The following is a 72089-nucleotide window of genomic DNA, read 5'->3' on the forward strand; positions in this document are numbered from 1 at the left end:
TTATTATCACTACACAGATATACGTATATACATATATCTATCTACAGATAGATAGATCATATATCCATCTCAACAGCAGCATCTGGGACCGATTCCTGTTTTCTCTCTTGTCTCCTAAATTTATTAGCCAGAGAGGATGGAGTAAGGAAATCATTTTATTTATCACCTTGTTCTCCAGAAACCTGAAAAACAAAATAAAACAGAACAAAAAGAAAAAAAAAAAAAAAAAGAAAACCACATTTGAAAGGCAGATCCTCACCAGCAGCTGGTCCATCTCCTACGGGGGACCATATTCTAGGGCACTTTTGGTGCACTTGCCTGAACCTGTCAGGGCACTCTGTGCCTGCAGAAGAGATTTTTTTTTTGTCAGGGAGAGGCAAGGGGAGGAGAAATAACATTCTAGACAGCTCAAATCCATTACTGTGCCACTTCCTGTGCAGCAGGTCCTGTGACAGGATGGGAACTGAGGCTGCTTGAAATTTAAAAGCTAAAGACACCAGCACAAGGTGTCCTTTTGCTTTGTCAAGGAAGTGATTCCCAAATCACACAGCCCCCCCACCATCGTCCCTCCTACCACCACCTGAAAGCCTCTTGATTCTCTTCTCAAAAACACAAGGGACACCTCAGAGTTCAGCAAGTTCTGCCAGTGCAGCCCTCGGTGCCCCCGTCTCCAGGTCTGTCCCCCTTGCTTTCATCCTCAGCCACGTCATTCTTCAGCCGTGGACAGGAAATTGTCCCCATTTCTCCCGTACTTCCCTGGTTACCTTTTCTCTAAGCCGTGCAGGACCCCCGAGAGGAGGCTGTGATCCTCTATCAGCTCATGGGCAGCTCTAGAGGTGACACGGGCAGCACTCTGTCGTATCTCCAGAATACGACGCTGAAACAGACAATGCAACTTGTTCTTTTACAGCCAAGATCTGATTATCTAAAATAAAATGAGCAATTTGGCTGGTACCCCATCAACTTCCAGCTAAAATGAACACCGCCTGTTCTCAGCAACTCCAGAGAAGGAAAGACATTCTCCCTTCAACGCTTCCCACCACAGGTGCTGCTCTTACAAGAAGTATTCAGGTAGCAAGACAATTTTCTCTTTTTGTCCGAGGTTTTGATACCTGAAATCCTCAGGGTGGATGCTCCCAAACCTGAGAGCTCCCGGCAGGCGAGGTTCCCTCCTGCCGAAGCACTGTGCAGGTGACAAACGTGCTGGCTGGGGAAATAGAGACCCCAAAAAGAAAAGGCCCCGACTGCAGGAGCAAAACCACGGCACCCCCGTGAGGCTCCACGACGGCAGGAACCGGTCCCAGTTTCAGGGGATAAGGATGGGACCGGTTTAGACACAAGCAAAATTATTTCTCCCTCCACACATCCACAAAACCAACAAGGAACAGATTTTCAAGAGGACCAAGGCAGAATCAGCTATTCCTTTCTGTTTGGTACTTGAGATCTCGAGGCCAATACAAGCTTTTGTGGTTTTGGGGTATTTGGGAACTGTTCTTTTTCAATTCTTACCTGGGAGCCCTGGTCACACAAAGGACTGCTGAAAAAGGCAAGAATGACCCGGAAAATCCTCTGGTAGACATAGAGCTCACAGCAATGTTTGTCACGCAGCCCTTCCCCAAGAAATCTGAGGATCCACTCGCGCTCTGTTTTCTACGGGAAGCCACAAAGAAAAACACCACCGTCAGACATTCCGACATTTCCAAAGGATACCTGCTCCTAAGAGCACAAAACCCCGGTTCCCTCCGAGTGCCAGCTCAGGGCTCACCACAGCTTCTTCTGGACTTCTCCATTTCCATTCCTACCAAATTTAATCACTAACATCCATTGGGAACAGTCAGTCTGCAGCCCAAACATGCAGTGGAAATGGAATTTTAGAAGTACCTGTTTCTAAAATACTTCAGTTGATCTCAAAGTTACTAACCTAAACTCCTTCAAACAACTTGTTCACGAGGAGGCAGGGATTGATTGAATACTCACCAGCCCATCTGGCCAAGGTCAGAGCTCTGTGCCCACCCAGGACACGGCAGCCAGCAGGGACCCTTCTCCCGCTCTCCAGCACGGACCTGTGAAGCCAGGGAGAAGTTTACGGAGCAGCAACAGCCAGAAGATGCTCTCTGCTTCCGTACGCTCTCTGATCGATCATTCCCAAGGAAAGTCCCCACGGATCGGAAGCAACAACCTCTCATTTCTCCTCCGCAATCATCACTGCTTGCCTTTCTGTGCGTTTCCTCCCGTGCCCGTCCCCAGAGCACATTAAGTCCATCTTTTGTTCCCAACCGCAGCTCTCCAGCACAAATGCCACTCCTCACACACACAAAGCAAACACTCATCTGCCTCAGCTTTTGGCCTAGAAAGTAAAAACCTCAACGCGTCCGCCTACGTGATTAAAACACAGAGACGCACGGGTGGACATAGATGGAAAGCTTTTCAGGAGAGAAAAGAGCTGATTCGCTAGCACGCCTCCATACAGCTTCAGAAAAATCAGAATCTACAGCAACTCCTAAGACCCCCTGCTGAGGAACCCAGCCCTCCTGGGAACACCCAATTCAGCAGCCACGGGAAAAGGATGGGAGAAGCCAAGCTTGGGGTGAAAAAAAGATGACATCAATACAGCAGCCTGTAAAAAGCCTTCACACAGCAACAGTGGGAACCAGTCCCATTTGCTCCGTCCCTGCTTTTTGCGATGACACAAACAGGAAATGAAAACACGTGCAACACAAGGCACACCTATAGGGCGTACCAGGTGCTCCTTTTGGCAGCGTGGACGACAAAGGTCTCTCTGCGCACTTACAGGCAGCCCGGTTTCAATCCATCCTTAGCCCAAGCCTTCCTCGCCTCCCATTCGCCAGCGCTCTGCGCTGGCCTTTGGAGCGCTGGCCCCGTCCTCCCGCAGCAGCACGGCACCGGAACACAGCGAGGCAAAGCGTGCCGGAGCCGCCCGTGCTGTCAGCGTACCTGTCAGCTGCCGGCGGTGGGCAACTCCGGCCCTGCGGGCAAGGGGGAGACGGCTCGGGCACCTCCAGCGGCTGCTCTGCCCCGATGCTTTCGCGTTCTCCCGCATTTCCCTGCAGCGGAGGGGGTCCGGGACGGGGGCGGATCGTGTCAGAGTGGAGACGGCGGGGAAGCACGGGGAGGCGGCGGGAACGCGGCGGGACGAGACAGGGACGCGGCGGGACGGCGACGACTCGCTTGACCTTCCAAAGATGGCGGCAGGAGGGGCGGGGAAAGCCGGGGCCCCGCTCCGCCGCCCGCGCGCCGCCCCGGCGGCATTTTCCGGCACGCGGTCGCTTCCAGCGTCTAGAGAGGGACGCGCGCGGGGATCGGGAAAGGGGAGTGCAGCCCTGTTCCCACGCCGCTCGCCCCCCGCCCGCCGCCCCCGGCCCGTGAGCGCTGCGACCGCGCCTCCGCCGCCCGCCGAAAGCGGCCCCGCCGGGCCGCCCTCGCCGCTGCCGTTCTTCTCGGTCATCGGGTCCCTTTGCTCTCCCGAATCTCCTTCACCCCTCCCCTCTATTTACAGACACCGCCCCGCTTGCCGCTCGCTCCCGCGCCTCGCCCTTCCCACGCTCGGCAGCCGTCCTTCCCCCCCTCAGCCGGCACCCAGCGGCGAGGGGCAGGGCGCTGGCTGGGGGGGGCTGCAGTACCGCTCTCTGTCCACAAGGCGGCAGCACCGCCGCCGGCGGCCACAGCCGGGGGCTGCCGCTCGCCCGGAGGGAAGGGAGGCAGAAAAGAACGGGGGCGATCCCCTTGGAAAAATCCTGAAAAATAAATGGCCCAAACACAGCCGCACACAAACTAAAACACACTGCCTCTAACCCAATAAAACCCCTCCAAAATCCTTTTCTTTTAAACTCTCTAGAACTATCTTTCATATTTATACTTTTCACATTCGCATTTATCATGTATATTGATGCATGATGTTATTTCGATTCTATATTAAATATCTTCCTATGACTTCTATTTATTTATATTTTATCTTTTTATATATCCAGATATATTAATATACATTTCTATATTTATATTCAAAAAATAGTTCTGTTATTTAAAATAAAAGCCCTGCCTGTAACCAAATTCTATCTCTATGATATTAATATTAACGATCTCTTATTTAAAAGAAAAATGCTGCCTGAAACCCACCCGCCCGCGGCGCAAGTGTGGCAACAGCCCGTGTCCGCAGTACTGGCAAGGCCGCGGGAAATCCCGGCGGGGCGGCGCCTGCGTGGCGCGCGGGCAGTGCAGCACGCGGACCACGATTTTCCCGCGCTTTTTTTTTTTTTTTTTTTTTTTTTTTTTTTTCTCCTATCCGCCATATTGAGAAGGTCAAGAATGTCCCGGCCGCCGCGACACTTCCAAGATGGCGGCCGCGTGAGGCCCCTGGGAAGAGAGAGGCGATTATGCCGATGCCTGTCGGCGCCCGCTGAAAACCTGACCGCCTGCGGAGCCGCTGAGCTCACAGCCCGTGGCCACGACACGGGAAAGAGCGTAAAAAATCCCGCGGGGACGGCGCCGGCGTCAGGGTGGCGTGCAGGCAGTGCAGTAAACAGACCGTGGTCCTCCTTTTTCCCGCCCTTTTTGCCGCCATATTGGGAAGGTCAAGCGAGTCCGCGACAACCCACTCCCAAGATGGCGGCCGCGGGAGGACCTCGGGCGAGGGCTGCAGTCCCGCACTCTGGCCACAAGGCGGCGGCACTGCCGCCCGCCCTGGGGCTGCAGGCGGGGAAGGCGCGCAAAGAAGAACAGGCGCGACCCCCTTCAAAACATCCTCTGCAATAAATGCCCCTAAACAGCCCGCACGAAAAAAAACACCAACAAAGAAAACCCTGCCTCTAACCCAATAAGAACCAAAATAAAAAATCTTTTCTTTTAAACTATTTTTCAATCTATTTTATTCTTATGTTTCATATTTATATTCACAGTTTGATTTAGAATGTATATTCATGTATAACGATAATTTTATCATTTCTTACATTCTTTCCTATTGCTTATAATTTATTTTATTTTATATTTTATACATATCTTAAGATATTGATTACATATTTCTATATTTAGATTAATATTTCTAAAAGGTTTATATTGTTTATAATAAAACCCCTGCCTCTACCCCAGTCAAAACCTAAAAAAAAACCCCTTTCTTCTGAACTGTGTTTAAATTTATCTATGTTTTTCGCATTTATATTGAAATTTGCATTGTAAATGTAGATTGATGTATGTTGTTATTTATATTCTATCTCTTCCTATTACTTATTTTTATTTACACTTTCTATTTTTTATCTATCTTTATACATTGATTATCTATTTCTATTTTTAGAATTGTATCAAAATAAAATGTATATTCATATTTTTTAAAATAAAAACCCGCCTCTAACCAAATAAAAACCAAATAAGCCCTTTCTAGTTTATTTTATTTATATTTTTAATTTTTATAATAAAAGCCCTGCCTACTACCAAATAGAAAATTTAAAAAAACCCTTTATTTTAAACTATATTTGAATATTTTTCTATTTATGCTTTTGATATTTACATTTATAGTTTCTTACATATTATATTACAGTCTATTGATGTACTATATTTAGATATATAAAATATATGACATGTCATGTGGTATAATAAGACATATACAGTATAATATCCATTATGTATTGTATCAATTTCTATGATTTTGTATTTTATATCTATCTACATATATTAATTATACATTTCTATATTGATATTTTCTATGGATTTGATTTATATGTATAATCTATATTCATATGTACTTATATAAACATACTCTAAAATACTCTATAGAGTATAAAATACTCTATATCAAACATTATAACATCTTACGGTGATAGATGATATTATTTATGTTACATGTTCTATTTATATGTATTCTATTTATATTTAAAATGGAAGTTTTATATTCCCATTTTTATATTTCTAGATTTGTTTTCTTACATTATAGTTATAGTTATAATTTTGCATTTAAGATCCAATACCTAAAACTAAAATGCCAATACAAACAGCAACAAATTCCCACCCATACCGTCCAAAAATATTAGAATGGCTCCACCAGCCAACCAACTACCAGCAAAAAAAAACCCACACTACACTCTTTTCACTAACAATTCTTATCACATCACAAAAATTAAACAAAAATGAAAAAAACCCCTATAGAATCCCACACAGCAAATCACAAAAACCACTAAAAAGAAAAAAAAAAATCCAACTAACTTACTAAACTCCAAACCCTACAACAGACCCTGAACGTTACTAAAAAAAAAAAAAAAAAAAAAAAAAAAAAAAAAAAATCCAAAACTCTACCTCAACACTAACTCATAAAGAGAACCCAATACGCTATAAAATAAACTTTAAAACCCACCAAACCAATTACCGATATAAAAAAATCTAAACCACTAAGAAACAAAAAAATCACCACCCAAATAAAATAACTACCCAAAAAAATCCACCATATAAACAACCATGTTCCCAAAAATAAAACGAATAAAAACCAGCAACCAAATACATCAAACTACAAAAAATTATAAAAACTTAAATTAACAACAACAACAAAATGATTCCTAACTCAATAAACCCATAATGCCTCAAACCATCATCAAAACTAAAATACCACCTGGAAATAAACACCAAGCCAAAAGATAAATGTAACCATAAACAATATCTCCCAGATTCTCTGCAACAACAAAACATACACGACAATCAAACATACCAAATGAATAAAACCTCTATAATACAATAAACAATAATGCAATCATCAATATTACGAAAACCTCACTAATTAACTACAGGACACTGCCTCAAACCCACCAAAACGAACACTACATACTCACGCTAATAAAAGCCACCACAATCCAATTAAAAACCTAACCGCTACTTCATGCCACGACCCATAAAAAACATTGTAAACCTTAAAATATATAATTTTAAATTATCTTTTTATAATATAAAAATATTATTTAAAAATCCAACCAAAAAAATCAAAACAAATCAAAACAACAAAAAAAAAATCCAACAAATTCCACAAAAATAAAATCCAACAACAAAACTCAATCCAAATAAATCCTTGCCATCAGCACCTGAACCAAGAACCATAACATTCAAGAAGTACACCATGTCCCTTAGCATACGCCAACCACGAACAAAATAAAACGATACAACCAATTCCTAAGAACCACTTCCAAACCGCTACACCAAGGACCTTCGGAAAATGAAAAGCCGCGCTGCCGGCACCGGGCGGAGCGCGGCTCCCGGCAGGAAAGCGGCTCCTGCGGCAGGCAGAGGCGGCGCCGCGCCGGGAGCCCCCCGCCCGCTCCCCCTGCCCGGCGGGGCCGGCACCGGGTCCAGGGGGCCCCGGCGGCGCCCGAGCCCCGCGCCCGGAGCGGACGGAGCGGCCGGCACCGGCCGGCACCGGCGCAGCGCCCGCGCCGCCTCTCCCGCCCGCCGGCCCGGCAAAGCTCCCCGCGGCTCCGCACGCCTCGCTCCGGCGCGGCTCCGGCAGTCCCGCGCCAGCCCGGCCGCGCCCAAGTCCCCTTCCACCTCGGCAGCTCCCCAGGCAACGCCAGCAGCTCCCGCGCCACAGCCTTGGCTGCCGGGCCAGGGGCAGAAGAAGCGCCCTCCAATGCAGCGGCACAGCCCGATTCCAACCCTTCAAACGCTGCGAGAGCTGCAGCCTCCTTCAATTCAACCCCCGGAACTTACGCCACACTCAGGTGCTCGCCTCACTTCAACAAGGGCAAATAAATGTGTTCTCCCCTTCAGTTTCATCCCCTATAAGAGCAGAAAAGAAGGGCTTGTCCTCAAATGAAATCCCTCAAGTTGTGGGAATCTTTCAAACCAGTGGGTTTTGGGAAAGCTGCAAAAGGCAGGCCTCAGAAACAGCAGAACTGCGATTCGAGCTAAGCATAAGACTTGTCAGCAGAAAAATTATATAAGAAGTAGAGGTTAACTACAAATAGAACAATGGGCTGTGTATTATCGCTTGTCTGGAATAACTCCCTAAGCCACAGAAAAGTGTATCTAGCGAGATGTTAGGAAGTTCTAAGCTTAAGAATGGAGCCCTGTGCATTGTGTTTTAAGGCTTACGAGCAGGCATTGCATTGGAAAAAAGCGAGCGTTGTTTTAACCAAAGGTACGTGTGCTTGCAGTGGTGGGATAGAACGGGTGTCAATATGCTTTTGCTTCGTGTGACTGGTCAAAAAACTTTAAAGTAAATTCTAACATTAACTTCTTGGTCTGCTGGCGGGGATGTGAGCTGCTGGCACCTTCCCGTTGTCATAACCATGTCATGAGAGTGATGCAAAAAAATAAAACAGCTCGAGACGCCTTCCTCAGCAGTCCCGTCCCGTTCCTGATTTGTACATAGACCCCCGGCTGGCGACAGAAATGATGGGGAAAGGGGGATTTTTACCTCCATCCAAATCCTTTAAAAGTAGGGACAACAGGGCTGCCCACCCAAATTTAAACCTTAGGGTGATGAAAATGGTGTGGGGGGGGGGTTACCCTCAAATCAAACCCATCATACGACAACAATATTTCCCCCCTTCCATTTAAAATAGAACACAGGGATTCCCTGACACCCCTGGGATACCCCTAACATCTTGGAAAAGGCAGGTTTGCCTTCAATCAATACCCTCAAAACCACACGTGAAAAGGGATCCCCCACCAGTTCAGACACGGTCAATAATGGAAGACAAGTCGCTACCCTCAATTTGAATTTCTTTTGTACTCAAAATACTTTTTTTTTTTTTTTTCCTTTTTTTTTTTTTTTTTCTGGGAGCACCGGGGAGGGATTGGCAAGATGAAATTTAAAAGGGAAAGGAGAAATGTCCCCGCTACAAATGCACATGGGCTCACCTGTTTGGCTGCCGCTACCCGGCACAAAGGTTTGTCCCTCGGCACCTCCTCTGAGCAATGCTCCAGGTATCCAAGTGCGTATCCAGGTGATCCCGCAGACCCTGTCCGAAGCTGTCACCGTCCCTGCAAGGACAGCCCCAGGAGCCGCCCATAAACTCCTCTTCTCCAGCAGCTCCCTGTAAAATCAGCTGAGGCAAAGCCCCTAAAACAGCCGCCGGCAGGAGCCGGCCCCTCCTTATCCTCACAGTTCACACCTGGGGCTGCTCTGGCTTTCTTTCCAAATGAATTTAGAGACAAATTCCTATTTTTACCAATACCTATAAAAACGAAGCACTTGACAGGATGTAGTATTCTACACACCCCCCTCCCTGTGCATTTTGGGGCAGCTTTGGGTCCCTCGGGGGCACGGCACCCGGCAGGACCCCCCCTCATTCACCACCCACCTGCTCCTCCGCCGCAGCGTGCGTCCCTCTCCTACGGACCTCGGGGTGCCCCAAATGACACCAGAGCCCCGAGTCTTCACCCCTTTTTCCTGGCCCCCAAAGAAGGCACAGAAGGAGTCTTAACTGCCCTGGCCAGCAGCCCAGCACTTGCTTCCATCCCTTTCCACATGTACATCCCCCCCGAAAGGGACTCTGCCGCAACGAGAAAGGGGGGCAGCCGCCAGAAGGGTCGAAGCTCCTGCCCAGCCTCGCTGTCACGGGCGAGGGGCAGAGAGGGGGAGCGGCAGAGACGGCGGGGACGCGGCACGGACGGCACGGCACCGAGCGGGGGCCGCTCTCAGCGCGATGCCGGCAAAGCCGCAGGTCCGGCGGGGCCGGGCGGGGTTTGACCGGCACGGGGGGATCCGCCGAGAGCCTCCGGCCCCGTGCGGGGGGACTCCCGCAAGGGCCCGGGGGCGCCGGGCTCCGGCCCTCTGGGCTTTATGCTCCGGCGCCCCCGGCCCCGCGGCTGCGGGGAAAGAAGGAACGGGGCGACGGGAAGAGAAGAGGGACAGCAGGGCGTGAGAAAGGGTAGGGAGGGAGGGAGGTCGGGCTGCGGAGGAAAGCGGGAGGGCAAGGGAAAGGTCGGGAGCGGGGAAGAGGGACGGTGCACAGAGGAGGGAGAGAAGAGGAATAGAACGGAGGAGCGGGATAGGGACAGAGCAGGAAGGAGTGGGGGGGGGGGGGGCGCGGGGTGTCGGGTTTGGGAGGGAGAGGAGGGGAGGGTCTGCGGACAAAGAACAGGAATACGGGGAGGAGGAAGGAAGGATGGAGGGGGGGACGAGAGGGGAGGCCGAAAAGGGAGAGAAAGGGGTCGGCTTTGGGGAGAGCGGGAAATGGGGGAAAGAGAGAAAGAAGAGGAATACGGGGAGGAAGAAGGAGGGGTAGAGAGCGGGACAGGACGGGGAGCCTCAGAGAGCGCCGACTCCACCCGAGCCCGCCCCGGCGGCCCGCCCTGCTCGGGATGCTGCGCTCGGCGGAGCTCGGCTCGGTTCGGCCCCACTCGGCTCCTCGCCTACACTCGGGCTGTTCTCCGCTAGACTCGGCTGGATTCGCCTCTTCGGCGCAGCTCGGCTCGCCTCAACTCGGAGCCGCTCGCTCCGTTCGGCTCCGCTCGGCTCCATTCACCTCCGCTCGGCTCCGTTCGGCTCCGCTCGGCTCCGTTCACCTCCGCTCGGCTCCGTTCACCTCCGCTCGGCTCCATTCACCTCCGCTCGGCTCCGCTCGGCTCCCCGCGGGAGCGCGCCTCCCGCGCACGCGCACAGCTCGCCGCTCTCCTGCCGCCGAGCCCCGCGCCCGGCCCGGCCGGCGCACGGAAACCCCCGCGCCACATCAGAGCCAGCACTTTCTGCGCTAAATCCTTTCTGTCCTAGAAGGAGATAAACTTCTCTACCTCCTTCGTCTCCTCAGTTTTCTTCTTTGATTTCAAAATCAGAGTTACAAAAACCTACTCACAACTACAAGATTTAGTAAGCAGCCAATAATGTAGTCCCGTCAATTTCATAACCTAAAGAACACGTCATACTTATGGTTCCACAATTAAAAAAAAAAAAAAATCACACAAGAGTCCTACTCACTGTGTCAAGCCTTATTTAAAACACACCAAAAAAAAAAAAAAACAACAAAAAACCCAACCCCGAAAGAAATAGTTCCACAACCAAAACAGAACAAACAAGTAACACTAACTAAAACCACACGTCCAAATACGCTCTGTTTATCAGTCACCAATCCGAAAAATCTCTTTTCTACGTAGCTCGTTTGTATACCTCCTCACAACTAACCTTATCCTTTACCTCAAAACAGCAAACCTACAATTTAAAACAATTAACCCACTAAGACCAAACATAACAATAAGACATAAAAAAAACCAACCAAAAAAAAACCAACCAAAAAAAAAAAGAACACCCACCCAAAAATACCCAATCACTCCAACACAAATTTACTTCTCAGGATCAAAATCGTACAACCTTTTAACAACCTAATTCTATTAGTTCTACATCTCTTTTAACACCTAAAATAACTACAACTCACACTTGAACCACATCAAATGAACTTACTTATTAACTAACCAAATGAAACAATAACACATGTATAACGTTAAATAAATTACTGCCAAATATGAACATCTTTAAACATACTACCTTACAAAATAAAACAACTGTTAATTTTTTATTATTCACAATCATAAATAGAAAACATTTTTAAAAATATATAAATTGATGAAATCACAAGAAATCAATTTACAAAAACATTACTAATTCTTTAAAAAAAATTAATCAATCACACATAAAAAATAACTAAATAATATTTTCAAAAATTGAAACATCGCTGAATAACTTAAATCATTATTAAAAACTAAAATACTCATCTTATTAATAATTACTGCTTTTTATCTCCCCTACCGATTTAAATTTTTACATAGAACTCTACAAAAATCCTTAACAAGTAGATTTATAACTTAAATTTTAAAACATATATAGATAAACATACTTAACAGGACTGATCTACACACCAAACAAGTAAACTAACCAAAAAAACCCTAATAAAATACTAATATATTCATAACACAAAAACCCAAAATCATTAACATAAAAACCCATACGAACACATGAAAATACCGACAGTAAAAAAAAGACGTACCTTAATGAACAATATTTACACCTTAATAATTCATTATAAACTCTTACCAATTAATGATTAACATTACTTGATACCAATAAAATACAAGAAAATGTTACTTTAGCCAATAAGCAGAATCAAATGTTATACCTAATAACTTAAAATCACACTTTATTAAAAATATAAGACAGTAAAGCAACGTATCATAAAAACTCCCATTATTATCACTACACAGATATACATTGATACACATATATCTATATACAGGTAGATCATATACCCATCTCAACAGCAGCATCTGGGATCGATTCCTGTTTTCTCTCTTGTCTCCTAAATTTATTAGCCACAGAGGATGGAGTAAGGAAATCATTTTATTTATCATCTGGTTCTCCAGAAACCCAAAAAACAAAATGAAACAGAACAAAAAGAAAAAAAAGAAAAGAAAACCACATTTGAAAGGCAGATCCTCACCAGCAGCTGGTCCATCTCCTACGGGGGACCATATTCTAGGGCACTTTTGGTGCACTTGCCGGAACCTGTCAGGGCACTCTGTGCTTGCAGAAGAGATTTTTTTTTGCTAGGGAGAGGCAAGGGGAGGAGAAATAACGTTCTAGACAGCTCAAATCCATTACTGTGCCACTTCCTGTGCAGCAGGTCCTGTGACAGGATGGGAACTGAGGCTGCTTGAAATTTAAAAGCTAAGGACACCAGCACAAGGTGTCCTTTTGCTTTGTCAAGGAAGTGATTCCCAAATCACACAGCCCCCCCACCATCGTCCCTCCCACCACCACCTGAAAGCCTCTTGATTCTCTTCTCAAAAACACAAGGGACACCTCAGAGTTCAGCAAGTTCTGCCAGTGCAGCCCTCGGTGCCCCCGTCTCCAGGTCTGTCCCCCTTGCTTTCATCCTCAGCCACGTCATTCTTCAGCCGTGGACAGGAAATTGTCCCCATTTCTCCCATACTTGGCTGGTTACCTTTTCTCTAAGCCGTGCAGGACCCCCGAGAGGAGGCTGTGATCCTCTATCAGCTCATGGGCAGCTCTAGAGGTGACACGGGCAGCACTCTGTCATATCTCCAGAATACGACTCTGAAACAGAAAATGCAACTTGTTCTTTTACAGCCAAGATCTGATTATCTAACTTAAAATGAGCAATTTGGCTGGTACCCGATCAACTTCCAGCTAAAATGAACACCGCCTGTTCTCAGCAACTCCAGAGAAGGAAAGACATTCTCCCTTCAACGCTTCACACCACAGGGGCTGCTCTTACAAGAAGTATTCAGGTAGCAAGACAGTTTTCTCTTTTTGTCCGAGGTTTTGATACCTGAAATCCTCAGGGTGGATGCTCCCAAACCTGAGAGCTCCCGGCAGGCGAGTTTCCCTCCTGCCGAAGCACTGTGCAGGTGACAAACGTGCTGGCTGGGGAAATAGAGACCCCAAAAAGAAAAGGCCCCGACTGCAGGAGCAAAACCACGGCACCCCCGTGAGGCTCCACGATGGCAGGAACCTGTTCCAATTTCAAGGGATCAGGATGGGACTGGCTTAGACACAATCTAAATTATTTCCCCCTCCACACATACACAAAACCAACAAGGAACAGATTTTCAAGAGGACCAAGGCAGAATCAGCTATTCCTTTCTGGTTTGTACTTGAGATCTTGAGGCCATACAAATATATGGCCTCAAATATATTGGCCTCAAATATGGCCACAAATATATATTTTGTGGTTTGGGGTATTTGGGAACTGTTCTTTTTCAATTCTTACCTGGGAGCCCTGGTCACACAAAGGACTGCTGAGAAAGGAAAGAATGACCCGGAAAATCCTCTGGTAGACATAAAGCTCACAGCAATGTTTGTCACGCAGCCCTTCCCCAAGAAATCTGAGGATCCACTCGTGCTGTTTTGTACTGGAAGCCATAAAGAAAAATACCACCGTCAGACATTCCGACATTTCCAAAGGATACCTGCTCCAAAGAGCACAAAACCCCGGTTCCCTCTGAGTGCCAGCTCAGGAATTACCACAGCTTGTTCTGGACTTCTCAATTTCCATTCCTATCAAATTTAATCGCTAACATCCACTGGGAACAGTCAGTCTGCAGCCCAAACATGCAGTGGAAATGGAATTTTAGAAGTTGCTGTTTCTAAAATACTTCAGTTGAACTCAAAGTTACTAACCTAAACTCAAAGAGGAATTGTAGCTAGCCGGGGCAGAACATTCTTTTCTTGTGCTCACAGAGCATACACAGCACAACTCATTGTGCCTTAGTATTAAGAAGACAACAAAAACCTCACAGAAATAACATTTTGAATTCCTACATGAAACAAAAGAAAGACGCTTCTAATTAACTACCTGTGGGAGAATGAGGTTTCATTGTATTTTTGCAGCTGTTTTTAATACATTTCTGAAGAATTACTGGGTACCTAAAATGGGACTCTCACCTCAAAATCAAAACTGTAGAAAAGCTGGAGGAAACCCGGTACCTTCCTCAGGTCCAAACACCGGTGCGACAGAAGGAATCTCTTTACCCTTATGTACACGTGCTCCTCTGTAAAGAGAAAAGGCTGGCATGGTGGAGGAGGACAGCGCTCCCAATCCACAAGCACGGATGACAATTTGTGGAAGCTGCAGTCAGTGAGCGTGCAGCGCTCCGAGCTGGGAGAACAGCCCGGCAACTGCAGAAGGCCTTTGCTCTGAGGCGCATTCCCATTGCTGCCCACCCTCCCCTTCTCTTGCCCAGGAGGAAAAGCTCAGGCAAGAGCGCACGAGCACAGAGCAGGTGAGGGGATCGACACTCCCCAGGCCTCTGTTTTTCACCCCAGCAGTGACACACGCAGCACGTTCCAGTACCCGGCTTCAGGATCTGCTGTGCCACACGAGCAGCGCAGAGGGTGAGGGAGAAGGTGAACCTGAGGCTTGGCTGCCTGATTCCGTTCTGCACGGCATCCAAGAGATACAGCAACGGCAAGGGCCCCGGGAGAGAAGCCTGAAGCACAGCCCAAATGAACACAGCAGGAGCACAAAGACATCGATCAGCTTCCGGGACATTTCACGGGTCACACAGGTAAGAGCCCCAGTTCAGCAAATCTGAGGGTTTGGTGACGTCAGGATCAAAACACCCGGAAACCTGTGAGAAAGAAACCGAACTGCAGCCGGCTAAAAGCCGTCCCTGCCTCAAACTCCTTCAAACAACTTGTTCACGAGGAGACAGGGATTGATTCAATACTCACCAGCCCATCTGGCCAAGGTCAGAGCTCTGTGCCCACCCAGGACACGGCAGCCAGCAGGGACCTTTCTCCCACTCTCCAGCACGGACCTGTGAAGCCAGGGAGAAGTTTACGGAGCAGCAACAGCCAGAAGATGCTCTCTACTTCCATATGCTCTCTGATCGATCATTCCCAAGGAAAGTCCCCACGGATCGGAAGCAACCACCTCTCATTTTTCCTCCCCAATCATCACTGCCTTGCCTTTCTGTGCGTTTCCTCCCGTGCCCATCCCCAGAGCACATTAAGTCCATCTTTTGTTCCCAACCGCAGCTCTCCAGCACAAATGCCACTCCTCACACACACAAAGCAAACAGTCATCTGCTTCAGCTTTTGGCTTAGAAAGTAAAAACCTCAGTGCGTCCGGCTATGTGATTAAAACACGGAGACACACGGGTGGACATAGATGGAAAGCTTTTCAGGAGAGAAAAGAGCTGATTCGCTAGCACGCTTCCATACAGCTTCAGAAAAATCAGAATCCACAGCAACTCCTAAGACCCCTGCTGAGGAACCCAGCCCTCCTGGGAACACCCAATGCCGCAGCCACGGGAAAAGGATGGGAGAAGCCAAGCTTGGGGTGAAAAAAAGATGACATCAATACAGGAGCCTGTAAAAAGCCTTCACACAGCAACAGTGGGAACCAGTCCCATTTGCTCCGTCCCTGCTTTTTGGGATGACACAAACAGGAAATGAAAACACGTGAAACACAAGGCACACCTATAGGGTGTGCCAGGTGCTCCTTTTGGCAGCGTGGACGACAAAGGTCTCTCTCTGCGCACTTACAGGCAGCCCGGTTGCAATCCATCCTTAGCCCAAGCCTTCCTCGCCTCCCATTCGCCAGCGCTCTGCTCTGGCCTTTGGAGCGCTGGCCCCGTCCTCCCGCAGCAGCACGGCACCGGAACACAGCGAGGCAAAGCGTGCCGGAGCCGCCCGTGCTGTCAGCGTACCTGTCAGCTCCCGGCGGTGGGCAACTCCGGCCCTGCGGGCAAGGGGGAGACGGCTCGGGCACCTCCAGCGGCTGCTCTGCCCCGATGCTTTCGCGTTCTCCTGCATTTCCCTGCAGCGGAGGGGGTCCGGGACGGGGGCGGATCGTGTCAGAGTGGAGACGGCGGGGAAGCACGGGGAGGCGGCGGGAACGCGGCGGGACGAGACGGGGACGCGGCGGGACGGGGGCGACTCACTTGACCTTCCAAAGATGGCGGCAGGAGGGGCGGGGAAAGCCGGGGCCCCGCTCCGCCGCCCGCGCGCCGCCCCGGCGGCATTTTCCGGCACGCGGTCGCTTCCAGCGTCTAGAGAGGGAGGCGCGCGGGGATCGGGAAAGGGGAGTGCAGCCCTGTTCCGACGCCGCTCGCCCCCCGCCCGCCGCCCCCGGCCCGTGAGCGCTGCGACCGCGCCTCCGCCGCCCGCCGAAAGCGGCCCCGCCGGGCCGCCCTCGCCGCTGCCGTTCTTCTCGGTCATCGGGTCCCTTTGCTCTCCCGAATCTCCTTCACCCCTCCCCTCTATTTACAGACACCGCCCCGCTTGCCGCTCGCTCCCGCGCCTCGCCCTTCCCACGCTCGGCAGCCGTCCTTCCCCCCCTCAGCCGGCACCCAGCGGCGAGGGGCAGGGCGCTGGCTGGGGGGGGCTGCAGTACCGCTCTCTGTCCACAAGGCGGCAGCACCGCCGGCGGCCACAGCCGGGGGCTGCCGCTCGCCCGGAGGGAAGGGAGGCAGAAAAGAACAGGGGCGATCCCCTTGGAAAAATCCTGAAAAATAAATGGCCCAAAACCACCCGCACGCAAACTAAAACACACTGCCTCTAACCCAATAAAACCCCTCCAAAATCCTTTTCTTTTAAACTCTCTAGAACTATCTTTCATATTTATACTTTTCACATTCCCATTTATCATGTATATTGATGCATGATGCTATTTCGATTTTATATTAAATATCTTCCTATGACTTCTATTTATTTATATTTTATCTTTTTATATATCCAGATATATTAATATACATTTCTATATTTCTATTCAAAAAATAGTTCTGTTATTTAAAATAAAAGCCCTGCCTGTAACCAAATTCTAGCTCTAGGATATTAATATTAACGATCTCTTATTTAAAAGAAAAATGCTGCCTGAAACCCGCCCGCCCGCGGCGCAAGTGTGGCAACAGCCCGTGTCCGCAGTACTGGCAAGGCCGCGGGAAATCCCGGCGGGGCGGCGCCTGCGTGGCGCGCGGGCAGTGCAGCACGCGGACCACGATTTTCCCGCGCTTTTTTTTTTTTTTTTTTTTTTTTTTTTTCTTTCACCTATCCGCCATATTGAGAAGGTCAAGAATGTCCCGGCCGCCGCGACACTTCCAAGATGGCGGCCGCGTGAGGCCCCTGGGAAGAGAGAGGCGATTATGCCGATGCCTGTCGGCGCCCGCTGAAAACCTGACCGCCTGCGGAGCCGCTGAGCTCACAGCCCGTGGCCACGACACGGGAAAGAGCGTAAAAAATCCCGCGGGGACGGCGCCGGCGTCAGGGTGGCGTGCAGGCAGTGCAGTAAACAGACCGTGGTCCTCCTTTTTCCCGCCCTTTTTGCCGCCATATTGGGAAGGTCAAGCGAGTCCGCGACAACCCGCTCCCAAGATGGCGGCCGCGGGAGGACCTCGGGCGAGGGCTGCAGTCCCGCATTCTGGCCACAAGGCGGCGGCACTGCCGCCCGCCTTGGGGCTGCAGGCGGGGAAGGCGCGCAAAGAAGGACAGGCGCGACCCCCTTCAAAACATCCTCTGCAATAAATGCCCCTAAACAGCCCGCACGAAAAAAAACACCAACAAAGAAAACCCTGCCTCTAACCCAATAAGAACCAAAATAAAAAATCTTTTCTTTTAAACTAGTTTTCAATCTATTTTATTCTTATGTTTCATATTTATATTCACAGTTTGATTTAGAATGTATATTCATGTATAACGATAATTTTATCATTTCTTACATTCTTTCCTATTGCTTATAATTTATTTTATTTTATATTTTATACATATCTTAAGATATTGATTACATATTTCTATATTTAGATTAATATTTCTAAAAGGTTTATATTGTTTATAATAAAACCCCTGCCTCTACCCCAGTCAAAACCTAAAAAAAACCCCCTTTCTTCTGAACTGTGTTTAAATTTATCTATGTTTTTCGCATTTATATTGAAATTTGCATTGTAAATGTAGATTGATGTATGGTGTTATTTATATTCTATCTCTTCCTATTACTTATTTTTATTTACACTTTATATTTTTTATCTATCTTTATACATTGATTATCTATTTCTATTTTTAGAATTATATCAAAATAAAATGTATATTCATATTTTTTAAAATAAAAACCCTGCCTCTAACCAAATAAAAACCAAATAAGCCCTTTCTAATTTATTTTATTTATATTTTTAATTTTTATAATAAAAGCCCTGCCTACTACCAAATAGAAAATTTAAAAAAAAACCTTTATTTTAAACTATATTTGAATATTTTTCTATTTATGCTTTTGATATTTACATTTATAGTTTCTTACATATTATATTACAGTATATTGATGTACTATATTTAGATATATAAAATATATGACATGTCATGTGGTATAATAAGACATATACAGTATAATATCCATTATGTATTGTATCAATTTCTATGATTTTGTATTTTATATCTATCTACATATATTAATTATACATTTCTATATTGATATTTTCTATGGATTTGATTTATATGTATAATCTATATTCATATGTACTTATATAAACATACTCTAAAATACTCTATAGAGTATAAAATACTCTATATCAAACATTATAACATCTTACGGTGATAGATGATATTATTTATGTTACATGTTCTATTTATATGTATTCTATTTATATTTAAAATGGAAGTTTTATATTCCCATTTTTACATTTCTAGATTTGTTTTCTTACATTATAGTTATAGTTATAATTTTGCATTTAAGATCCAATACCTAAAACTAAAATGCCAATACAAACAGCAACAAATTCCCACCCATACCGTCCAAAAATATTAGAATGGCTCCACCAGCCAACCAACTACCAGCAAAAAAAAACCCACACTACACTCTTTTCACTAACAATTCTTATCACATCACAAAAATTAAACAAAAATGAAAAAAACCCCTATAGAATCCCACACAGCAAATCACAAAAACCACTAAAAAGAAAAAAAAAATCCAACTAACTTACTAAACTCCAAACCCTACAACAGACCCTGAACGTTACTAAAAAAAAAAAAAAAAAAAAAAAAAAAATCCAAAACTCTACCTCAACACTAACTCATAAAGAGAACCCAATACGCTATAAAATAAACTTTAAAACCCACCAAACCAATTACCGATATAAAAAAATCTAAACCACTAAGAAACAAAAAAATCACCACCCAAATAAAATAACTACCCAAAAAAACCCACCATATAAACAACCATGTTCCCAAAAATAAAACGAATAAAAACCAGCAACCAAATACATCAAACTACAAAAAATTATAAAAACTTAAATTAACAACAACAACAAAATGATTCCTAACTCAATAAACCCATAATGCCTCAAACCATCATCAAAACTAAAATACCACCTGGAAATAAACACCAAGCCAAAAGATAAATGTAACCATAAACAATATCTCCCAGATTCTCTGCAACAACAAAACATACACGACAATCAAACATACCAAATGAATAAAACCTCTATAATACAATAAACAATAATGCAATCATCAATATTACGAAAACCTCACTAATTAACTACAGGACACTGCCTCAAACCCACCAAAACGAACACTACATACTCACGCTAATAAAAGCCACCACAATCCAATTAAAAACCTAACCGCTACTTCATGCCACGACCCATAAAAAACATTGTAAACCTTAAAATATATAATTTTAAATTATCTTTTTATAATATAAAAATATTATTTAAAAATCCAACCAAAAAAATCAAAACAAATCAAAACAACAACAACAAAAAAATCCAACAAATTCCACAAAAATAAAATCCAACAACAAAACTCAATCCAAATAAATCCTTGCCATCAGCACCTGAACCAAGAACCATAACATTCAAGAAGTACACCATGTCCCTTAGCATACGCCAACCACGAACAAAATAAAACGATACAACCAATTCCTAAGAACCACTTCCAAACCGCTACACCAAGGACCTTCGGAAAATGAAAAGCCGCGCTGCCGGCACCGGGCGGAGCGCGGCTCCCGGCAGGAAAGCGGCTCCTGCGGCAGGCAGAGGCGGCGCCGCGCCGGGAGCCCCCCGCCCGCTCCCCCTGCCCGGCGGGGCCGGCACCGGGTCCAGGGGGCCCCGGCGGCGCCCGAGCCCCGCGCCCGGAGCGGACGGAGCGGCCGGCACCGGCCGGCACCGGCGCAGCGCCCGCGCCGCCTCTCCCGCCCGCCGGCCCGGCAAAGCTCCCCGCGGCTCCGCACGCCTCGCTCCGGCGCGGCTCCGGCAGTCCCGCGCCAGCCCGGCCGCGCCCAAGTCCCCTTCCACCTCGGCAGCTCCCCAGGCAACGCCAGCAGCTCCCGCGCCACAGCCTTGGCTGCCGGGCCAGGGGCAGAAGAAGCGCCCTCCAATGCAGCGGCACAGCCCGATTCCAACCCTTCAAACGCTGCGAGAGCTGCAGCCTCCTTCAATTCAACCCCCGGAACTTACGCCACACTCAGGTGCTCGCCTCACTTCAACAAGGGCAAATAAATGTGTTCTCCCCTTCAGTTTCAGCCCCTATAAGAGCAGAAAAGAAGGGCTTGTCCTCAAATGAAATCCCTCAAGTTGTGGGAATCTTTCAAACCAGAGGGTTTTGGGAAAGCTGCAAAAGGCAGGCCTCAGAAACAGCAGAACTGCGATTCGAGCTAAGCATAAGACTTGTCAGCAGAAAAATTATATAAGAAGTAGAGGTTAACTACAAATAGAACAATGGGCTGTGTATTATCGCTTGTCTGGAATAACTCCCTAAGCCACAGAAAAGTGTATCTAGCGAGATGTTAGGAAGTTCTAAGCTTAAGAATGGAGCCCTGTGCATTGTGTTTTAAGGCCTACGAGCAGGCATTGCATTGGAAAAAAGTGAGCGTTGTTTTAACCAAAGGTACGTGTGCTTGCAGTGGTGGGATAGAACGGGTGTCAATATGCTTTTGCTTCTGTGTGACTGGTCAAAAAACTTTAAAGTAAATTCTAACATTAACTTCTTGGTCTGCTGGCGGGGATGTGAGCTGCTGGCACCTTCCCGTTGTCATAACCATGTCATGAGAGTGATGCAAAAAAATAAAACAGCTCGAGACGCCTTCCTCAGCAGTCCCGTCCCGTTCCTGATTTGTACATAGACCCCCGGCTGGCGACAGAAATGATGGGGAAAGGGGGATTTTTACCTCCATCCAAATCCTTTAAAAGTAGGGACAACAGGGCTGCCCACCCAAATTTAAACCTTAGGGTGATGAAAATGGTGTGGGGGGGGTTACCCTCAAATCAAACCCATCATACGACAACAATATTTCCCCCCTTCCATTTAAAATAGAACACAGGGATTCCCTGACACCCCTGGGATACCCCTAACATCCTGGAAAAGGCAGGTTTGCCTTCAATCAATACCCTCAAAACCACACGTGAAAGGGGATCCCCCACCAGTTCAGACACGGTCAATAATGGAAGACAAGTCGCTACCCTCAATTTGAATTTCTTTTGTACTCAAAATACTTTTTTTTTTTCTTTTTTTTTTTTTTTTTCTGGGAGCACCGGGGAGGGATTGGCAAGATGAAATTTAAAAGGGAAAGGAGAAATGTCCCCGCTACAAATGCACATGGGCTCACCTGTTTGGCTGCCGCTACCCGGCACAAAGGTTTGTCCCTCGGCACCTCCTCTGAGCAATGCTCCAGGTATCCAAGTGCGTATCCAGGTGATCCCGCAGACCCTGTCCGAAGCTGTCACCGTCCCTGCAAGGACAGCCCCAGGAGCCGCCCATAAACTCCTCTTCTCCAGCAGCTCCCTGTAAAATCAGCTGAGGCAAAGCCCCTAAAACAGCCGCCGGCAGGAGCCGGCCCCTCCTTATCCTCACAGTTCACACCTGGGGCTGCTCTGGCTTTCTTTCCAAATGAATTTAGAGACAAATTCCTATTTTTACCAATACCTATAAAAACGAAGCACTTGACAGGATGTAGTATTCTACACACCCCCCTCCCTGTGCATTTTGGGGCAGCTTTGGGTCCCTCGGGGGGACGGCACCCGGCAGGACCCCCCCTCATTCGCCACCCACCTGCTCCTCCGCCGCAGCGTGAGTCCCTCTCCTACGGACCTCGGGGTGCCCCAAATGACACCAGAGCCCCGAGTCTTCACCCCTTTTTCCTGGCCCCCAAAGAAGGCACAGAACGAGTCTTAACTGCCCCGGCCAGCAGCCCAGCACTTGCTTCCATCCCTTTCCACATGTACATCCCCCCCGAAAGGGACTCTGCCGCAACGAGAAAGGGGGGCAGCCCCCAGAAGGGTCGAAGCTCCTGCCCAGCCTCGCTGTCACGGGCGAGGGGCAGAGAGAGGGAGCGGCAGAGACGGCGGGGACGCGGCACGGACGGCACGGCACCGAGCGGGGGCCGCTCTCAGCGCGATGCCGGCAAAGCCGCAGGTCCGGCGGGGCCGGGCGGGGTTTGACCGGCACGGGGGGATCCGCCGAGAGCCTCCGGCCCCGTGCGGGGACTCCCGCAAGGGCCCGGGGGCGCCGGGCTCCGGCCCTCTGGGCTTTATGCTCCGGCGCCCCCGGCCCCGCGGCTGCGGGGAAAGAAGGAACGGGGCGACGGGAAGAGAAGAGGGACAGCAGGGCGTGAGACAGCGTATGGAGGGAGGGAGGTCGGGCTGTGGAGGAAAGCGGGAGGGCAAGGGAAAGGCCGGGAGCGGGGAAGAGGGACGGTGCACAGAGGAGGGAGAGAAGAGGAATAGAACGGAGGAGCGGGATAGGGACAGAGCAGGAAGGAGTGGGGGGGGGGGGGGGGGCGCGGGGTGTCGGGTTTGGGAGGGAGAGGAGAGGAGGGGAGGGTCTGCGGACAAAGAACAGGAATACGGGGAGGAGGAAGGAAGGATGGAGGGGGGGACGAGAGGGGAGGCCGAAAAGGGAGAGCAAGGGGTCGGCTTTGGGGAGAGCGGGAAATGGGGGAAAGAGAGAAAGAAGAGGAATACGGGGAGGAAGAAGGAGGGGTAGAGAGCGGGACAGGACGGGGAGCCTCAGAGAGCGCCGACTCCACCCGAGCCCGCCCCGGCGGCCCGCCCTGCTCGGGATGCTGCGCTCGGCGGAGCTCGGCTCGGTTCGGCCCCACTCGGCTCCTCGCCTACACTCGGGCTGTTCTCCGCTAGACTCGGCTGGATTCGCCTCTTCGGCGCAGCTCGGCTCGCCTCAACTCGGAGCCGCTCGCTCCGTTCGGCTCCGCTCGGCTCCGCTCGGCTCCATTCACCTCCGTTCGGCTCCGCTCGGCTCCGCTCGGCTCCATTCACCTCCGCTCGGCTCCGCTCGGCTCCGTTCGGCTCCGCTCGGCTCCATTCACCTCCGCTCGGCTCCATTCACCTCCGTTCGGCTCCGCTCGGCTCCGCTCGGCTCCATTCACCTCCGCTCGGCTCCGTTCGGCTCCGCTCGGCTCCATTCACCTCCGCTCGGCTCCGTTCACCTCCGCTCGGCTCCGCTCGGCTCCCCGCGGGAGCGCGCCTCCCGCGCACGCGCACAGCTCGCCGCTCTCCTGCCGCCGAGCCCCGCGCCCGGCCCGGCCGGCGCACGGAAACCCCCGCGCCACATCAGACCCAGCAGTTTCTGCGCTAAACCCTTTCTGTCCTAGAAGGAGATAAACTTCTCTACCTCCTTCGTCTCCTCAGTTTTCTTCTTTGATTTCAAAATCAGAGTTACAAAAACCTACTCACAACTACAAGATTTAGTAAGTAGCCAATAATGTAGTCCCGTCAATTTCATAACCTAAAGAACACGTTATACTTATGGTTCCACAATTAAAAAAAAAAAAAAAAAAAAAAATCACACAAGAGTCCTACTCACTGTGTCAAGCCTTATTTAAAACACACCAAAAAAAAAAAAACAAAACCAAACACCCAACCCCGAAAGAAATAGTTCCACAACCAAAACAGAACAAACAAGTAACACTAACTAAAACCACACGTCCACATACGCTCTGTTTATCAGTCACCAACCCGAAAAATCTCTTTTCTACGTAGCTCGTTTGTATACCTCCTCACAACTAACCTTATCCTTTACAAACACTAAATTGCAAATCAAAAAACTTACACGTAACATAAACTCTTCAAATAACATTTATACACTCATGCCCCAAATGACAGGTAAACCACCAAAAGTAAAATTACTCAAATCATTACAAACAAATACTTGTACAATATTTAGTTACAAAACAACCCCCAAACCACACAAAACCACAAAGAAGTTACCTCAAAACAGCAAACCTACAATTTAAAACAATTAACCCACTAAGACCAAACATAACAATAAGACATAAAAAAAAAACAACCAAAAAAAAAAGAACACCCGCCCAAAAATACCCAATCACTCCAACACAAATTTACTTCTCAGGATCAAAATCGTACAACCTTTTAACAACCTAATTCTATTAGTTCTACATCTCTTTTAACACCTAAAATAACTACAACTCACACTTGAACCACATCAAATGAACTTACTTATTAACTAACCAAATGAAACAATAACACATGTATAACGTTAAATAAATTACTGCCAAATATGAACATCTTTAAACATACTACCTTACAAAATAAAACAACTGTTAATTTTTTATTATTCACACACAATCATAAATAGAAAACGTTTTTAAAAATATATAAATTGATGAAATCACAAGAAATCAATTTACAAAAACATTACTAATTCTTTAAAAAAAATTAATCAATCACACATAAAAAATAACTAAATAATATTTTCAAAAATTGAAACATCGCTGAATAACTTAAATCATTATTAAAAACTAAAATACTCATCTTATTAATAATTACTGCTTTTTATCTCCCCTACCGATTTAAATTTTTACATAGAACTCTACAAAAATCCTTAACAAGTAGATTTATAACTTAAATTTTAAAACATATATAGATAAACATACTTAACAGGACTGATCTACACACCAAACAAGTAAACTAACCAAAAAAACCCTAATAAAATACTAATATATTCATAACACAAAAACCCAAAATCATTAACATAAAAACCCATACGAACACATGAAAATACCGACAGTAAAAAAAAGACGTACCTTAATGAACAATATTTACACCTTAATAATTCATTATAAACTCTTACCAATTAATGATTAACATTACTTGATACCAATAAAATACAAGAAAATGTTACTTTAGCCAATAAGCAGAATCAAATGTTATACCTAATAACTTAAAATCACACTTTATTAAAAATATAAGACAGTAAAGCAACGTATCATAAAAACTCCCATTATTATCACTACACAGATATACATTGATACACATATATCTATATACAGGTAGATCATATACCCATCTCAACAGCAGCATCTGGGATCGATTCCTGTTTTCTCTCTTGTCTCCTAAATTTATTAGCCACAGAGGATGGAGTAAGGAAATCATTTTATTTATCATCTGGTTCTCCAGAAACCCAAAAAACAAAATGAAACAGAACAAAAAGAAAAAAAAGAAAAGAAAACCACATTTGAAAGGCAGATCCTCACCAGCAGCTGGTCCATCTCCTACGGGGGACCATATTCTAGGGCACTTTTGGTGCACTTGCCGGAACCTGTCAGGGCACTCTGTGCTTGCAGAAGAGATTTTTTTTTGCTAGGGAGAGGCAAGGGGAGGAGAAATAACGTTCTAGACAGCTCAAATCCATTACTGTGCCACTTCCTGTGCAGCAGGTCCTGTGACAGGATGGGAACTGAGGCTGCTTGAAATTTAAAAGCTAAGGACACCAGCACAAGGTGTCCTTTTGCTTTGTCAAGGAAGTGATTCCCAAATCACACAGCCCCCCCACCATCGTCCCTCCCACCACCACCTGAAAGCCTCTTGATTCTCTTCTCAAAAACACAAGGGACACCTCAGAGTTCAGCAAGTTCTGCCAGTGCAGCCCTCGGGGTGCCCCCGTCTCCAGGTCTGTCCCCCTTGCTTTCATCCTCAGCCACGTCATTCTTCAGCCGTGGACAGGAAATTGTCCCCATTTCTCCCGTACTTGGCTGGTTACCTTTTCTCTAAGCCGTGCGGGACCCCCGAGAGGAGGCTGTGATCCTCTATCAGCTCATGGGCAGCTCTAGAGGTGACACGGGCAGCACTCTGTCATATCTCCAGAATACGACTCTGAAACAGAAAATGCAACTTGTTCTTTTACAGCCAAGATCTGATTATCTAACTTAAAATGAGCAATTTGGCTGGTACCCGATCAACTTCCAGCTAAAATGAACACCGCCTGTTCTCAGCAACTCCAGAGAAGGAAAGACATTCTCCCTTCAACGCTTCACACCACAGGGGCTGCTCTTACAAGAAGTATTCAGGTAGCAAGACAGTTTTCTCTTTTTGTCCGAGGTTTTGATACCTGAAATCCTCAGGGTGGATGCTCCCAAACCTGAGAGCTCCCGGCAGGCGAGTTTCCCTCCTGCCGAAGCACTGTGCAGGTGACAAACGTGCTGGCTGGGGAAATAGAGACCCCAAAAAGAAAAGGCCCCGACTGCAGGAGCAAAACCACGGCACCCCCGTGAGGCTCCACGATGGCAGGAACCTGTTCCAATTTCAAGGGATCAGGATGGGACTGGCTTAGACACAATCTAAATTATTTCCCCCTCCACACATACACAAAACCAACAAGGAACAGATTTTCAAGAGGACCAAGGCAGAATCAGCTATTCCTTTCTGGTTTGTACTTGAGATCTTGAGGCCATACAAATATATGGCCTCAAATATATTGGCCTCAAATATGGCCACAAATATATATTTTGTGGTTTGGGGTATTTGGGAACTGTTCTTTTTCAATTCTTACCTGGGAGCCCTGGTCACACAAAGGACTGCTGAGAAAGGAAAGAATGACCCGGAAAATCCTCTGGTAGACATAAAGCTCACAGCAATGTTTGTCACGCAGCCCTTCCCCAAGAAATCTGAGGATCCACTCGTGCTGTTTTGTACTGGAAGCCATAAAGAAAAATACCACCGTCAGACATTCCGACATTTCCAAAGGATACCTGCTCCAAAGAGCACAAAACCCCGGTTCCCTCTGAGTGCCAGCTCAGGAATTACCACAGCTTGTTCTGGACTTCTCAATTTCCATTCCTATCAAATTTAATCGCTAACATCCACTGGGAACAGTCAGTCTGCAGCCCAAACATGCAGTGGAAATGGAATTTTAGAAGTTGCTGTTTCTAAAATACTTCAGTTGAACTCAAAGTTACTAACCTAAACTCAAAGAGGAATTGTAGCTAGCCGGGGCAGAACATTCTTTTCTTGTGCTCACAGAGCATACACAGCACAACTCATTGTGCCTTAGTATTAAGAAGACAACAAAAACCTCACAGAAATAACATTTTGAATTCCTACATGAAACAAAAGAAAGACGCTTCTAATTAACTACCTGTGGGAGAATGAGGTTTCATTGTATTTTTGCAGCTGTTTTTAATACATTTCTGAAGAATTACTGGGTACCTAAAATGGGACTCTCACCTCAAAATCAAAACTGTAGAAAAGCTGGAGGAAACCCGGTACCTTCCTCAGGTCCAAACACCGGTGCGACAGAAGGAATCTCTTTACCCTTATGTACACGTGCTCCTCTGTAAAGAGAAAAGGCTGGCATGGTGGAGGAGGACAGCGCTCCCAATCCACAAGCACGGATGACAATTTGTGGAAGCTGCAGTCAGTGAGCGTGCAGCGCTCCGAGCTGGGAGAACAGCCCGGCAACTGCAGAAGGCCTTTGCTCTGAGGCGCATTCCCATTGCTGCCCACCCTCCCCTTCTCTTGCCCAGGAGGAAAAGCTCAGGCAAGAGCGCACGAGCACAGAGCAGGTGAGGGGATCGACACTCCCCAGGCCTCTGTTTTTCACCCCAGCAGTGACACACGCAGCACGTTCCAGTACCTGGCTTCAGGATCTGCTGTGCCACACGAGCAGCGCAGAGGGTGAGGGAGAAGGTGAACCTGAGGCTTGGCTGCCTGATTCCGTTCTGCACGGCATCCAAGAGATACAGCAACGCCAAGGGCCCCGGGAGAGAAGCCTGAAGCACAGCCCAAATGAACACAGCGGGAGCACAAAGACATCGATCAGCTTCCGGGACATTTCACAGGTCACACAGGTAAGAGCCCCAGTTCAGCGTCAGGATCAAAACACCCGGAGACCTGTGAGAAAGAAACCGAACTGCAGCCGGCTAAAAGCCGTCCCTGCCTCAAACTCCTTCAAACAACTTGTTCACGAGGAGACAGGGATTGATTCAATACTCACCAGCCCATCTGGCCAAGGTCAGAGCTCTGTGCCCACCCAGGACACGGCAGCCAGCAGGGACCCTTCTCCCACTCTCCAGCACGGACCTGTGAAGCCAGGGAGAAGTTTACGGAGCAGCAACAGCCAGAAGATGCTCTCTACTTCCATATGCTCTCTGATCGATCATTCCCAAGGAAAGTCCCCACGGATCGGAAGCAACCACCTCTCATTTTTCCTCCCCAATCATCACTGCCTTGCCTTTCTGTGCGTTTCCTCCCGTGCCCATCCCCAGAGCACATTAAGTCCATCTTTTGTTCCCAACCGCAGCTCTCCAGCACAAATGCCACTCCTCACACACACAAAGCAAACAGTCATCTGCTTCAGCTTTTGGCTTAGAAAGTAAAAACCTCAGTGCGTCCGGCTATGTGATTAAAACACGGAGACACACGGGTGGACATAGATGGAAAGCTTTTCAGGAGAGAAAAGAGCTGATTCGCTAGCACGCTTCCATACAGCTTCAGAAAAATCAGAATCCACAGCAACTCCTAAGACCCCTGCTGAGGAACCCAGCCCTCCTGGGAACACCCAATGCCGCAGCCACGGGAAAAGGATGGGAGAAGCCAAGCTTGGGGTGAAAAAAAGATGACATCAATACAGGAGCCTGTAAAAAGCCTTCACACAGCAACAGTGGGAACCAGTCCCATTTGCTCCGTCCCTGCTTTTTGGGATGACACAAACAGGAAATGAAAACACGTGAAACACAAGGCACACCTATAGGGTGTGCCAGGTGCTCCTTTTGGCAGCGTGGACGACAAAGGTCTCTCTCTGCGCACTTACAGGCAGCCCGGTTGCAATCCATCCTTAGCCCAAGCCTTCCTCGCCTCCCATTCGCCAGCGCTCTGCTCTGGCCTTTGGAGCGCTGGCCCCGTCCTCCCGCAGCAGCACGGCACCGGAACACAGCGAGGCAAAGCGTGCCGGAGCCGCCCGTGCTGTCAGCGTACCTGTCAGCTCCCGGCGGTGGGCAACTCCGGCCCTGCGGGCAAGGGGGAGACGGCTCGGGCACCTCCAGCGGCTGCTCTGCCCCGATGCTTTCGCGTTCTCCTGCATTTCCCTGCAGCGGAGGGGGTCCGGGACGGGGGCGGATCGTGTCAGAGTGGAGACGGCGGGGAAGCACGGGGAGGCGGCGGGAACGCGGCGGGACGAGACGGGGACGCGGCGGGACGGGGGCGACTCACTTGACCTTCCAAAGATGGCGGCAGGAGGGGCGGGGAAAGCCGGGGCCCCGCTCCGCCGCCCGCGCGCCGCCCCGGCGGCATTTTCCGGCACGCGGTCGCTTCCAGCGTCTAGAGAGGGAGGCGCGCGGGGATCGGGAAAGGGGAGTGCAGCCCTGTTCCGACGCCGCTCGCCCCCCGCCCGCCGCCCCCGGCCCGTGAGCGCTGCGACCGCGCCTCCGCCGCCCGCCGAAAGCGGCCCCGCCGGGCCGCCCTCGCCGCTGCCGTTCTTCTCGGTCATCGGGTCCCTTTGCTCTCCCGAATCTCCTTCACCCCTCCCCTCTATTTACAGACACCGCCCCGCTTGCCGCTCGCTCCCGCGCCTCGCCCTTCCCACGCTCGGCAGCCGTCCTTCCCCCCCTCAGCCGGCACCCAGCGGCGAGGGGCAGGGCGCTGGCTGGGGGGGGCTGCAGTACCGCTCTCTGTCCACAAGGCGGCAGCACCGCCGGCGGCCACAGCCGGGGGCTGCCGCTCGCCCGGAGGGAAGGGAGGCAGAAAAGAACAGGGGCGATCCCCTTGGAAAAATCCTGAAAAATAAATGGCCCAAAACCACCCGCACGCAAACTAAAACACACTGCCTCTAACCCAATAAAACCCCTCCAAAATCCTTTTCTTTTAAACTCTCTAGAACTATCTTTCATATTTATACTTTTCACATTCCCATTTATCATGTATATTGATGCATGATGCTATTTCGATTTTATATTAAATATCTTCCTATGACTTCTATTTATTTATATTTTATCTTTTTATATATCCAGATATATTAATATACATTTCTATATTTCTATTCAAAAAATAGTTCTGTTATTTAAAATAAAAGCCCTGCCTGTAACCAAATTCTAGCTCTAGGATATTAATATTAACGATCTCTTATTTAAAAGAAAAATGCTGCCTGAAACCCGCCCGCCCGCGGCGCAAGTGTGGCAACAGCCCGTGTCCGCAGTACTGGCAAGGCCGCGGGAAATCCCGGCGGGGCGGCGCCTGCGTGGCGCGCGGGCAGTGCAGCACGCGGACCACGATTTTCCCGCGCTTTTTTTTTTTTTTTTTTTTTTTTTTTTTTTTTTTCTTTCACCTATCCGCCATATTGAGAAGGTCAAGAATGTCCCGGCCGCCGCGACACTTCCAAGATGGCGGCCGCGTGAGGCCCCTGGGAAGAGAGAGGCGATTATGCCGATGCCTGTCGGCGCCCGCTGAAAACCTGACCGCCTGCGGAGCCGCTGAGCTCACAGCCCGTGGCCACGACACGGGAAAGAGCGTAAAAAATCCCGCGGGGACGGCGCCGGCGTCAGGGTGGCGTGCAGGCAGTGCAGTAAACAGACCGTGGTCCTCCTTTTTCCCGCCCTTTTTGCCGCCATATTGGGAAGGTCAAGCGAGTCCGCGACAACCCGCTCCCAAGATGGCGGCCGCGGGAGGACCTCGGGCGAGGGCTGCAGTCCCGCATTCTGGCCACAAGGCGGCGGCACTGCCGCCCGCCTTGGGGCTGCAGGCGGGGAAGGCGCGCAAAGAAGGACAGGCGCGACCCCCTTCAAAACATCCTCTGCAATAAATGCCCCTAAACAGCCCGCACGAAAAAAAACACCAACAAAGAAAACCCTGCCTCTAACCCAATAAGAACCAAAATAAAAAATCTTTTCTTTTAAACTAGTTTTCAATCTATTTTATTCTTATGTTTCATATTTATATTCACAGTTTGATTTAGAATGTATATTCATGTATAACGATAATTTTATCATTTCTTACATTCTTTCCTATTGCTTATAATTTATTTTATTTTATATTTTATACATATCTTAAGATATTGATTACATATTTCTATATTTAGATTAATATTTCTAAAAGGTTTATATTGTTTATAATAAAACCCCTGCCTCTACCCCAGTCAAAACCTAAAAAAAACCCCCTTTCTTCTGAACTGTGTTTAAATTTATCTATGTTTTTCGCATTTATATTGAAATTTGCATTGTAAATGTAGATTGATGTATGGTGTTATTTATATTCTATCTCTTCCTATTACTTATTTTTATTTACACTTTATATTTTTTATCTATCTTTATACATTGATTATCTATTTCTATTTTTAGAATTATATCAAAATAAAATGTATATTCATATTTTTTAAAATAAAAACCCTGCCTCTAACCAAATAAAAACCAAATAAGCCCTTTCTAATTTATTTTATTTATATTTTTAATTTTTATAATAAAAGCCCTGCCTACTACCAAATAGAAAATTTAAAAAAAAACCTTTATTTTAAACTATATTTGAATATTTTTCTATTTATGCTTTTGATATTTACATTTATAGTTTCTTACATATTATATTACAGTATATTGATGTACTATATTTAGATATATAAAATATATGACATGTCATGTGGTATAATAAGACATATACAGTATAATATCCATTATGTATTGTATCAATTTCTATGATTTTGTATTTTATATCTATCTACATATATTAATTATACATTTCTATATTGATATTTTCTATGGATTTGATTTATATGTATAATCTATATTCATATGTACTTATATAAACATACTCTAAAATACTCTATAGAGTATAAAATACTCTATATCAAACATTATAACATCTTACGGTGATAGATGATATTATTTATGTTACATGTTCTATTTATATGTATTCTATTTATATTTAAAATGGAAGTTTTATATTCCCATTTTTATATTTCTAGATTTGTTTTCTTACATTATAGTTATAGTTATAATTTTGCATTTAAGATCCAATACCTAAAACTAAAATGCCAATACAAACAGCAACAAATTCCCACCCATACCGTCCAAAAATATTAGAATGGCTCCACCAGCCAACCAACTACCAGCAAAAAAAAACCCACACTACACTCTTTTCACTAACAATTCTTATCACATCACAAAAATTAAACAAAAATGAAAAAAACCCCTATAGAATCCCACACAGCAAATCACAAAAACCACTAAAAAGAAAAAAAAAATCCAACTAACTTACTAAACTCCAAACCCTACAACAGACCCTGAACGTTACTAAAAAAAAAAAAAAAAAAAAAAAAAAAAATCCAAAACTCTACCTCAACACTAACTCATAAAGAGAACCCAATACGCTATAAAATAAACTTTAAAACCCACCAAACCAATTACCGATATAAAAAAATCTAAACCACTAAGAAACAAAAAAATCACCACCCAAATAAAATAACTACCCAAAAAAACCCACCATATAAACAACCATGTTCCCAAAAATAAAACGAATAAAAACCAGCAACCAAATACATCAAACTACAAAAAATTATAAAAACTTAAATTAACAACAACAACAAAATGATTCCTAACTCAATAAACCCATAATGCCTCAAACCATCATCAAAACTAAAATACCACCTGGAAATAAACACCAAGCCAAAAGATAAATGTAACCATAAACAATATCTCCCAGATTCTCTGCAACAACAAAACATACACGACAATCAAACATACCAAATGAATAAAACCTCTATAATACAATAAACAATAATGCAATCATCAATATTACGAAAACCTCACTAATTAACTACAGGACACTGCCTCAAACCCACCAAAACGAACACTACATACTCACGCTAATAAAAGCCACCACAATCCAATTAAAAACCTAACCGCTACTTCATGCCACGACCCATAAAAAACATTGTAAACCTTAAAATATATAATTTTAAATTATCTTTTTATAATATAAAAATATTATTTAAAAATCCAACCAAAAAAATCAAAACAAATCAAAACAACAACAACAAAAAAATCCAACAAATTCCACAAAAATAAAATCCAACAACAAAACTCAATCCAAATAAATCCTTGCCATCAGCACCTGAACCAAGAACCATAACATTCAAGAAGTACACCATGTCCCTTAGCATACGCCAACCACGAACAAAATAAAACGATACAACCAATTCCTAAGAACCACTTCCAAACCGCTACACCAAGGACCTTCGGAAAATGAAAAGCCGCGCTGCCGGCACCGGGCGGAGCGCGGCTCCCGGCAGGAAAGCGGCTCCTGCGGCAGGCAGAGGCGGCGCCGCGCCGGGAGCCCCCCGCCCGCTCCCCCTGCCCGGCGGGGCCGGCACCGGGTCCAGGGGGCCCCGGCGGCGCCCGAGCCCCGCGCCCGGAGCGGACGGAGCGGCCGGCACCGGCCGGCACCGGCGCAGCGCCCGCGCCGCCTCTCCCGCCCGCCGGCCCGGCAAAGCTCCCCGCGGCTCCGCACGCCTCGCTCCGGCGCGGCTCCGGCAGTCCCGCGCCAGCCCGGCCGCGCCCAAGTCCCCTTCCACCTCGGCAGCTCCCCAGGCAACGCCAGCAGCTCCCGCGCCACAGCCTTGGCTGCCGGGCCAGGGGCAGAAGAAGCGCCCTCCAATGCAGCGGCACAGCCCGATTCCAACCCTTCAAACGCTGCGAGAGCTGCAGCCTCCTTCAATTCAACCCCCGGAACTTACGCCACACTCAGGTGCTCGCCTCACTTCAACAAGGGCAAATAAATGTGTTCTCCCCTTCAGTTTCAGCCCCTATAAGAGCAGAAAAGAAGGGCTTGTCCTCAAATGAAATCCCTCAAGTTGTGGGAATCTTTCAAACCAGAGGGTTTTGGGAAAGCTGCAAAAGGCAGGCCTCAGAAACAGCAGAACTGCGATTCGAGCTAAGCATAAGACTTGTCAGCAGAAAAATTATATAAGAAGTAGAGGTTAACTACAAATAGAACAATGGGCTGTGTATTATCGCTTGTCTGGAATAACTCCCTAAGCCACAGAAAAGTGTATCTAGCGAGATGTTAGGAAGTTCTAAGCTTAAGAATGGAGCCCTGTGCATTGTGTTTTAAGGCCTACGAGCAGGCATTGCATTGGAAAAAAGCGAGCGTTGTTTTAACCAAAGGTACGTGTGCTTGCAGTGGTGGGATAGAACGGGTGTCAATATGCTTTTGCTTCTGTGTGACTGGTCAAAAAACTTTAAAGTAAATTCTAACATTAACTTCTTGGTCTGCTGGCGGGGATGTGAGCTGCTGGCACCTTCCCGTTGTCATAACCATGTCATGAGAGTGATGCAAAAAAATAAAACAGCTCGAGACGCCTTCCTCAGCAGTCCCGTCCCGTTCCTGATTTGTACATAGACCCCCGGCTGGCGACAGAAATGATGGGGAAAGGGGGATTTTTACCTCCATCCAAATCCTTTAAAAGTAGGGACAACAGGGCTGCCCACCCAAATTTAAACCTTAGGGTGATGAAAATGGTGTGGGGGGGGTTACCCTCAAATCAAACCCATCATACGACAACAATATTTCCCCCCTTCCATTTAAAATAGAACACAGGGATTCCCTGACACCCCTGGGATACCCCTAACATCCTGGAAAAGGCAGGTTTGCCTTCAATCAATACCCTCAAAACCACACGTGAAAGGGGATCCCCCACCAGTTCAGACACGGTCAATAATGGAAGACAAGTCGCTACCCTCAATTTGAATTTCTTTTGTACTCAAAATACTTTTTTTTTTTCTTTTTTTTTTTTTTTTTCTGGGAGCACCGGGGAGGGATTGGCAAGATGAAATTTAAAAGGGAAAGGAGAAATGTCCCCGCTACAAATGCACATGGGCTCACCTGTTTGGCTGCCGCTACCCGGCACAAAGGTTTGTCCCTCGGCACCTCCTCTGAGCAATGCTCCAGGTATCCAAGTGCGTATCCAGGTGATCCCGCAGACCCTGTCCGAAGCTGTCACCGTCCCTGCAAGGACAGCCCCAGGAGCCGCCCATAAACTCCTCTTCTCCAGCAGCTCCCTGTAAAATCAGCTGAGGCAAAGCCCCTAAAACAGCCGCCGGCAGGAGCCGGCCCCTCCTTATCCTCACAGTTCACACCTGGGGCTGCTCTGGCTTTCTTTCCAAATGAATTTAGAGACAAATTCCTATTTTTACCAATACCTATAAAAACGAAGCACTTGACAGGATGTAGTATTCTACACACCCCCCTCCCTGTGCATTTTGGGGCAGCTTTGGGTCCCTCGGGGGGACGGCACCCGGCAGGACCCCCCCTCATTCGCCACCCACCTGCTCCTCCGCCGCAGCGTGAGTCCCTCTCCTACGGACCTCGGGGTGCCCCAAATGACACCAGAGCCCCGAGTCTTCACCCCTTTTTCCTGGCCCCCAAAGAAGGCACAGAACGAGTCTTAACTGCCCCGGCCAGCAGCCCAGCACTTGCTTCCATCCCTTTCCACATGTACATCCCCCCCGAAAGGGACTCTGCCGCAACGAGAAAGGGGGGCAGCCCCCAGAAGGGTCGAAGCTCCTGCCCAGCCTCGCTGTCACGGGCGAGGGGCAGAGAGAGGGAGCGGCAGAGACGGCGGGGACGCGGCACGGACGGCACGGCACCGAGCGGGGGCCGCTCTCAGCGCGATGCCGGCAAAGCCGCAGGTCCGGCGGGGCCGGGCGGGGTTTGACCGGCACGGGGGGATCCGCCGAGAGCCTCCGGCCCCGTGCGGGGACTCCCGCAAGGGCCCGGGGGCGCCGGGCTCCGGCCCTCTGGGCTTTATGCTCCGGCGCCCCCGGCCCCGCGGCTGCGGGGAAAGAAGGAACGGGGCGACGGGAAGAGAAGAGGGACAGCAGGGCGTGAGACAGCGTATGGAGGGAGGGAGGTCGGGCTGTGGAGGAAAGCGGGAGGGCAAGGGAAAGGCCGGGAGCGGGGAAGAGGGACGGTGCACAGAGGAGGGAGAGAAGAGGAATAGAACGGAGGAGCGGGATAGGGACAGAGCAGGAAGGAGTGGGGGGGGGGGGGGGGGCGCGGGGTGTCGGGTTTGGGAGGGAGAGGAGAGGAGGGGAGGGTCTGCGGACAAAGAACAGGAATACGGGGAGGAGGAAGGAAGGATGGAGGGGGGGACGAGAGGGGAGGCCGAAAAGGGAGAGCAAGGGGTCGGCTTTGGGGAGAGCGGGAAATGGGGGAAAGAGAGAAAGAAGAGGAATACGGGGAGGAAGAAGGAGGGGTAGAGAGCGGGACAGGACGGGGAGCCTCAGAGAGCGCCGACTCCACCCGAGCCCGCCCCGGCGGCCCGCCCTGCTCGGGATGCTGCGCTCGGCGGAGCTCGGCTCGGTTCGGCCCCACTCGGCTCCTCGCCTACACTCGGGCTGTTCTCCGCTAGACTCGGCTGGATTCGCCTCTTCGGCGCAGCTCGGCTCGCCTCAACTCGGAGCCGCTCGCTCCGTTCGGCTCCGCTCGGCTCCATTCACCTCCGTTCGGCTCCGCTCGGCTCCGCTCGGCTCCATTCACCTCCGCTCGGCTCCGCTCGGCTCCGTTCGGCTCCGCTCGGCTCCATTCACCTCCGCTCGGCTCCATTCACCTCCGTTCGGCTCCGCTCGGCTCCGCTCGGCTCCATTCACCTCCGCTCGGCTCCGTTCGGCTCCGCTCGGCTCCATTCACCTCCGCTCGGCTCCGTTCACCTCCGCTCGGCTCCGCTCGGCTCCCCGCGGGAGCGCGCCTCCCGCGCACGCGCACAGCTCGCCGCTCTCCTGCCGCCGAGCCCCGCGCCCGGCCCGGCCGGCGCACGGAAACCCCCGCGCCACATCAGACCCAGCAGTTTCTGCGCTAAACCCTTTCTGTCCTAGAAGGAGATAAACTTCTCTACCTCCTTCGTCTCCTCAGTTTTCTTCTTTGATTTCAAAATCAGAGTTACAAAAACCTACTCACAACTACAAGATTTAGTAAGTAGCCAATAATGTAGTCCCGTCAATTTCATAACCTAAAGAACACGTTATACTTATGGTTCCACAATTAAAAAAAAAAAAAAAAAAAAAATCACACAAGAGTCCTACTCACTGTGTCAAGCCTTATTTAAAACACACCAAAAAAAAAAAAACAAAACCAAACACCCAACCCCGAAAGAAATAGTTCCACAACCAAAACAGAACAAACAAGTAACACTAACTAAAACCACACGTCCACATACGCTCTGTTTATCAGTCACCAACCCGAAAAATCTCTTTTCTACGTAGCTCGTTTGTATACCTCCTCACAACTAACCTTATCCTTTACAAACACTAAATTGCAAATCAAAAAACTTACACGTAACATAAACTCTTCAAATAACATTTATACACTCATGCCCCAAATGACAGGTAAACCACCAAAAGTAAAATTACTCAAATCATTACAAACAAATACTTGTACAATATTTAGTTACAAAACAACCCCCAAACCACACAAAACCACAAAGAAGTTACCTCAAAACAGCAAACCTACAATTTAAAACAATTAACCCACTAAGACCAAACATAACAATAAGACATAAAAAAAAAACAACCAAAAAAAAAAGAACACCCGCCCAAAAATACCCAATCACTCCAACACAAATTTACTTCTCAGGATCAAAATCGTACAACCTTTTAACAACCTAATTCTATTAGTTCTACATCTCTTTTAACACCTAAAATAACTACAACTCACACTTGAACCACATCAAATGAACTTACTTATTAACTAACCAAATGAAACAATAACACATGTATAACGTTAAATAAATTACTGCCAAATATGAACATCTTTAAACATACTACCTTACAAAATAAAACAACTGTTAATTTTTTATTATTCACACACAATCATAAATAGAAAACGTTTTTAAAAATATATAAATTGATGAAATCACAAGAAATCAATTTACAAAAACATTACTAATTCTTTAAAAAAAATTAATCAATCACACATAAAAAATAACTAAATAATATTTTCAAAAATTGAAACATCGCTGAATAACTTAAATCATTATTAAAAACTAAAATACTCATCTTATTAATAATTACTGCTTTTTATCTCCCCTACCGATTTAAATTTTTACATAGAACTCTACAAAAATCCTTAACAAGTAGATTTATAACTTAAATTTTAAAACATATATAGATAAACATACTTAACAGGACTGATCTACACACCAAACAAGTAAACTAACCAAAAAAACCCTAATAAAATACTAATATATTCATAACACAAAAACCCAAAATCATTAACATAAAAACCCATACGAACACATGAAAATACCGACAGTAAAAAAAAGACGTACCTTAATGAACAATATTTACACCTTAATAATTCATTATAAACTCTTACCAATTAATGATTAACATTACTTGATACCAATAAAATACAAGAAAATGTTACTTTAGCCAATAAGCAGAATCAAATGTTATACCTAATAACTTAAAATCACACTTTATTAAAAATATAAGACAGTAAAGCAACGTATCATAAAAACTCCCATTATTATCACTACACAGATATACATTGATACACATATATCTATATACAGGTAGATCATATACCCATCTCAACAGCAGCATCTGGGATCGATTCCTGTTTTCTCTCTTGTCTCCTAAATTTATTAGCCACAGAGGATGGAGTAAGGAAATCATTTTATTTATCATCTGGTTCTCCAGAAACCCAAAAAACAAAATGAAACAGAACAAAAAGAAAAAAAAGAAAAGAAAACCACATTTGAAAGGCAGATCCTCACCAGCAGCTGGTCCATCTCCTACGGGGGACCATATTCTAGGGCACTTTTGGTGCACTTGCCGGAACCTGTCAGGGCACTCTGTGCTTGCAGAAGAGATTTTTTTTTGCTAGGGAGAGGCAAGGGGAGGAGAAATAACGTTCTAGACAGCTCAAATCCATTACTGTGCCACTTCCTGTGCAGCAGGTCCTGTGACAGGATGGGAACTGAGGCTGCTTGAAATTTAAAAGCTAAGGACACCAGCACAAGGTGTCCTTTTGCTTTGTCAAGGAAGTGATTCCCAAATCACACAGCCCCCCCACCATCGTCCCTCCCACCACCACCTGAAAGCCTCTTGATTCTCTTCTCAAAAACACAAGGGACACCTCAGAGTTCAGCAAGTTCTGCCAGTGCAGCCCTCGGGGTGCCCCCGTCTCCAGGTCTGTCCCCCTTGCTTTCATCCTCAGCCACGTCATTCTTCAGCCGTGGACAGGAAATTGTCCCCATTTCTCCCGTACTTGGCTGGTTACCTTTTCTCTAAGCCGTGCGGGACCCCCGAGAGGAGGCTGTGATCCTCTATCAGCTCATGGGCAGCTCTAGAGGTGACACGGGCAGCACTCTGTCATATCTCCAGAATACGACTCTGAAACAGAAAATGCAACTTGTTCTTTTACAGCCAAGATCTGATTATCTAACTTAAAATGAGCAATTTGGCTGGTACCCGATCAACTTCCAGCTAAAATGAACACCGCCTGTTCTCAGCAACTCCAGAGAAGGAAAGACATTCTCCCTTCAACGCTTCACACCACAGGGGCTGCTCTTACAAGAAGTATTCAGGTAGCAAGACAGTTTTCTCTTTTTGTCCGAGGTTTTGATACCTGAAATCCTCAGGGTGGATGCTCCCAAACCTGAGAGCTCCCGGCAGGCGAGTTTCCCTCCTGCCGAAGCACTGTGCAGGTGACAAACGTGCTGGCTGGGGAAATAGAGACCCCAAAAAGAAAAGGCCCCGACTGCAGGAGCAAAACCACGGCACCCCCGTGAGGCTCCACGATGGCAGGAACCTGTTCCAATTTCAAGGGATCAGGATGGGACTGGCTTAGACACAATCTAAATTATTTCCCCCTCCACACATACACAAAACCAACAAGGAACAGATTTTCAAGAGGACCAAGGCAGAATCAGCTATTCCTTTCTGGTTTGTACTTGAGATCTTGAGGCCATACAAATATATGGCCTCAAATATATTGGCCTCAAATATGGCCACAAATATATATTTTGTGGTTTGGGGTATTTGGGAACTGTTCTTTTTCAATTCTTACCTGGGAGCCCTGGTCACACAAAGGACTGCTGAGAAAGGAAAGAATGACCCGGAAAATCCTCTGGTAGACATAAAGCTCACAGCAATGTTTGTCACGCAGCCCTTCCCCAAGAAATCTGAGGATCCACTCGTGCTGTTTTGTACTGGAAGCCATAAAGAAAAATACCACCGTCAGACATTCCGACATTTCCAAAGGATACCTGCTCCAAAGAGCACAAAACCCCGGTTCCCTCTGAGTGCCAGCTCAGGAATTACCACAGCTTGTTCTGGACTTCTCAATTTCCATTCCTATCAAATTTAATCGCTAACATCCACTGGGAACAGTCAGTCTGCAGCCCAAACATGCAGTGGAAATGGAATTTTAGAAGTTGCTGTTTCTAAAATACTTCAGTTGAACTCAAAGTTACTAACCTAAACTCAAAGAGGAATTGTAGCTAGCCGGGGCAGAACATTCTTTTCTTGTGCTCACAGAGCATACACAGCACAACTCATTGTGCCTTAGTATTAAGAAGACAACAAAAACCTCACAGAAATAACATTTTGAATTCCTACATGAAACAAAAGAAAGACGCTTCTAATTAACTACCTGTGGGAGAATGAGGTTTCATTGTATTTTTGCAGCCGTTTCTAATACATTTCTGAAGAATTACTGGGTACCTAAAATGGGACTCTCACCTCAAAATCAAAACTGTAGAAAAGCTGGAGGAAACCCGGTACCTTCCTCAGGTCCAAACACCGGTGCGACAGAAGGAATCTCTTTACCCTTATGTACACGTGCTCCTCTGTAAAGAGAAAAGGCTGGCATGGTGGAGGAGGACAGCGCTCCCAATCCACAAGCACGGACGACAATTCGTGGAAGCTGCAGTCAGTGAGCGTGCAGCGCTCCGAGCTGGGAGAACAGCCCGGCAACTGCAGAAGGCCTTTGCTCTGAGGCGCATTCCCATTGCTGCCCACCCTCCCCTTCTCTTGCCCAGGAGGAAAAGCTCAGGCAAGAGCGCACGAGCACAGAGCAGGTGAGGGGATCGACACTCCCCAGGCCTCTGTTTTTCACCCCAGCAGTGACACACGCAGCACGTTCCAGTACCTGGCTTCAGGATCTGCTGTGCCACACGAGCAGCGCAGAGGGTGAGGGAGAAGGTGAACCTGAGGCTTGGCTGCCTGATTCCGTTCTGCACGGCATCCAAGAGATACAGCAACGCCAAGGGCCCCGGGAGAGAAGCCTGAAGCACAGCCCAAATGAACACAGCGGGAGCACAAAGACATCGATCAGCTTCCGGGACATTTCACAGGTCACACAGGTAAGAGCCCCAGTTCAGCGTCAGGATCAAAACACCCGGAGACCTGTGAGAAAGAAACCGAACTGCAGCCGGCTAAAAGCCGTCCCTGCCTCAAACTCCTTCAAACAACTTGTTCACGAGGAGACAGGGATTGATTCAATACTCACCAGCCCATCTGGCCAAGGTCAGAGCTCTGTGCCCACCCAGGACACGGCAGCCAGCAGGGACCCTTCTCCCACTCTCCAGCACGGACCTGTGAAGCCAGGGAGAAGTTTACGGAGCAGCAACAGCCAGAAGATGCTCTCTACTTCCATATGCTCTCTGATCGATCATTCCCAAGGAAAGTCCCCACGGATCGGAAGCAACCACCTCTCATTTTTCCTCCCCAATCATCACTGCCTTGCCTTTCTGTGCGTTTCCTCCCGTGCCCATCCCCAGAGCACATTAAGTCCATCTTTTGTTCCCAACCGCAGCTCTCCAGCACAAATGCCACTCCTCACACACACAAAGCAAACAGTCATCTGCTTCAGCTTTTGGCTTAGAAAGTAAAAACCTCAGTGCGTCCGGCTATGTGATTAAAACACGGAGACACACGGGTGGACATAGATGGAAAGCTTTTCAGGAGAGAAAAGAGCTGATTCGCTAGCACGCTTCCATACAGCTTCAGAAAAATCAGAATCCACAGCAACTCCTAAGACCCCTGCTGAGGAACCCAGCCCTCCTGGGAACACCCAATGCCGCAGCCACGGGAAAAGGATGGGAGAAGCCAAGCTTGGGGTGAAAAAAAGATGACATCAATACAGGAGCCTGTAAAAAGCCTTCACACAGCAACAGTGGGAACCAGTCCCATTTGCTCCGTCCCTGCTTTTTGGGATGACACAAACAGGAAATGAAAACACGTGAAACACAAGGCACACCTATAGGGTGTGCCAGGTGCTCCTTTTGGCAGCGTGGACGACAAAGGTCTCTCTCTGCGCACTTACAGGCAGCCCGGTTGCAATCCATCCTTAGCCCAAGCCTTCCTCGCCTCCCATTCGCCAGCGCTCTGCTCTGGCCTTTGGAGCGCTGGCCCCGTCCTCCCGCAGCAGCACGGCACCGGAACACAGCGAGGCAAAGCGTGCCGGAGCCGCCCGTGCTGTCAGCGTACCTGTCAGCTCCCGGCGGTGGGCAACTCCGGCCCTGCGGGCAAGGGGGAGACGGCTCGGGCACCTCCAGCGGCTGCTCTGCCCCGATGCTTTCGCGTTCTCCTGCATTTCCCTGCAGCGGAGGGGGTCCGGGACGGGGGCGGATCGTGTCAGAGTGGAGACGGCGGGGAAGCACGGGGAGGCGGCGGGAACGCGGCGGGACGAGACGGGGACGCGGCGGGACGGCGACGACTCGCTTGACCTTCCAAAGATGGCGGCAGGAGGGGCGGGGAAAGCCGGGGCCCCGCTCCGCCGCCCGCGCGCCGCCCCGGCGGCATTTTCCGGCACGCGGTCGCTTCCAGCGTCTAGAGAGGGACGCGCGCGGGGATCGGGAAAGGGGAGTGCAGCCCTGTTCCGACGCCGCTCGCCCCCCGCCCGCCGCCCCCGGCCCGTGAGCGCTGCGACCGCGCCTCCGCCGCCCGCCGGAACCGGCCCCGCCGGGCCGCCCTCGCCGCTGCCGTTCTTCTCGGTCATCGGGTCCCTTTGCTCTCCCGAATCTCCTTCACCCCTCCCCTCTATTTACAGACACCGCCCCGCTTGCCGCTCGCTCCCGCGCCTCGCCCTTCCCACGCTCGGCAGCCGTCCTTCCCCCCCTCAGCCGGCACCCAGCGGCGAGGGGCAGGGCGCTGGCTGGGGGGGGCTGCAGTACCGCTCTCTGTCCACAAGGCGGCAGCACCGCCGGCGGCCACAGCCGGGGGCTGCCGCTCGCCCGGAGGGAAGGGAAGCAGAAAAGAACAGGGGCGATCCCCTTGGAAAAATCCTGAAAAATAAATGGCCCAAACACAGCCGCACGCAAACTAAAACACACTGCCTCTAACCCAATAAAACCCCTCCAAAATCCTTTTCTTTTAAACTCTCTAGAACTATCTTTCATATTTATACTTTTCACATTCGCATTTATCATGTATATTGATGCATGATGCTATTTCGATTCTATATTAAATATCTTCCTATGACTTCTATTTATTTATATTTTATCTTTTTATATATCCAGATATATTAATATACATTTCTATATTTCTATTCAAAAAATAGTTCTGTTATTTAAAATAAAAGCCCTGCCTGTAACCAAATTCTATCTCTATGATATTAATATTAACGATCTCTTATTTAAAAGAAAAATGCTGCCTGAAACCCGCCCGCCCGCGGCGCAAGTGTGGCAACAGCCCGTGTCCGCAGTACTGGCAAGGCCGCGGGAAATCCCGGCGGGGCGGTGCCTGCGTGGCGCGCGGGCAGTGCAGCACGCGGACCACGATTTTCCCGCGCTTTTTTTTTTTTTTCTATCCGCCATATTGAGAAGGTCAAGAGTGTCCCGGCCGCCGCGACACTTCCAAGATGGCGGCCGCGTGAGGCCCCTGGGAAGAGAGAGGCGATTATGCCGATGCCTGTCGGCGCCCGCTGAAAACCTGACCGCCTGCGGAGCCGCTGAGCTCACAGCCCGTGGCCACGACACGGGAAAGAGCGTAAAAAATCCCGCGGGGACGGCGCCGGCGTCAGGGTGGCGTGCAGGCAGTGCAGTAAACAGACCGTGGTCCTCCTTTTTCCCGCCCTTTTTGCCGCCATATTGGGAAGGTCAAGCGAGTCCGCGACAACCCACTCCCAAGATGGCGGCCGCGGGAGGACCTCGGGCGAGGGCTGCAGTCCCGCATTCTGGCCACAAGGCGGCGGCACTGCCGCCCGCCTTGGGGCTGCAGGCGGGGAAGGCGCGCAAAGAAGGACAGGCGCGACCCCCTTCAAAACATCCTCTGCAATAAATGCCCCTAAACAGCCCGCACGAAAAAAAACACCAACAAAGAAAACCCTGCCTCTAACCCAATAAGAACCAAAATAAAAAATCTTTTCTTTTAAACTAGTTTTCAATCTATTTTATTCTTATGTTTCATATTTATATTCACAGTTTGATTTAGAATGTATATTCATGTATAACGATAATTTTATCATTTCTTACATTCTTTCCTATTGCTTATAATTTATTTTATTTTATATTTTATACATATCTTAAGATATTGATTACATATTTCTATATTTAGATTAATATTTATAAAAGGTTTATATTGTTTATAATAAAACCCCTGCCTCTACCCCAGTCAAAACCTAAAAAAAAACCCCTTTCTTCTGAACTGTGTTTAAATTTATCTATGTTTTTCGCATTTATATTGAAATTTGCATTGTAAATGTAGATTGATGTATGGTGTTATTTATATTCTATCTCTTCCTATTACTTATTTTTATTTACACTTTATATTTTTTATCTATCTTTATACATTGATTATCTATTTCTATTTTTAGAATTATATCAAAATAAAATGTATATTCATATTTTTTAAAATAAAAACCCTGCCTCTAACCAAATAAAGACCAAATAAGCCCTTTCTAATTTATTTTATTTATATTTTTAATTTTTATAATAAAAGCCCTGCCTACTACCAAAGAGAAAATTTAAAAAACCCCTTTATTTTAAACTATATTTGAATATTTTTCTATTCATGCTTTTGATATTTACATTTATAGTTTCTTACATATTATATTACAGTATATTGATGTACTATATTTAGATATATAAAATATATGACATGTCGTGTGGTATAATAAGACATATACAGTATAATATCCATTATGTATTGTATCAATTTCTATGATTTTGTATTTTATATCTATCTACATATATTAATTATACATTTCTATATTGATATTTTCTATGGATTTGATTTATATGTATAATCTATATTCATATGTACTTATATAAACATACTCTAAAATACTCTATAGAGTATAAAATACTCTATATCAAACATTATAACATCTTACGGTGATAGATGATATTATTTATGTTACATGTTCTATTTATATGTATTCTATTTATATTTAAAATGGAAGTTTTATATTCCCATTTTTATATTTCTAGATTTGTTTTCTTACATTATAGTTATAGTTATAATTTTGCATTTAAGATCCAATACCTAAAACTAAAATGCCAATACAAACAGCAACGAATTCCCACCCATACCGTCCAAAAATATTAGAATGGCTCCACCAGCCAACCAACTACCAGCAAAAAAAACCCACACTACACTCTTTTCACTAACAATTCTTATCACATCACAAAAATTAAACAAAAATGAAAAAAACCCCTATAGAATCCCACACAGCAAATCACAAAAACCACTAAAAAGAAAAAAAAAATCCAACTAACTTACTAAACTCCAAACCCTACAACAGACCCTGAACGTTACTAAAAAAAAAAAAAAAAAAAAAAAAAAATCCAAAACTCTACCTCAACACTAACTCATAAAGAGAACCCAATACGCTATAAAATAAACTTTAAAAACCACCAAACCAATTACCGATATAAAAAATTCTAAACCACTAAGAAACAAAAAAATCACCACCCAAATAAAATAACTACCCAAAAAAATCCACCATATAAACAACCATATTCCCAAAAATAAAACTATAAAAATAAAAACCAGAAACCAAATACATCAAACTACAAAAAATTATAAAAACTTAAATTAACAACAACAACAAAATGATTCCTAACTCAATAAACCCATAATGCCTCAAACCATCATCAAAACTAAAATACCACCTGGAAATAAACACCAAGCCAAAAGATAAATGTAACCATAAACAATATCTCCCAGATTCTCTGCAACAACAAAACATACACGACAATCAAACATACCAAATGAATAAAACCTCTATAATACAATAAACAATAATGCAATCATCAATATTACGAAAACCTCACTAATTAACTACAGGACACTGCCTCAAACCCACCAAAACGAACACTACATACTCACGCTAATAAAAGCCACCACAATCCAATTAAAAACCTAACCGCTACTTCATGCCACGACCCATAAAAAACATTGTAAACCTTAAAATATATAATTTTAAATTATCTTTTTATAATATAAAAATATTATTTAAAAATCCAACCAAAAAAATCAAAACAAATCAAAACAAAAAAAAAAAAAAAGTCCAACAAATTCCACAAAAATAAAATCCAACAACAAAACTCAATCCAAATAAATCCTTGCCATCAGCACCTGAACCAAGAACCATAACATTCAAGAAGTACACCATGTCCCTTAGCATACACCAACCACGAACAAAATAAAACGATACAACCAATTCCTAAGAACCACTTCCAAACCGCTACACCAAGGACCTTCGGAAAATGAAAAGCCGCGCTGCCGGCACCGGGCGGAGCGCGGCTCCCGGCAGGAAAGCGGCTCCTGCGGCAGGCAGAGGCGGCGCCGCGCCGGGAGCCCCCCGCCCGCTCCCCCTGCCCGGCGGGGCCGGCACCGGGTCCAGGGGGCCCCGGCGGCGCCCGAGCCCCGCGCCCGGAGCGGACGGAGCGGCCGGCACCGGCCGGCACCGGCGCAGCGCCCGCGCCGCCTCTCCCGCCCGCCGGCCCGGCAAAGCTCCCCGCGGCTCCGCACGCCTCGCTCCGGCGCGGCTCCGGCAGTCCCGCGCCAGCCCGGCCGCGCCCAAGTCCCCTTCCACCTCGGCAGCTCCCCAGGCAACGCCAGCAGCTCCCGCGCCACAGCCTTGGCTGCCGGGCCAGGGGCAGAAGAAGCGCCCTCCAATGCAGCGGCACAGCCCGATTCCAACCCTTCAAACGCTGCGAGAGCTGCAGCCTCCTTCAATTCAACCCCCGGAACTTACGCCACACTCAGGTGCTCGCCTCACTTCAACAAGGGCAAATAAATGTGTTCTCCCCTTCAGTTTCATCCCCTATAAGAGCAGAAAAGAAGGGCTTGTCCTCAAATGAAATCCCTCAAGTTGTGGGAATCTTTCAAACCAGAGGGTTTTGGGAAAGCTGCAAAAGGCAGGCCTCAGAAACAGCAGAACTGCGATTCGAGCTAAGCATAAGACTTGTCAGCAGAAAAATTATATAAGAAGTAGACGTTAACTACAAATAGAACAATGGGCTGTGTATTATCGCTTGTCTGGAATAACTCCCTAAGCCACAGAAAAGTGTATCTAGCGAGATGTTAGGAAGTTCTAAGCTTAAGAATGGAGCCCTGTGCATTGTGTTTTAAGGCTTACGAGCAGGCATTGCATTGGAAAAAAGCGAGCGTTGTTTTAACCAAAGGTACGTGTGCTTGCAGTGGTGGGATAGAACGGGTGTCAATATGCTTTTGCTTCGTGTGACTGGTCAAAAAACTTTAAAGTAAATTCTAACATTAACTTCTTGGTCTGCTGGCGGGGATGTGAGCTGCTGGCACCTTCCCGTTGTCATAACCATGTCATGAGAGTGATGCAAAAAAATAAAACAGCTCGAGACGCCTTCCTCAGCAGTCCCGTCCCGTTCCTGATTTGTACATAGACCCCCGGCTGGCGACAGAAATGATGGGGAAAGGGGGATTTTTACCTCCATCCAAATCCTTTAAAAGTAGGGACAACAGGGCTGCCCACCCAAATTTAAACCTTAGGGTGATGAAAATGGTGTGTGGGGGGGGTTACCCTCAAATCAAACCCATCATACGACAACAATATTTCCCCCCTTCCATTTAAAATAGAACACAGGGATTCCCTGACACCCCTGGGATACCCCTAACATCTTGGAAAAGGCAGGTTTGCCTTCAATCAATACCCTCAAAACCACACGTGAAAAGGGATCCCCCACCAGTTCAGACACGGTCAATAATGGAAGACAAGTCGCTACCCTCAATTTGAATTTCTTTTGTACTCAAAATACTTTTTTTTTTTTTTTTTCTGGGAGCACCGGGGAGGGATTGGCAAGATGAAATTTAAAAGGGAAAGGAGAAATGTCCCCGCTACAAATGCACATGGGCTCACCTGTTTGGCTGCCGCTACCCGGCACAAAGGTTTGTCCCTCGGCACCTCCTCTGAGCAATGCTCCAGGTATCCAAGTGCGTATCCAGGTGATCCCGCAGACCCTGTCCGAAGCTGTCACCGTCCCTGCAAGGACAGCCCCAGGAGCCGCCCATAAACTCCTCTTCTCCAGCAGCTCCCTGTAAAATCAGCTGAGGCAAAGCCCCTAAAACAGCCGCCGGCAGGAGCCGGCCCCTCCTTATCCTCACAGTTCACACCTGGGGCTGCTCTGGCTTTCTTTCCAAATGAATTTAGAGACAAATTCCTATTTTTACCAATACCTATAAAAACGAAGCACTTGACAGGATGTAGTATTCTACACACCCCCCTCCCTGTGCATTTTGGGGCAGCTTTGGGTCCCTCGGGGGGACGGCACCCGGCATGACCCCCCCTCATTCACCACCCACCTGCTCCTCCGCCGCAGCGTGCGTCCCTCTCCTACGGACCTCGGGGTGCCCCAAATGACACCAGAGCCCCGAGTCTTCACCCCTTTTTCCTGGCCCCCAAAGAAGGCACAGAACGAGTCTTAACTGCCCCGGCCAGCAGCCCAGCACTTGCTTCCATCCCTTTCCACATGTACATCCCCCCCGAAAGGGACTCTGCCGCAACGAGAAAGGGGGGCAGCCCCCAGAAGGGTCGAAGCTCCTGCCCAGCCTCGCTGTCACGGGCGAGGGGCAGAGAGAGGGAGCGGCAGAGACGGCGGGGACGCGGCACGGACGGCACGGCACCGAGCGGGGGCCGCTCTCAGCGCGATGCCGGCAAAGCCGCAGGTCCGGCGGGGCCGGGCGGGGTTTGACCGGCACGGGGGGATCCGCCGAGAGCCTCCGGCCCCGTGCGGGGGGACTCCCGCAAGGGCCCGGGGCCGCCGGGCTCCGGCCCTCTGGGCTTTATGCTCCGGCGCCCCCGGCCCCGCGGCTGCGGGGAAAGAAGGAACGGGGCGACGGCAAGAGAGGAGGGCTAGCAGGGCGTGAGACAGCGTATGGAGGGAGGGAGGTCGGGCTGTGGAGGAAAGCGGGAGGGCAAGGGAAAGGCCGGGAGCGGGGAAGAGGGACGGTGCACAGAGGAGGGAGAGAAGAGGAATAGAACGGAGGAGCGGGATAGGGACAGGGCAGTGGGGGTCGGGTTTGCGAGGGAGAGGAGGGGAGGGTCCGCGGACAAAGAACAGGAATACGGGGAGGAGGAAGGAAGGGTAGAGGGGGGGACGGGAGGGGAGACCGAAAAGGGAGAGAAAGGGGTCGGCTTCGGGGAGAGAGGGAACTAAGGGATAGGGAGAGAAAGAAGGGGAATACGGGAAGGAGGAAGAAAGGAAGAAGGATTGGTAGAGAGAGGGACAAGAGGGGGAGCCTCAGAGAGCGCCGATCCACCCCGAGCCCGCCCCGGCGGTCCGCCCTGCTCGGGATGCTGCGCTCGGCGGAGCTCGGCTCGGTTCGGCCCCACTCGGCTCCTCGCCTACACTCGGGCTGTTCTCCGCTAGACTCGGCTGGATTCGCCTCTTCGGCGCAGCTCGGCTCGCCTCAACTCGGAGCCGCTCGCTCCGTTCGGCTCCGCTCGGCTCCGCTCGGCTCCGCTCGGCTCCGCTCGGCTCCATTCACCTCCGCTCGGCTCCGTTCGGCTCCGCTCGGCTCCATTCACCTCCGCTCGGCTCCGCTCGGCTCCGCTCGGCTCCATTCACCTCCGTTCGGCTCCGCTCGGCTCCGCTCGGCTCCATTCACCTCCGCTCGGCTCCCCTCGGCTCCATTCACCTCCGCTCGGCTCCGCTCGGCTCCGTTCGGCTCCGTTCACCTCCGCTCGGCTCCGCTCGGCTCCCCGCGGGAGCGCGCCTCCCGCGCACGCGCACAGCTCGCCGCTCTCCTGCCGCCGAGCCCCGCGCCCGGCCCGGCCGGCGCACGGAAACCCCCGCGCCACATCAGAGCCAGCACTTTCTGCGCTAAACCCTTTCTGTCCTAGAAGGAGGTAAACTCCTCTACCTCCTTCGTCTCCTCAGTTTTCTTCTTTGAGTTCAAAATCAGAGTTACAAAAACCTACTCAACTACAAGACTCAGTAAGTAGCCGAGAAAGTAGTCCCGTCAATTTCAGAACCTAAAGAACACGTTATACTTAAGTTTCCACACTTCAAAAAAGAAAAATCACACACGAGTCCTACTCACTGTGTCAAGCCTTATTTAAAACACACAAAAAAACCCTAAAAGAAATAGTTCCACAACCAAAACAGAACAAACAAGTAACACTAACTAAAACCACGCATCCAAATACACTGTTTATCAGTCACCAACCCGAAAAATCTCTTTTCTACGTAGCTCGTTTGTATACCTCCTCACAACTAACCTTATCCTTTACAAACACTAAATTGCAAATCAAAAAACTTACACGTAACATAAACTCTTCAAATAACATTTATACACTCATGCCCCAAATGACAGGTAAACCACCAAAAGTCAAATTACTCAAATCATTACAAACAAATACTTGTACAATATTTAGTTACAAAACAACCCCCAAACCACACAAAACCACAAAGAAGTTACCTCAAAACAGCAAACCTACAATTTAAAACAATTAATCCACTAAGACCAAACTTAACAATAATACATTAAAAAAAACAGAAAAAAAAAACCCAAAAAAACCACAAACAAACAACCAAAAAAAAGAACACCCACCCAAAAATACCCAATCGCTCCAACACAAATTTACTTCTCAGGATCAAAACAGTACGACCTTTTAATAACCTAATTCTATTATTTCTGCATCTCTTTTAACACCTAAAATAACTACAACTCACACTTGAACCACATTAAATGAACTTACTTATTAACTAGCCAAATGAAACAATAACACATCTATAACATTAAATAAATTACTGCCAAATAGGAACACCTTTAAACATACTACCTTACAAAATAAAACAACTGTTCATTTTTTATTATTCACACACAATCATAAATATAAAACATTTAAAAAATATATAAATTGATGAAATCACAAGAAATCAATTTACAAAAACATTACAAAAATTTTAAATTAATCAATCACACATAAATAAAAAATAACGAAATAATATTTTCAAGAATTAAAACATCACTAAATAACTTAAATCATTATTAAAAACTAAAATACTCATTAATAATTACTGCTTTTTATCTCCCCTACCGATTTAAATTTTTACATAGAACTCTACAAAAATCCTTAACAAGTAGATTTATAACTTAAATTTAAAACATTTATAGATAAACATACTTCATGAATAATCTACACACCAAACAACTAAACTAACAAGAAAAACCTAATAAAATACTAATATATTCATAACATCAAAACCCCAAATCATTAACATAAAAACCCATATAAACACATGAAAATACCTACAGTTAAAAAAGACGTACCTTAATGAACAATATTCATAGCTTAATAATTCATTACAAACTCTTACCAATTAACAATTAACATTAATTACTTGATACCAATAAAATACAAGAAAATGTTACTTTAGCCAATAACTATAATAAAATCTCATAACTAATAACTTAAAATCTCACTTTATTAAAAATATAAAACGGTGAAGCAACGTATCATCAAAAATCCCATTATTATCACTACACAGATATACGTATATACATATATCTATCTACAGATAGATAGATCATATATCCATCTCAACAGCAGCATCTGGGACCGATTCCTGTTTTCTCTCTTGTCTCCTAAATTTATTAGCCAGAGAGGATGGAGTAAGGAAATAATTTTATTTATCACCTTGTTCTCCAGAAACCTGAAAAACAAAATAAAACAGAACAAAAAGAAAAAAAATAAAAGAAAACCACATTTGAAAGGCAGATCCTCACCAGCAGCTGGTCCATCTCCTACGGGGGACCATATTCTAGGGCACTTTTGGTGCACTTGCCTGAACCTGTCAGGGCACTCTGTGCCTGCAGAAGAGATTTTTTTTGTCAGGGAGAGGCAAGGGGAGGAGAAATAACGTTCTAGACAGCTCAAATCCATTACTGTGCCACTTCCTGTGCAGCAGGTCCTGTGACAGGATGGGAACTGAGGCTGCTTGAAATTTAAAAGCTAAAGACACCAGCACAAGGTGTCCTTTTGCTTTGTCAAGGAAGTGATTCCCAAATCACACAGCCCCCCCACCATCGTCCCTCCCACCACCACCTGAAAGCCTCTTGATTCTCTTCTCAAAAACACAAGGGACACCTCAGAGTTCAGCAAGTTCTGCCAGTGCAGCCCTCGGTGCCCCCGTCTCCAGGTCTGTCCCCCTTGCTTTCATCCTCAGCCACGTCATTCTTCAGCCGTGGACAGGAAATTGTCCCCATTTCTCCCGTACTTCCCTGGTTACCTTTTCTCTAAGCCGTGCAGGACCCACGAGAGGAGGCTGTGATCCTCTATCAGCTCATGGGCAGCTCTAGAGGTGACACGGGCAGCACTCTGTCATATCTCCAGAATACGACTCTGAAACAGAGAATGCAACTTGTTCTTTTACAGCCAAGATCTGATTATCTAAAATAAAATGAGCAATTTGGCTGGTACCCGATCAACTCCCAGCTAAAATGAACACCGCCTGTTCTCAGCAACTCCAGAGAAGGAAAGACATTCTCCCTTCAACGCTTCGCACCACAGGTGCTGCTCTTACAAGAAGTATTCAGGTAGCAAGACAATTTTCTCTTTTTGTCCGAGGTTTTGATACCTGAAATCCTCAGGGTGGATGCTCCCAAACCTGAGAGCTCCCGGCAGGCGAGGTTCCCTCCTGCCGAAGCACTGTGCAGGTGACAAACGTGCTGGCTGGGGAAATAGAGACCCCAAAAAGAAAAGGCCCCGACTGCAGGAGCAAAACCACGGCACCCCCGTGAGGCTCCACGACGGCAGGAACCGGTCCCAGTTTCAGGGGATAAGGATGGGACCGGTTTAGACACAAGCAAAATTATTTCCCCATCCACACATCCACAAAACCAACAAGGAACAGATTTTCAAGAGGACCAAGGCAGAATCAGCTATTCCTTTCTGTTTGGTACTTGAGATCTCGAGGCCAATACAAGCTTTTGTGGTTTTGGGGTATTTGGGAACTGTTCTTTTTCAATTCTTACCTGGGAGCCCTGGTCACACAAAGGACTGCTGAAAAAGGCAAGAATGACCCGGAAAATCCTCTGGTAGACATAAAGCTCACAGCAATGTTTGTCACGCAGCCCTTCCCCAAGAAATCTGAGGATCCACTCGCGCTCTGTTTTCTACGGGAAGCCACAAAGAAAAACACCACTGTCAGACATTCCGACATTTCCAAAGGATACCTGCTCCTAAGAGCACAAAACCCCGGTTCCCTCCGAGTGCCAGCTCAGGGCTCACCACAGCTTCTTCTGGACTTCTCCATTTCCATTCCTACCAAATTTAATCGCTAACATCCATTGGGAACAGTCAGTCTGCAGCCCAAACATGCAGTGGAAATGGAATTTTAGAAGTACCTGTTTCTAAAATACTTCAGTTGATCTCAAAGTTACTAACCTAAACTCCTTCAAACAACTTGTTCACGAGGAGGCAGGGATTGATTCAATACTCACCAGCCCATCTGGCCAAGGTCAGAGCTCTGTGCCCACCCAGGACACGGCAGCCAGCAGGGACCCTTCTCCCACTCTCCAGCACGGACCTGTGAAGCCAGGGAGAAGTTTACGGAGCAGCAACAGCCAGAAGATGCTCTCTGCTTCCGTACGCTCTCTGATCCATCACTCCCAAGGAAAGTCCCCACGGATCGGAAGCAACCACCTCTCATTTCTCCTCCGCAATCATCACTGCCTTGCCTTTCTCTGCAAGCGTTTCCTCCCGTGCCCGTCCCCAGAGCACCTTTAGTCCATCTTTTGTTCCCAACCGCAGCTCTCCAGCACAAATGCCACTCCTCACACAGACAAAGCAAACACTCATCTGCCTCAGCTTTTGGCCTAGAAAGTAAAAACCTCAACGCGTCCGCCTACGTGATTAAAACACAGAGACGCACGGGTGGACATAGATGGAAAGCTTTTCAGGAGAGAAAAGAGATGATTCGCTAGCACGCCTCCATACAGCTTCAGAAAAATCAGAATCCACAGCAACTCCTAAGACCCCTGCTGAGGAACCCAGCCCTCCTGGGAACACCCAATTCAGCAGCCACGGGAAAAGGATGGAAGAAGCCAAGCTTGGGGTGAAAAAAAGATGACATCAATACAGCAGCCTGTAAAAAGCCTTCACACAGCAACAGTGGGAACCAGTCCCATTTGCTCCGTCCCTGCTTTTTGGGATGACACAAACAGGAAATGAAAACACGTGCAACACAAGGCACACCTATAGGGTGTGCCAGGTGCTCCTTTTGGCAGCGTGGACGACAAAGGTCTCTCTGCGCACTTACAGGCAGCCCGGTTTCAATCCATCCTTAGCCCAAGCCTTCCTCGCCTCCCATTCGCCAGCGCTCTGCTCTGGCCTTTGGAGCGCTGGCCCCGTCCTCCCGCAGCAGCACGGCACCGGAACACAGCGAGGCAAAGCGTGCCGGAGCCGCCCGTGCTGTCAGCGTACCTGTCAGCTGCCGGCGGTGGGCAACTCCGGCCCTGCGGGCAAGGGGGAGACGGCTCGGGCACCTCCAGCGGCTGCTCTGCCCCGATGCTTTCGCGTTCTCCTGCATTTCCCTGCAGCGGAGGGGGTCCGGGACGGGGGCGGATCGTGTCAGAGTGGAGACGGCGGGGAAGCTCGGGGAGGCGGCGGGAACGCGGCGGGACGAGACAGGGACGCGGCGGGACGGCGACGACTCGCTTGACCTTCCAAAGATGGCGGCAGGAGGGGCGGGGAAAGCCGGGGCCCCGCTCCGCCGCCCGCGCGCCGCCCCGGCGGCATTTTCCGGCACGCGGTCGCTTCCAGCGTCTAGAGAGGGACGCGCGCGGGGATCGGGAAAGGGGAGTGCAGCCCTGTTCCGACGCCGCTCGCCCCCCGCCCGCCGCCCCCGGCCCGTGAGCGCTGCGACCGCGCCTCCGCCGCCCGCCGAAAGCGGCCCCGCCGGGCCGCCCTCGCCGCTGCCGTTCTTCTCGGTCATCGGGTCCCTTTGCTCTCCCGAATCTCCTTCACCCCTCCCCTCTATTTACAGACACCGCCCCGCTTGCCGCTCGCTCCCGCGCCTCGCCCTTCCCACGCTCGGCGGCCGTCCTTCCCCCCTCAGCCGGCACCCAGCGGCGAGGGGCAGGGCGCTGGCTGGGGGGGGCTGCAGTACCGCTCTCTGTCCACAAGGCGGCAGCACCGCCGCCGGCGGCCACAGCCGGGGGCTGCCGCTCGCCCGGAGGGAAGGGAGGCAGAAAAGAACAGGGGCGATCCCCTTGGAAAAATCCTGAAAAATAAACGGCCCAAAAAACACCCGCACACAAACTAAAACACACTGCCTCTAACCCAATACAACCCCTCCAAAATCCTTTTCTTTTAAACTCTCTCTAACTATCTTTCATATTTATACTTTTCACATTCCCATTTATCATGTATATTGATGCATGATGTTATTTCGATTCTATATTAAATATCTTCCTATGACTTCTATTTATTTCTATTTTATCTTTTTATAGATCTAGATATATATATGATACATTTCTATATTTATATTGCAAAAATAGTTCTGTTATTTAAAATAAAAGCCCTGCCTGTAACCAAATTGTAGCTCTATGATATTAATATTAACGATCTCTTATTTAAAAGAAAAATGCTGCCTGAAACCCACCCGCCCGCGGCGCAAGTGTGGCAACAGCCCGTGTCCGCAGTACTGGCAAGGCCGCGGGAAATCCCGGCGGGGCGGCGCCTGCGTGGCGCGCGGGCAGTGCAGCAGGCGGACCACGATTTTCCCGCGCTTTTTTTTTTTTTTTTTTTTTTTTTTTTTTTTTTTTTCCTATCCGCCATATTGAGAAGGTCAAGAGTGTCCCGGCCGCCGCGACACTTTCAAGATGGCGGCCGCGTGAGGCCCTCGGAAGGGAGAGGCGTTTTTGCCGATGCCTGTCGGCGCCCGCTCACAACCTGACCGCCGGCGCAGCCGCTGAGCTCACAGTCCGTGGCCACGACACGGGAAAAAGCGAAAAAAATCCCGCGGGGCGGCGCCGGCGTCAGGGTGGCGTGCAGGCAGTGCAGTAAACAGACCGTGGTCCTCGTTTTTCCCGCCTTTTTTGCCGCCATATTGGGAAGGTCAAGCGAGTCCGCGACAACCCACTCCCAAGATGGCGGCCGCGGGAGGACCTCGGGCGAGGGCTGCAGTACCGCACTCTGGCCACAAGGCGGCGGCACTGCCGCCCGCCCTGGGGCTGCAGGCGGGGAAGGCGCGCAAAGAAGAACAGGCGCGACCCCCTTCAAAACATCCTCTGCAATAAATGCCCCTAAACAGCCCGCACGAAACCAAAAAACACCGACAAAAAAAAAAAAACAAAAACAAAAAAACAACTGCCTCTAACCCAATAATAACCAAAATAAAAAATCTTTTCTTTTAAGCTATATTTCAATCTATATTATTTTTATATTTTTTATATTTATATTCACATTTTGATTTAAAATGTATACTGATGTATAATGATCATTTTATAATTTCTTACATTCATTCATATTACTTAAAGTTTATTTTATTTTATATTTTTATGCATGTCTTAATATATGGATTACATATTTCTATATTTAGATTGATATTTCTAAAAGGTTTATATTTTTAAAAATAAAATCCCTGCATCTATCCAAGTAAAAACCTAAAAAAAAAAAAAAACCTCTTTTAAACTGTTTGTAAATATATCTATATATTTTTCGCATTTATATTCAAATTTGCATTTTAAAGGTAGATTGATATATGTCGTTATTTCTATTCTATCTCTTCCTATTACTTATTTTTACTTATATTTTATATTTTTATATCTATCTTTATACATTGATTATATATTTTTATATTTAGAAGTCTATCAAAATAAAATGTATATTCATATTATTTTAAATAAAAACCCTGCCTCGAACCAAATAAAAACCAAAAAAGCCCTTTCTTTAAACAATATTTAAATATTTATAGCATATTTTCATCATTATAATCACATTTGCATTTATACTTTCTATTGATGGATTATATTTATAAATGCATATAATATATATAATAACAAGATAGATAAAATATTATATATATTATATTTCATACATACTGCTAATACTTCTATTTACTTACATTTTAATTTTTATATAGATTTTAATGTACGTATGATATACTTCTATACATAGATTTCTAATTTATTTCTATTTCTAATTTTTACAATAAAAACCCTGCCTACTAACAAATACAAAATTTTAAAAATCCTTTTATTTTAAACTATATTTGAATATTTCTATATTCATGCTTTTGATATTTACATCTATATGCTCTTGTATATTATATTACAGTATATTGACGTACTATATTTAGATATATATAATATATTACATGTAATGTGGTATAATAAGACATATACACTAGAATATCTATTAGGTATTGTATCGATTTCTGTGATTTTGTATTTTTTTTTCTATTTTCTATTTCTCTTTCTATATATACGTATATTAATTATACATTACATCCTCACAGCGCATACCTGGGGCTGTTCTGGCTTTCTTTCCAAATGAATTTAGCAATACTTTCCTATTTTTACCAATACCTATAAAAACGAAACATTTGCCAGGATTTAGTAGTATTCTACACACCTCCCTCCCTGTGCATTTTGGGGCAGCTTTGGGTCCCTCGGGGGGACGGCACCCGGCAGGACCCCCCCTCATTCGCCACCCACCTGCTCCTCCACCGCAGCGTGCGTCCCTCTCCTAGGGACCTTAGGGTGCCCCAAATGACACCAGAGCCCCGAGTCTTCACCCCTTTTTCCTGGCCCCCAAAGAAGGCACAGAAGGAGTCTAACTGCCCCGGACAGCAGCCCAGCACTTGCTTCCATCCCTTTCCACATGTACATCCCCCGCGAAAGGGACTCTGCCGCAACAAGAAAGGGGGGCAGCCGCCAGAAGGGTCGAAGCTCCTGCCCAGCCTCGCTGTCACGGGCGAGGGGCAGAGAGAGGGAGCGGCAGAGACGGCGGGGACGCGGCACGGACGGCACGGCACCGAGCGGGGGCCGCTCTCAGCGCGATGCCGGCAAAGCCGCAGGTCCGGCGGGGCCGGGCGGGGTTTGACCGGCACGGGGGGATCCGCCGAGAGCCTCCGGCCCCGTGCGGGGACTCCCGCAAGGGCCCGGGGCCGCCGGGCTCCGGCCCTCTGGGCTTTATGCTCCGGCGCCCCCGGCCCCGCGGCTGCGGGGAAAGAAGGAACGGGGCGACGGCAAGAGAGGAGGGCTAGCAGGGCGTGAGACAGCGTATGGAGGGAGGGAGGTCGGGCTGTGGAGGAAAGCGGGAGGGCAAGGGAAAGGCCGGGAGCGGGGAAGAGGGACGGTGCACAGAGGAGGGAGAGAAGAGGAATAGAACGGAGGAGCGGGATAGGGACAGGGCAGTGGGGGTCGGGTTTGCGAGGGAGAGGAGGGGAGGGTCCGCGGACAAAGAACAGGAATACGGGGAGGAGGAAGGAAGGGTAGAGGGGGGGACGGGAGGGGAGACCGAAAAGGGAGAGAAAGGGGTCGGCTTTGGGGAGAGAGGGAACTAAGGGATAGAGAGAGAAAGAAGGGGAATACGGGAAGGAGGAAGAAAGGAAGAAGGATTGGTAGAGAGAGGGACAAGAGGGGGAGCCTCAGAGAGCGCCGGCTCCACCCCGAGCCCGCCCCGGCGGCCCGCCCTGCTCGGGATGCTGCGCTCGGCGGAGCTCGGCTCGGTTCGGCCCCACTCGGCTCCTCGCCTACACTCGGGCTGTTCTCCGCTAGACTCGGCTGGATTCGCCTCTTCGGCGCAGCTCGGCTCGCCTCAACTCGGAGCCGCTCGGCTCCGCTCGGCTCCGTTCGGCTCCCCGCGGGAGCGCGCCTCCCGCGCACGCGCACAGCTCGCCGCTCTCCTGCCGCCGAGCCCCGCGCCCGGCCCGGCCGGCGCACGGAAACCCCCGCGCCACATCAGACCCAGCAGTTTCTGCGCTAAACCCTTTCTGTCCTAGAAGGAGATAAACTCCTCTACCTCCTTCGTCTCCTCAGTTTTCTTCTTTGATTTCAAAATCAGAGTTACAAAAACCTACTCAACTACAAGACTCAGTAAGTAGCCGAGAAAGTAGTCCCGTCAATTTCAGAACCTAAAGAACACGTTATACTTAAGTTTCCACACTTCAAAAAAGAAAAATCACACACGAGTCCTACTCACTGTGTCAAGCCTTATTTAAAACACACAAAAAAAACCCTAAAAGAAATAGTTCCACAACCAAAACAGAACAAACAAGTAACACTAACTAAAACCACACATCCAAATACACTGTTTATCAGTCACCAACCCGAAAAATCTCTTTTCAACGTGTCTCGTTTGTATACCTCCTCACAACTAACCTTATCCTTTACAAACACTAAATTGCAAATCAAAAAACTTACACATAACATAAACTCTTCAAATAACATTTATACACTCATACCCCAAATGACAGGTAAACCACCAAAAGTCAAATTACTCAAATCATTACAAACAAATACTTGTACAATATTTAGTTACAAAACAACCCCCAAACCACACAAAACCACAAAGAAGTTACCTCAAAACAGCAAACCTACAATTTAAAACAATTAATCCACTAAGACCAAACTTAACAATAATACATAAAAAAACCACCAAAAAAAACCAAAAAAAAAACCAAAAAAAAACCAAACAACCAACAAAAAAAAGAACACCCACCCAAAAATACCCAATCGCTCCAACACAAATTTACTTCTCAGGATCAAAACAGTACGACCTTTTAATGACCTAATTCTATTATTTCTGCATCTCTTTTAACACCTAAAATAACTACAACTCACACTTGAACCACATTAAATGAACTTACTTATTAACTAGCCAAATGAAACAATAACACATCTATAACATTAAATAAATGACTGCCAAATAGGAACATCTTTAAACATACTACCTTACAAAATAAAACAACTGTTCATTTTTTATTATTCACACACAATCATAAATATAAAACATTTAAAAAATATATAAATTGATGAAATCACAAGAAATCAATTTACAAAAACATTACAAAAATTTTAAATTAATCAATCACACATAAATAAAAAATAACGAAATAATATTTTCAAGAATTAAAACATCACTAAATAACTTAAATCATTATTAAAAACTAAAATACTCATCTTATTAATAATTACCGCTTTTTATCTCCCCTACCGATTTAAATTTTTACATAGAACTCTACAAAAATCCTTAACAAGTAGATTTATAACTTAAATTTAAAACATTTATAGATAAACATACTTCATGAATAATCTACACACCAAACAACTAAACTAACAAGAAAAACCTAATAAAATACTAATATATTCATAACATCAAAACCCCAAATCATTAACATAAAAACCCATATAAACACATGAAAATACCTACAGTTAAAAAAGACGTACCTTAATGAACAATATTCATAGCTTAATAATTCATTACAAACTCTTACCAATTAATGATTAACATTAATTACTTGATACCAATAAAATACAAGAAAATGTTACTTTAGCCAAAAACTATAATAAAATATCATAACTAATAACTTAAAATCTCACTTTATTAAAAATATACAACGGTGAAGCAACATATCATAAAAAATCCCATTATTATCACTACACAGATATACGTATATACATATATCTATCTACAGATAGATAGATCATATATCCATCTCAACAGCAGCATCTGGGACCGATTCCTGTTTTCTCTCTTGTCTCCTAAATTTATTAGCCATAGAGGATGGAGTAAGGAAATTATTTTATTTATCACCTTGTTCTCCAGAAACCTGAAAAACAAAATAAAACAGAAGAAAAAAAAAAAAAAAAGAAAACCACATTTGAAAGGCAGATCCTCACCAGCAGCTGGTCCATCTCCTACAGGGGACCATATTCTAGGGCACTTTTGGTGCACTTGCCTGAACCTGTCAGGGCACTCTGTGCCGGCAGAAGAGATTTTTTTTTGTCAGGGAGAGGCAAGGGGAGGAGAAATAACGTTCGAGACAGCTCAAATCCATTACTGTGCCACTTCCTGTGCAGCAGGTCCTGTGACAGGATGGGAACTGAGGCTGCTTGAAATTTAAAAGCTAAAGACACCAGCACAAGGTGTCCTTTTGCTTTGTCAAGGAAGTGATTCCCAAATCACACAGCCCCCCCACCATCGTCCCTCCTACCACCACCTGAAAGCCTCTTGATTCTCTTCTCAAAAACACAAGGGACACCTCAGAGTTCAGCAAGTTCTGCCAGTGCAGCCCTCGGTGCCCCCGTCTCCAGGTCTGTCCCCCTTGCTTTCATCCTCAGCCACGTCATTCTTCAGCCGTGGACAGGAAATTGTCCCCATTTCTCCCGTACTTCCCTGGTTACCTTTTCTCTAAGCCGTGCAGGACCCACGAGAGGAGGCTGTGATCCTCTATCAGCTCATGGGCAGCTCTAGAGGTGACACGGGCAGCACTCTGTCATATCTCCAGAATACGACTCTGAAACAGAGAATGCAACTTGTTCTTTTACAGCCAAGATCTGATTATCTAAAATAAAATGAGCAATTTGGCTGGTACCCGATCAACTTCCAGCTAAAATGAACACTGCCTGTTCTCAGCAACTCCAGAGAAGGAAAGACATTCTCCCTTCAACGCTTCACACCACAGGTGCTGCTCTTACAAGAAGTATTCAGGTAGCAAGACAATTTTCTCTTTTTGTCCGAGGTTTTGATACCTGAAATCCTCAGGGTGGATGCTCCCAAACCTGAGAGCTCCCGGCAGGCGAGGTTCCCTCCTGCCGAAGCACTGTGCAGGTGACAAACGTGCTGGCTGGGGAAATAGAGACCCCAAAAAGAAAAGGCCCCGACTGCAGGAGCAAAACCACGGCACCCCCGTGAGGCTCCACGACGGCAGGAACCGGTCCCAGTTTCAGGGGATAAGGATGGGACCGGTTTAGACACAAGCAAAATTATTTCCCCATCCACACATCCACAAAACCAACAAGGAACAGATTTTCAAGAGGACCAAGGCAGAATCAGCTATTCCTTTCTGTTTGGTACTTGAGATCTCGAGGCCAATACAAGCTTTTGTGGTTTTGGGGTATTTGGGAACTGTTCTTTTTCAATTCTTACCTGGGAGCCCTGGTCACACAAAGGACTGCTGAAAAAGGCAAGAATGACCCGGAAAATCCTCTGGTAGACATAAAGCTCACAGCAATGTTTGTCACGCAGCCCTTCCCCAAGAAATCTGAGGATCCACTCGCGCTCTGTTTTCTACGGGAAGCCACAAAGAAAAACACCACTGTCAGACATTCCGACATTTCCAAAGGATACCTGCTCCTAAGAGCACAAAACCCCGGTTCCCTCCGAGTGCCAGCTCAGGGCTCACCACAGCTTCTTCTGGACTTCTCCATTTCCATTCCTACCAAATTTAATCGCTAACATCCACTGGGAACAGTCAGTCTGCAGCCCAAACATGCAGTGGAAATGGAATTTTAGAAGTACCTGTTTCTAAAATACTTCAGTTGATCTCAAAGTTACTAACCTAAACTCCTTCAAACAACTTGTTCACGAGGAGGCAGGGATTGATTCAATACTCACCAGCCCATCTGGCCAAGGTCAGAGCTCTGTGCCCACCCAGGACACGGCAGCCAGCAGGGACCCTTCTCCCACTCTCCAGCACGGACCTGTGAAGCCAGGGAGAAGTTTACGGAGCAGCAACAGCCAGAAGATGTTCTCTGCTTCCGTACGCTCTCTGATCCATCACTCCCAAGGAAAGTCCCCACGGATTGGAAGCAACCACCTCTCATTTCTCCTCCCCAATCATCACTGCCTCGCCTTTCTCTGCAAGCGTTTCCTCCCGTGCCCGTCCCCAGAGCACCTTTAGTCCATCTTTTCCTCCCAACCGCAGCTCTCCAGCACAAATGCCACTCCTCACACAGACAAAGCAAACACTCATCTGCCTCAGCTTTTGGCCTAGAAAGTAAAAACCTCAACGCGTCCGCCTACGTGATTAAAACACAGAGACGCACGGGTGGACATAGATGGAAAGCTTTTCAGGAGAGAAAAGAGATGATTCGCTAGCACGCCTCCATACAGCTTCAGAAAAATCAGAATCCACAGCAACTCCTAAGACCCCTGCTGAGGAACCCAGCCCTCCTGGGAACACCCAATTCAGCAGCCACGGGAAAAGGATGGAAGAAGCCAAGCTTGGGGTGAAAAAAAGATGACATCAATACAGCAGCCTGTAAAAAGCCTTCACACAGCAACAGTGGGAACCAGTCCCATTTGCTCCGTCCCTGCTTTTTGGGATGACACAAACAGGAAATGAAAACACGTGAAACACAAGGCACACCTATAGGGTGTGCCAGGTGCTCCTTTTGGCAGCGTGGACGACAAAGGTCTCTCTGCGCACTTACAGGCAGCCCGGTTGCAATCCATCCTTAGCCCAAGCCTTCCTCGCCTCCCATTCGCCAGCGCTCTGCTCTGGCCTTTGGAGCGCTGGCCCCGTCCTCCCGCAGCAGCACGGCACCGGAACACAGCGAGGCAAAGCGTGCCGGAGCCGCCCGTGCTGTCAGCGTACCTGTCAGCTGCCGGCGGTGGGCAACTCCGGCCCTGCGGGCAAGGGGGAGACGGCTCGGGCACCTCCAGCGGCTGCTCTGCCCCGATGCTTTCGCGTTCTCCTGCATTTCCCTGCAGCGGAGGGGGTCCGGGACGGGGGCGGATCGTGTCAGAGTGGAGACGGCGGGGAAGCACGGGGAGGCGGCGGGAACGCGGCGGGACGAGACAGGGACGCGGCGGGACGGCGACGACTCGCTTGACCTTCCAAAGATGGCGGCAGGAGGGGCGGGGAAAGCCGGGGCCCCGCTCCGCCGCCCGCGCGCCGCCCCGGCGGCATTTTCCGGCACGCGGTCGCTTCCAGCGTCTAGAGAGGGACGCGCGCGGGGATCGGGAAAGGGGAGTGCAGCCCTGTTCCGACGCCGCTCGCCCCCCGCCCGCCGCCCCCGGCCCGTGAGCGCTGCGACCGCGCCTCCGCCGCCCGCCGAAAGCGGCCCCGCCGGGCCGCCCTCGCCGCTGCCGTTCTTCTCGGTCATCGGGTCCCTTTGCTCTCCCGAATCTCCTTCACCCCTCCCCTCTATTTACAGACACCGCCCCGCTTGCCGCTCGCTCCCGCGCCTCGCCCTTCCCACGCTCGGCGGCCGTCCTTCCCCCCTCAGCCGGCACCCAGCGGCGAGGGGCAGGGCGCTGGCTGGGGGGGGCTGCAGTACCGCTCTCTGTCCACAAGGCGGCAGCACCGCCGCCGGCGGCCACAGCCGGGGGCTGCCGCTCGCCCGGAGGGAAGGGAGGCAGAAAAGAACAGGGGCGATCCCCTTGGAAAAATCCTGAAAAATAAACGGCCCAAAAAACACCCGCACACAAACTAAAACACACTGCCTCTAACCCAATACAACCCCTCCAAAATCCTTTTCTTTTAAACTCTCTCTAGCTATCTTTCATATTTCTACTTTTCACATTCGCATTTATCATGTATATTGATGCATGATGTCATTTCGATTCTATATTAAATATCTTCCTATGACTTCTATTTATTTCTATTTTATCTTTTTATAGATCTAGATATATATATGATGCATTTCTATATTTATATTGCAAAAATAGTTCTGTTATTTAAAATAAAAGCCCTGCCTGTAACCAAATTCTAGCTCTATTATATTAATATTAACGATCTCTTATTTAAAAGAAAAATGCTGCCTGAAACCCACCCGTCCGCGGCGCAAGTGTGGCAACAGCCCGCGTCCGCAGTACTGGCAAGGCCGCGGGAAAGCACGCGGACCACGATTTTCCCGCGCTTTTTTTTTTTTTTCGACTGTCCGCCATATTGAGAAGGTCAAGAGTGTCCCGGCCGCCGCGACACTTTCAAGATGGCGGCCGCGTGAGGCCCTCGGAAGGGAGAGGCGTTTTTGCCGATGCCTGTCGGCGCCCGCTCACAACCTGACCGCCCGCGCAGCCGCTGAGCTCACAGTCCGTGGCCACGACACGGGAAAAAGCGAAAAAAATCCCGCGGGGCGGCGCCGGCGTCAGGGTGGCGTGCAGGCAGTGCAGTAAACAGACCGTGGTCCTCGTTTTTCCCGCCTTTTTTTGCCGCCATATTGGGAAGGTCAAGCGAGTCCGCGACAACCCACTCCCAAGATGGCGGCCGCGGGAGGACCTCGGGCGACGGCTGCAGTACCGCACTCTGGCCACAAGGCGGCGGCACTGCCGCCCGCCCTGGGGCTGCAGGCGGGGAAGGCGCGCAAAGAAGAACAGGCGCGACCCCCTTCCAAACATCCTCTGCAATAAATGCCCCTAAACAGCCCGCACGAAACCAAAAAACACCGACAAAAAAAAAAAAAAAAAAAAAACAAAACTGCCTCTAACCCAATAATAACCAAAATAAAAAATCTTTTCTTTTAAGCTATATTTCAATCTATATTATTTTTATATTTTTTATATTTATATTCACATTTTGATTTAAAATGTATACTGATGTATAATGATCATTTTATAATTTCTTACATTCATTCATATTACTTAAAGTTTATTTTATTTTATATTTTTATGCATCTCTTAATATATGGATTACATATTTCTATATTTAGATTGATATTTCTGAAAGGTTTATATTTTTAAAAATAAAATCCCTGCATCTATCCAAGTAAAAACCTAAAAAAAAAAAAAAAAAACCTCTTTTAAACTGTTTGTAAATTTATCTATATATTTTTCGCATTTATATTCAAATTTGCATTTTAAAGGTAGATTGATAGATGTCGTTATTTATATTCTATCTCTTCCTATTACTTATTTTTACTTATATTTTATATTTTTATATCTATCTTTATACATTGATTATATATTGTTATATTTAGAAGTCTATCAAAATAAAATGTATATTCATATTTTTTTAAATAAAGACCCTGCCTCGAACCAAATAAAAACCAAAAAAGCCCTTTCTTTAAACAATATTTAAATATTTATAGCATATTTTCATCATTATAATCACATTTGCATTTATACTTTCTATGGATGGATTATATTTATAAATGTATATCATATATATAATAAGATAACAAGATAGATAAAATATTCTATCTATTATATTTCATACATACTGCTAATACTTCTATTTACTTACATTTTAATTTTTATATAGATTTTAATGTACGTATGCTATACTTCTATACATAGATTTCTAATTTATTTCTATTTCTAATTTTTACAATAAAAACCCTGCCTACTAACAAATACAACATTTTAAAAATCCTTTTATTTTAAACTATATTTGAATATTTCTATATTCATGCTTTTGATATTTACATCTATATGCTCTTGTATATTATATTACAGTATATTGACGTACTATATTTAGATAGATATAATATATTACATGTAATGTGGTATAATAAGACATATACACTAGAATATCTATGAGGTATTGTGTCGATTTCTGTGATTTTGTATTTTTTTTCTATTTTCTGTTTATATTTCTATATACACGTATATTAATTATACATTACATCCTCACAGCGCATACCTGGGGCTGTTCTGGCTTTCTTTCCAAATGAATTTAGCAATACTTTCCTATTTTTACCAAGACCTATAAAAACGAAACATTTGCCAGGATTTAGTAGTATTCTACACACCCCCCCTCCCTGTGCATTTGGGGGCAGCTTTGGGTCCCTCGGGGGGACGGCACCCGGCAGGACCCCCCCTCATTCGCCACCCACCTGCTCCTCCGCCGCAGCGTGCGTCCCTCTCCTAGGGACCTTGGGGTGCCCCAAATGACACCAGAGCCCCGAGTCTTCACCCCTTTTTCCTGGCCCCCAAAGAAGGCACAGAAGGAGTCTAACTGCCCCGGACAGCAGCCCAGCACTTGCTTCCATCCCTTTCCACATGTACATCCCCCCCGAAAGGGACTCTGCCGCAACGAGAAAGGGGGGCAGCCCCCAGAAGGGTCGAAGCTCCTGCCCAGCCTCGCTGTCACGGGCGAGGGGCAGAGAGAGGGAGCGGCAGAGACGGCGGGGACGCGGCACGGACGGCACGGCACCGAGCGGGGGCCGCTCTCAGCGCGATGCCGGCAAAGCCGCAGGTCCGGCGGGGCCGGGCGGGGTTTGACCGGCACGGGGGGATCCGCCGAGAGCCTCCGGCCCCGTGCGGGGGGACTCCCGCAAGGGCCCGGGGCCGCCGGGCTCCGGCCCTCTGGGCTTTATGCTCCGGCGCCCCCGGCCCCGCGGCTGCGGGGAAAGAAGGAACGGGGCGACGGCAAGAGAGGAGGGCTAGCAGGGCGTGAGACAGCGTATGGAGGGAGGGAGGTCGGGCTGTGGAGGAAAGCGGGAGGGCAAGGGAAAGGCCGGGAGCGGGGAAGAGGGACGGTGCACAGAGGAGGGAGAGAAGAGGAATAGAACGGAGGAGCGGGATAGGGACAGGGCAGTGGGGGTCGGGTTTGCGAGGGAGAGGAGGGGAGGGTCCGCGGACAAAGAACAGGAATACGGGGAGGAGGAAGGAAGGGTAGAGGGGGGGACGGGAGGGGAGACCGAAAAGGGAGAGAAAGGGGTCGGCTTTGGGGAGACAGGGAACTAAGGGATAGAAAGAAGGGGAATACGGGAAGGAGGAAGAAAGGAAGAAGGATTGGTAGAGAGAGGGACAAGAGGGGGAGCCTCAGAGAGCGCCGATCCACCCCGAGCCCGCCCCGGCGGCCCGCCCTGCTCGGGATGCTGCGCTCGGCGGAGCTCGGCTCGGTTCGGCCCCACTCGGCTCCTCGCCTACACTCGGGCTGTTCTCCGCTAGACTCGGCTGGATTCGCCTCTTCGGCGCAGCTCGGCTCGCCTCAACTCGGAGCCGCTCGGCTCCGCTCGGCTCCGTTCGGCTCCGCTCGGCTCCCCGCGGCAGCGCGCCTCCCGCGCACGCGCACAGCTCGCCGCTCTCCTGCCGCCGAGCCCCGCGCCCGGCCCGGCCGGCGCACGGAAACCCCCGCGCCACATCAGACCCAGCAGTTTCTGCGCTAAACCCTTTCTGTCCTAGAAGGAGATAAACTTCTCTACCTCCTTCGTCTCCTCAGTTTTCTTCTTTGAGTTCAAAATCAGAGTTACAAAAACCTACTCAACTACAAGACTCAGTAAGTAGCCGAGAAAGTAGTCCCGTCAATTTCAGAACCTAAAGAACACGTTATACTTATGTTTCCACAATTAAAAAAAAAAGAAAAATCACACACGAGTCCTACTCACTGTGTCAAGCCTTATTTAAAACACACAAAAAAACCCCTAAAAGAAATAGTTCCACAATCAAAACAGAACAAACAAGTAACACTAACTAAAACCACACATCCAAATACACTGTTTATCAGTCACCAACCCGAAAAATCTCTTTTCAACGTGTCTCGTTTGTATACCTCCTCACAACTAACCTTATCCTTTACAAACACTAAATTGCAAATCAAAAAACTTACACGTAACATAAACTCTTCAAATAACATTTATACACTCATACCCCAAATGACAGGTAAACCACCAAAAGTAAAATTACTCAAATCATTACAAACAAATACTTGTACAATATTTAGTTACAAAACAACCCCCAAACCACACAAAACCACAAAGAAGTTACCTCAAAACAGCAAACCTACAATTTAAAACAATTAATCCACTAAGACCAAACTTAACAATACATAAAAAAAACACCAAAAAAAAAAAAAAAAAAAACAACACCCCAAAAAAAAAAACCCCAAAACAAAAGAACACCCACCCAAAAATACCCAATCGCTCCAACACAAATTTACTTCTCAGGATCAAAACAGTACGACCTTTTAATAACCTAATTCTATTATTTCTGCATCTCTTTTAACACCTAAAATAACTACAACTCACACTTGAACCACATTAAATGAACTTACTTATTAACTAGCCAAATGAAACAATAACACATCTATAACATTAAATAAATTACTGCCAAATAGGAACATCTTTAAACATACTACCTTACAAAATAAAACAACTGTTCATTTTTGATTATTCACACACAATCATAAATATAAAACATTTAAAAAATATATAAATTGATGAAATCACAAGAAATCAATTTACAAAAACATTACAAAAATTTTAAATTAATCAATCACACATAAATAAAAAATAACGAAATAATATTTTCAAGAATTAAAACATCACTAAATAACTTAAATCATTATTAAAAACTAAAATACTCATCTTATTAATAATTACCGCTTTTTATCTCCCCTACCGATTTAAATTTTTACATAGAACTCTACAAAAATCCTTAACAAGTAGATTTATAACTTAAATTTAAAACATTTATAGATAAACATACTTCATGAATAATCTACACACCAAACAACTAAACTAACAAGAAAAACCTAATAAAATACTAATATATTCATAACATCAAAACCCCAAATCATTAACATAAAAACCCATATAAACACATGAAAATACCTACAGTTAAAAAAGACGTACCTTAATGAACATATTCACACCTTAATAATTCATTACAAACTCTTACCAACCAATTAATGATTAACATTAATTACTTGATACCAATAAAATACAAGAAAATGTTACTTTAGCCAATAACTATAATAAAATATCATAACTAATAACTTAAAATCACACTTTATTAAAAATATAAAACGGTGAAGCAACGTATCATAAAAAATCCCATTATTATCACTACACAGATATACGTATATACATCTATCTATATACAGATAGATAGATAGATCATATATCCATCTCAACAGCAGCATCTGGGACCGATTCCTGTCTTCTCTCTTGTCTCCTAAATTTATTAGCCATAGAGGATGGAGTAAGGAAATCATTTTATTTATCACCTTGTTCTCCAGAAACCTGAAAAACAAAAGAAAACAGAACAAAAAGAAAAAAAAGAAAACCACATTTGAAAGGCAGATCCTCACCAGCAGCTGGTCCATCTCCTACGGGGGACCATATTCTAGGGCACTTTTGGTGCACTTGCCTGAACCTGTCAGGGCACTCTGTGCCTGCAGAAGAGATTTTTTTTGTCAGGGAGAGGCAAGGGGAGGAGAAATAACGTTCGAGACAGCTCAAATCTATTACTGTGCCACTTCCTGTGCAGCAGGTCCTGTGACAGGATGGGAACTGAGGCTGCTTGAAATTTAAAAGCTAAAGACACCAGCACAAGGTGTCCTTTTGCTTTGTCAAGGAAGTGATTCCCAAATCACACAGCCCCCCCACCATCGTCCCTCCTACCACCACCTGAAAGCCTCTTGATTCTCTTCTCAAAAACACAAGGGACACCTCAGAGTTCAGCAAGTTCTGCCAGTGCAGCCCTCGGGGTGCCCCCGTCTCCAGGTCTGTCCCCCTTGCTTTCATCCTCAGCCACGTCATTCTTCAGCCGTGGACAGGAAATTGTCCCCATTTCTCCCGTACTTCCCTGGTTACCTTTTCTCTAAGCCGTGCAGGACCCACGAGTGGAGGCTGTGATCCTCTATCAGCTCATGGGCAGCTCTAGAGGTGACACGGGCAGCACTCTGTCATACCTCCAGAATACGACTCTGAAACAGACAATGCAACTTGTTCTTTTACAGCCAAGATCTGATTATCTAAAATAAAATGAGCAATTTGGCTGGTACCCCATCAACTTCCCATCAACTTCCAGCTAAAACGAACACCGCCTGTTCTCAGCAACTCCAGAGAAGGAAAGACATTCTCCCTTCAACGCTTCGCACCACAGGTGCTGCTCTTACAAGAAGTATTCAGGTAGCAAGACAGTTTTCTCTTTTTGTCCGAGGTTTTGATACCTGAAATCCACAGGGTGGATGCTCCCAAACCCGAGAGTTCCCGGCAGGCGAGGTTCCCTCCTGCCGAAGCACTGTGCAGGTGACAAACGTGCTGGCTGGGGGAATAGAGACCCCAAAAAGAAAAGGCCCCGACTGCAGG

The 72089-nt window shown here is 47.2% G+C and overlaps 2 long non-coding RNA genes across 2 annotated transcripts; both read right to left on the minus strand.

Annotated features, from left to right (window-relative positions):
* Window positions 1–831: 831 nt before the first annotated feature.
* Window positions 832–14174, minus strand: LOC128806432 (uncharacterized). Its single transcript, XR_008436818.1, has 3 exons — window positions 14126–14174; window positions 1510–1839; window positions 832–877 (listed from the first exon to the last, which is right to left on the minus strand). It is a non-coding gene; the product is annotated as an uncharacterized LOC128806432 (long non-coding RNA).
* A 13744-nt stretch (window positions 14175–27918) lies between these two features.
* LOC128806659 (uncharacterized) lies at window positions 27919–28755 on the minus strand. Its single transcript, XR_008436900.1, has 3 exons — window positions 28682–28755; window positions 28322–28578; window positions 27919–28019 (listed from the first exon to the last, which is right to left on the minus strand). It is a non-coding gene; the product is annotated as an uncharacterized LOC128806659 (long non-coding RNA).
* Between the last annotated feature and the right edge of the window lie 43334 nt (window positions 28756–72089).

This window comes from Vidua macroura, chromosome 4, assembly GCF_024509145.1.
Source record: "Vidua macroura isolate BioBank_ID:100142 chromosome 4, ASM2450914v1, whole genome shotgun sequence".
NCBI lineage: Eukaryota > Metazoa > Chordata > Aves > Passeriformes > Viduidae > Vidua > Vidua macroura.